Source organism: Cyprinus carpio, unplaced genomic scaffold (assembly GCF_018340385.1).
Source record: "Cyprinus carpio isolate SPL01 unplaced genomic scaffold, ASM1834038v1 S000006800, whole genome shotgun sequence".
In the NCBI taxonomy this organism is placed as follows: domain Eukaryota; kingdom Metazoa; phylum Chordata; class Actinopteri; order Cypriniformes; family Cyprinidae; genus Cyprinus; species Cyprinus carpio.
The window spans coordinates 351,093-423,181 of NW_024879386.1; the positions used below are offsets into that span (position 1 = coordinate 351,093).

General features: G+C 37.6%; 1 pseudogene; it reads left to right on the top strand.

Annotated features, from left to right (window-relative positions):
- The first annotated feature begins 24,333 nt into the window (after nucleotides 1-24,333).
- Nucleotides 24,334-58,806, top strand: LOC109067595 (annotated as a pseudogene).
- Nucleotides 58,807-72,089: the final 13,283 nt, after the last annotated feature.

The window sequence follows — 72,089 nt, forward strand, 5'->3', positions numbered from 1 at the left end:
CTCTGCTGAAAGCGTTATTGAAGCCCAGGTGGGTGGCGTTTGATAGTGGCCCTTCATGCTGCTCTGTATTGTTTGTTCAGATCTTCCTCTTATCTTCACAATAACCCCATAGATTGCTCTGTGAGGTTGGGGTCAGGTGATTGGCTGGCCAATCAGCACAGTAATATCATTTGTCATCAAACCACTTGGAAGTGTTTTTTTGGCCTGTCGATGGCAGGATGCTAAAGTCCTGTTGCAAAATGAAATTATCAACTTTATAAAGCTTGTTCAGCAGATGTAAGCAAAAGTACTTCAAAATCCTCCTGTAGATGGCTGCATTGACTTGGACTTGATAAACACATGGGCCTTGATTTCAATGAAATGCTATATTTACCTTTCATCTGAAAAGAGGACTGTGGACCACTGAGCAAGAGTCCCATTGTTCTTTTTCTCCTTACCCCAGGTGAAATGCTTCTTCGACGTTTTTTTTTTTTTTTTTTTTCTGGTTCAGGAGGGCTACGTTCGTCAGAATGTGACAGCTGTAGCTCTTTTTTCCTGACAGACGTCTGAGTGTGGTGAACTCTTGACGTGCTGACCTATCCGGCTTTCAGTCCACGTCCTTGTGAAGATCTCCCAAGTTCTTGAAATTGGCTTTTTTTCTGACAATGATTTTCCAAAGCTTTGGTCATCCCTGTTTGCTTGTGCAAACCTTTTCCCACCACACTTTTATGATCGTTCCTTCCAGTCAACTTTCTATGGATATATTTTGATAGACAGCGACCCTGTGAACAGGCCAGCCCTTTCAGAAATTATACCTTCTGTGGCTTATCCCTCTTTCTTGGAGGGTGTCGATGAGCGTCATCTGGACAACTGTCAAGTCAGTAGTCTTTCCCATAATTGTGGTGGCATGTTTTTAAACATAATATTCTATTTTTTTTTTCCCCTAAGCGGTAAGTTGTAACCAGTCAGTATTAAAACACACAAAGCAAACAAACAACAACCAAAAAAAAAACTTCAAATATTTGTCAGTTTTTGTGTGCAATGACATTCTAGAATATACGAAATTTTGGCGTTTCTAAATTATCCAAAAATAAAGACCTTTTCCATGAATAGTCTCTAAATTTATTTGAGATGCACCTGGTATATAATAAATAATTTTAACAACCCTACCCTTCACAGAATGCTGTAACCAACAGTAATTAGAAAAAATGACAATTGGAAAACAATCTCAGCCTCAGATGTCATGCCCATGGACTGTTGGCTGAAACGCTCTGATTGATGTTGTTTGTATGTGAATTGTGATATTGTTGCAGTGTGAGGAAACCAGAGTGCTTAATTTAGCTTGACTACGCGTTTACCAATATATTAAGATTCCAATGTAGCTGGAACCCTTGATCAGTTTTTGGGAGAAGACAATCAAGTCCGTCATCAGACCGTACAGATAAGGATTTTTGAAGTAGTATCTAAACTCTTCAACTGAGACAAAGGAACCTTCTGTAGTAAAGTTTTTATCTCTCTCTCTCACTCTCGTCTCTCTCCTCGCATCTCTCACGCACTCTCCTCTCTCTCTCTCTCTCTCTCTCCTACTACTCCTCGTTTCTTTTGTATCATTTAGTGAAGAACAGGCTCAGATGTGTCCAGACTCTGTGTCTGTGAAGTGTGACCATTCCAAAAAGTGAAGGAACCTCCAGAATTAACCAAAAGGTATTTTTACATTAAGGATTGCATTAACGTTATTTCTTCTAGCGTGAGCAAGATGTGGTGATAACTTGACTAATAAATTCAGATTTAATTTACTTTACTCTTACTATATCATACAATAGTACAACTAAATTCCGGGTCTGTGGTGGCGTTTTCAGTCACAAAAAAAAAAAAATAAACAATAAATCACAAAACAACAATTACAATGAGGGTAGCAAAGCCAACAATAAACTAACAAAAAGCAGCAGGTGCAACACATGAAGTGTAAATTATGTCATTATTTCATGTAGCTGGAGGGTCGTTTAAGTTGCAAGGGGTGTACCTGGATGGTCTCAGCGCTCTGAAAAAAGCTGTTTTTCAGTCTGTACAAGTCTGTACCGTCCGTCCTGCAGTACAGGGGTTTAAAAATCCTGCCCCCATTGTTCCCCCCTTGGATTCTGGTTAGGAAACTCTCTGTTGGATTTAGTGGGCAAGACCTGAAGAGATGCAAATAGGCCAAGACAGACGACGTGGTCTATCCTCTATAATCCAACATTCTCTTTAAGTCAACTCCCCATCAGTGCATTCAAAGCAGTCCCTGCAGTGGTGAAGAAGCCATCCACTTCAGGAATTAGTGTCTGAATACCTTTACTAAACTCAGTCTGGAGCTGTTGGTGGAATAAAACTTCACCATTTGACAAAACTCCAGCAACCAAACATAATACATCCATCTATACGTTATGAGAAGGACACGAAATTCTTTCGTTTCTTTGTGTCATCAGTGTAACGAGTTAGACTCACATGTTTTCAGCTCTGTGTCTTTGAAGAGTGACAGATTTCGTTTTACAATACATTGCTTTGTTTAGCAAATTTTTTTTCACTTAGGTTTATTTGATAACTTGACTGGATAAAGCAGGAATCAGGTGAGAATGAAATGTCTGTTGAGTGGATTTACTCTTTAGTGAAGATTAGACTTTTCAACAAAACCATTACACAGGAAGCCACCTACGGGGCATAAATTCACCATGGAAAGACCGAACAGCAACCCAAACATAAATAATACTGTCATAGTAGTGGAGAAAGGGAAATCTACAGCTAATACTGAATGGTAGAAATTAATCTCTCCCAAATGAGACTGAACTTATTTTTTTTCTTTGTGTGTTGTGTTAGTAAAAAAGATCAAGCTCTGTGTTTTTTTTTTAAAAATTACAGCTCATGTGTGCTTCCACCAGAGTTAAGTGAGGAAACCCCATCTTCCAAAGGGTTATTTCATATGTTTTACGTTATATTGCTCTGTTTGCTAATTTCTAAATTGTTTTTTTTTGTGATGGAAGCTTCTTTCCAATAATATATTTACACAGGCAACCACTAGGGGGCTCATGAGCATTTTTCTCTGTCAGAATGAACAGTACGTAGTTAGTGTGTTTGTTGTGCTGGAATAGTATCTTCAGTAAGTGAAGAACTGCATGTACTAGAAGATATTGTACGTGTTTCTCTAAAAACATAGAGAAAAATAGGTTGAAAATTATAAATCAAATTCGGAATTCAAATTCAAGTCTGGAAAAAAAAAAACAATGTGTTTTAAAGCAAATATTTTAATAAAAGAGAAAATCAACACAAGCACTTTCTCAAATTGATTTAAAGTGTACATTGATGATACATTAAATATAGACTTTGAATAGTAATTTTAAAGATGAGAATCAGTATAATTTCATTAACAATATGTTTCAAATCTAATCTAATGTTCATTAAAAGAAATGCTTGAGATGTATTGTAATTGATTGATATTTCTGTTGTTGCTACATTGGAAACATGGTTTTACCATATTCTGCTAATTAGGGTTAGCTCAATACCAAAAATTTGGCTTCATAGCAGTTGCCATACCCTAACCCACTCAGATGTGCCGTGAAAAAAATTATCCAGAGCCCGATAAAAAAAAAAAAAAAAAAAAAAAAAAAAAAAAAAAAAAAAATTATATAAAAAAAAAAAAAAAAAAATCTCTATTATATCCTGTTTTTCATGTGTTATTGTTATTATTTTAAATCAGAGGGTTTTTACAAATATTTAACCAATGATCAGCGAAACCTCATCACTTCATCCGCCCTCCTCATGACGCGCCGCGAACAACCCGGGGGAGACAGATCTCCGCTTAAGGGACGACAAATATAACTGTTTGGAAATAGTAGGCTACAGCACTTCTTTACCTGTAAGGCTACTGTTTTTGTGTGTTTTCAAGACCGTAGACGTATGTTTTTTGCTATCTAGCCAATATATTTTTTGTACGTTTCAAATATCCTGTGCATAAACGCTTAATCATTTATATCATGATTTTTAGCCAAGTGTATTAACAAGAGGGGGAGGAGGGAGAAACAAGAAAAACTAAGCGCCCTTATATCAATGATAACATTATATAACCTGTAAAAGTTGATGAAAACGTTGTAATGCATGCACTTGCCGCCAGATGCGGCCAAAACACAGTCATCTCCCTCATTCGCAAAAACCTTAAACTCCATTTGAGCTTGTTTTTCATATAGACTAGTGTTAAGTGCACGTTCCATGAAACTGTTTTATTTGTCAACACCCATCAGATATCATATTGTGTGTATTTGGTTGCTTAAACTCAACAAACTACACTGTTAAAAATTGTCCCGTTTTAAAAAAAACAGTAAGTAACTGTGCAGCAGCATGGTTGCCAGCAAGTTACTGTTAAATTAACAGTGTCTTGCTGTTGCTGAAATTTACAGTTTGTTACTGTTTTTGGAAATACAGCATATAGCTGTTATTTTATACATTAACAGTAAATTACTGTCAAAAGCATTAACAGTTTTAATTAATGTTGTTTTTTTTGCACTTTTAAACTGTAAAACTACAAACATGTTTATTATATTGAGAAATGGAATGCTAAGAAAAAAAGGTGGAATGTATTTTTCTAGATATTTCTTCTTGATTTTATGAAGTTCCCCTTAGAAGTTCTTTCTTGCTATAAAACCATGTTTTAAAATATAACATACAAAAATAGCCTCTGAAACATTAAACATTTAACACAATGCAGTGTAACTTCAAAATGTGCTTTATTAAAACTTGAAAAACTTGGAAAAAACAGAAGCCACTTTAATCACAAAATATTCTCAAAATTAGTGGCTGATGCAAGTGGAATGGCTAAAACTTAAGCCTCAGAATAAACTTTCGTTTAACTGAATAAACAAAAAATTTACATAATATATAAAAATTGTGCGACTACTAACACACTAAAAGCAAGTTTTTGTCGTGTGAAAAGTATTGTGTAAGGTGTGTGGTGTGTGGTATGTCAGTGGATGAGTGAGGTTCACTCAAAGTCCATTAGTTTCTTAAGTAGACTGGCAACCCGAGTGTTGACTGATTTCTTTTTGTGGTCCATCCCTGTCCGTTTTGATAGGAATTGTCCACCCTTGGTGCCTTTTTCAGGATTTATTCCAATTAAGCACCTGAAAAACAAATGCATACATTCAGAATTAGTGTGGGTAAAATTATACATAACGAGAATGTGAATAGAAATTATCATATGAACCAATTTCTCATTTAGTTTGAAAAGTAGATGTGACTGGTTGACATCATAACATGACTGCATGTCTTCAATGATAGTCTGAGCGACTGAAGATGGAAGCAATAACTTAGCCTGTAATTTCAGATAAAAGAGAGCAAGATTCTTCAAAAATAATGTCTCATCGATATTTTCTGGACTAACCTCCAAATTCTCACTATTTCCAACTACACCGGTATGTTGTTTCGATTCAATAATATTGTTTTATATATATTTTATGGTTTAAGCTTCAGTTTCTAGTTATGTGGCAACAATGGATTCATTTAGGTTTACCTCTGTTGAATTTTATGTTTCCTTGATATGTGAGAGGTAAAGGTGGATATCACTGAAAACTGATTGATCACACTGCTTAAAAGGGGCATGTCACTCTTCGTCCCTCTTTATGTGGACTTTAAGATGGGAATAAAACTGAATTAGTTGGATCACATTTGGCACTACACAAGTCAACATGGCATGCAAGGTCTACTGCTGGGTACATATGTGATCTAGGCACCACCACACACACTCATTGTGGTGTCTGTTAAAGATGTGATTTCAAAGCAAATTTCCTGTTACAGTCCTGGACGCAACAATGAAGAAACAAGTAGGGGTATTGCTGTGAATCCTCACGTGCTTCACACAGACCACTGGAGAACTGCATTCCTGCCCACATAACTGACACGCAAACATGCTGACAAGTCAAAATAGACAGTCTTTGGGCACGAGAAAACTAAACTCAAAAGTCTCAACAACAAACAAAAAAAAAATCTCCACCGAAATATAAACGGCCTAATTGGCCTACTGTACTGGGCAAAGTAAAATTACAATACAAACCAATAACACAAAAAATTTGAACAGGAATTATCTCTTACTGAGTATTATATTGCGTAACTTATTCTATCAAGCTAACTTGGATCGAAACAATCCAAAATACAGCCAACATTAAAGAAACAAAACAGCAACACTAGTAAAGTAAAATTTCCCTCAAAATACAGTTATGTACAAATTAGTACAAGCTTAACCAATTTTGCAAGCACAAACGTTATCGAAATCAACGTGTTTGTCTAATATACACTATTAGTAGCAAATAAATGAAAAGATAGCAAGCTAAAACTAGCAACGAATGATGACGATAATTTCAGCGTATTACAGATACTCAATATTACTTCGTTGCTATTGTGTTAAAGGCTTACTTTTGCAGAAGAATTTATATATCATGTTTGATTTAACTCACCTTGTAATCGGGGAATATCTGAATCAATCCAGCTCCACTCTATGACGCCGTTGGCACGTTGACACGTGTTTTAGCACTGAAATGGACATATAACAGTTACAACATCCACTATTATCACATATAATAATGTTAAATTTTATCTACGTCATTTCAACCAACCGTAAAAAAAACAGTAATGCGCCGTTTTTTAACATAACAGGATTATACTGGTTTGCAAAAATTTTGACGTAAATTAATAACAGCAACTTTTTTAACAGTGTACGAAAAATAATTATTATATATATAATACTCGCGAGGCGGCTTTATACGCGCGAACTTTGGATGTGACTAGGGCACAAAACAGACTTTGGAGCACGCGAGCCCCAATTTATTAAAATTATTAAAAAGTAGTGCAAATTATACATTTTTTGTCACAATGCAACAATGACCCGGTTAGTGACAGTTCTGTCCCGAGATGCGAGTGAAAGTCCTATCGCAGCATGCAGCAGGTCGCTGTGCAGACAAGATGCGCTGATGAGAAGCGCACTCTGAGAGAGTTTATGGATTCGAAGGCTGGCTTTTTTCGAATTATTGATTTAATATATATAAATAAAATAAAATTCCACAACTTTTTTAAAAAACTTTTTTTTTCCTTTTTTTTTTTTAAGTCTGGGAAATTGCTGTTTAACATTGCATGGCATTTCCGGTTATTCATGACCTTACAACCCTAAAAAAGAGACTGATGCAGGCTCTTAATCACTTAAAGAGCAGGTCATATGGGTTTTTAAAATCTCTCTTTTGCAGTTTTATAACGTAACTATCCTTAAATGAAAACAATCTGCAAAAGTTGTTAATCAAAAAAGTGCATGATAAATAAAGATATTGTCTCTCAAAAGAGAGAGTCGACTCAGACTCGCCTTTAGGAGTCGTTACATTTTCAAATCTTTTGTCTGTTACCGGTATAACGTCACTGGGGTAACACATTTGCATAATCCCCACCTGCCCGCGAAATACGAAAAGAGTCTGATCTGCCCACAAACACTTTTGCTATTAGTGCCTTTACATCATGTTAAGACGCGGTGTTTCAAGGGATACCACAGAAATACAATTCGAGCCTTTTGTTGTGTGTGCATGTCATTTTATCAAGAACTGCTTCTCTAATCTGGGCTTTTTATCTTCGTTGGCTTCTAATCTTCTTAATTTGGACTAACAAGCTCTCTGAACCACGACCTGTAAGTAGTACGATTGATACGTTTAGGTGTACATTTTCAATTGAGTGCTCAAAATATAAGTTTTTTTTTGTGCCAATATGTGATGTAGGCCTATTCCTAGTGCAGCTTTAGGTTTCCAGGTAAAGCACGATATTACTGTCTTACTGAAGTAGTTCTAAAAATTCGCAGTGAACATAAGAATATGTTGATTATTGTAGACTGACCGTGTTCTAATTACTTTGTTTAATAATAAAGAATGTAGTGTAGCACACAGACTTTATTATAATTGTGAAACTGCTGTTTATTGTGCAGCACTGGCAGTTACAGGGTTTAATGCGGGAGAGATGAGTGATTTCGGCCGGTGCTCCTGTGAATACAACTGTTCTGCGTTTCTGATTAAAAGTTAAGACCAAGCGTCTTTTGTCTGTCGTTCTTCAAACATTACAGTAGACATTAGTTTATTTTGGTTTACAAACTGTATTGTTTAATCAGCACTCGGCTAACGTATCCGCCTAGTGTTCACAGTTTAGCAGCTAAACTTTAGCTGTGGGCACGATTCGCTTGCATAAGTGTTTTTGTATTTTATTGTCATTATAAGGAACGGATTGACTATATTATTTGTTTTATGGTAAAGGTGCTTTTGTCAATGGTAGCGCTGGCTAACTGGCTCAAGGACTCATCTCTGTGCCAATCACAACAGGTTTGGCCAGCTGACCAATCAGAGCAGAGTAGGCTTGAGGAAGGGAGGGGCTTGCTCCGAACTTGCTTGAAACGAATCATTAACCCTATCATTGGCAAATGACTCTAATATTAAATATATATTCTGAGAAAATTACAATGTTGTCTCTGACCTTAGATGCATTTTTAAACCTGATGTAGGGGACTCCAATACAATATTGGGACACTTTAAAATACCATATGACCTGCTCTTTAAACGTATAATATTGGGTATTTTTAAAATTTAATATGACATGTTATTTGATCGGTTCCACACGCCGGATCCGTTACCCCCGCTTTGTTTCCGGGACCTCGCAATTTATAAATTAAGCACTGACTACTACATAAAAAATTAAGTACTAGTCACTAGTGAAATATACACTAGTCAAAACTGAATAGTTGTTATCTCAATGACGGATCCCCATAGAAGGCAATAGCAAAACTTTTCAATTTGTTACTAGTAACAATATAAAAGTTACTAGTCACTTTTGAATTAAGTGCTAGTATCTAATGTATAAAGTACTAGCATCTTAATAAATAAGTAATAGTATATAATTAAATAAGTACTAGTATCTGATGAATAAGTACAGCACTGTAAAAAGGGATTTTTTTGAACTTGTAAATAAAGATAGCCTCAGTTAAGTAAATTTTACAAACAAATACTATTTTGTCTTTTTACTTCAAAATATCACGTTTATAATTCAATAAGCTACTTGAGGTTTCGTTTTTATTTATTTTACTTAAATACATAAGTAAATTCAAATGGAACTGCCTAAGTAAAATTAAAAGTTAAAAAACTCATAAGTATATTTTACTTAGAACCGTTTATGTTTACAAGGATTCTTTAAGTAAATATCAAGTTATGATCCCATATTTCCCATCATGCAGTGGGGCATGAATTATTAAAATGTACACTGTTTTATGGTTGCTTTTGTTGTTAGTTGTTTAGTTTAGTTGTTAGTTGTAGTTGTTTGTTTTAGTAACATACTGTTTTGTGACAGACACCTGGAGTTCATTTTCTACTCAAAATGACCCATTCATACTTAAACACTATTCACTGATTGGTTACCGTCATTGTGTGTGGTGTACCAAGTATTGAGGTCTCTGTGTTCATTTGACTATTCATTTTTTTGAGTAGGGATATCATCTAAAAGGATAACAACCTGTCTACATGCTTGCTTGCATGTTTGCAAGTGAGAATCACATGCTGTAGTAGAATGGTGGTTTTTCAAGCCTTGCCTTGTTAAAGTAAATCGCATAAACTTGCAGATTTCATTTTAATTCAATGTTTGATTTTTTACTTAAAATAAAGAGTGCAAAAGAAAGGAAAATTTGTACTTTTTTTACAGTGATAAGCATTACGTAAAGTAAAATTTACAAACAAAGAGTCAACAAAATTAACTGGGAATTTCCCAAGTAAACTTAACTTTAAAATGTTTAATTAAACCTACTAATAATTGTTTAGGCTTTTACTTGGCAAATGTTTGTAAATTTACTAGCCTTTTCTGAGTGAAAAGAATTTTGCAAAGTTTTTTTCAAGTAAATCCTACTCCACATGTTTTACAGTGAGGAATGTAATAAATGAATACTAGTACTTTAATAAATGCGTACTAGTATCTAAATAAGTAAATAAGTACTAGCACCTAATAAATAAGCAATAGTATATAATGAATAAGTACAAACTTTTAAAAAGACACTAGTAGCTAAAGAATAAGCACTAGTACCTAAAAAAACCACTAGTAGTTAATGAATAAGTACTAGTAATGGAAAAGATACTAGTATCTAAAAATAAGTACTAGAATCATGAAAAAAGATACTAGTATGGCTTATAGATTAAATGTTACAACGGCTTTCCATAGCTACCCTGAATTTTTCTTAAAATTAAATCTCTCCAAAAGAGACTTAAGTTTTTTATTTTTTTTAATTTATTCAGTTTTTTCCTCACGGTTTCTGGGTTGTGTTAGTGAAAGGTCAGGCTCACGTTTTTCCAGCTCTGTGTCTGTTAAGAGTGACAAGTCATGCGATCCTCCAATACACTTACAGTAGGTATACATCCAAAATGGGTAATACTGCCACGCGTACCGCCGCGGTTAACTGCAAGTCAGTCGTGTTTTTAAAATCACTTCGCTATACTACCGCCAGGTAGCGCCAAAGGACGGATTTGCGAACTGAATGTAATTGTAAAATGAAAGGAAGACGTTAAACAACAATAACATTATGATATACATTATAACATGCTTAAAAGCCATTAAAAAAATAGGATAGGTCTTAGGCTACAGTCTACTCATCAAAAATTTAAAGAAAGACCCTTACACAAAGGCTCTTATGCATGCTATTGTTATTAAACAGTCATTACAATCTTATATACTTATACATTATATATATATATATATATATATATATATATATATATATATATATATATATATATATATATATGGTTTTAAAAATTAAATGTTTTCATTTCGGTTCATTCTTGGTTAAAAAAAAAAAAAAAAAAAATTATAATAATCTTCAGGTTCCATTTGCAGAGCGAAATGAGAACGGTACAGCATTTACAAATAAATTCTTATTCACTCTGTTAGTTATTCTTGACTTTTCAAATTTGCTAACATTTTGCATTTTTGAATTATGCCTTTTACTGTGTGACCAAAATTGTGAATTCTGACTTTGATCGCGCTGGTGCCTCACGCGCACATAGTCATTGCAAACAGCAGTCGTTCACCGAGCCATGCGGTGCGAGCAGCGGTCCACTTTGGCATATTTTTGCTCATGATTTTTTTTCCGTCGATACTGAAACACGTGTGAAATCCAAAGCCTGTTTTACCTAATGAATCAGAGTTTAGCTTCAAATGGGCAACATGTTTGGATTTGTCCGGATTGAGAGAGATAAGCCTAACGTTACCTAAGGGTAGTAGTGGGGGAAACCGCCCCCCTTAAGGAAAATGTGACACTTTATAGTGAACAAAACATAAATGTGACTAGAATTGCCATCCCCCCGGTTTTGAGTGACTATGGCAGGAATTATTCACCAAATATTAAAATTGCTCAGCCTTCATAATTAATTATTATTTTGACTGAAAATATTTTTTGTAAAGGGGGCGTTTTGCCCCAGCGGTGTGGGGGTAAAACGCCCCCCCAGGGTGGGGTAAAATGCCCCTTTCTTACCAACCAGTTTGCTTCATAGATCAACAGCAAAATGAACAGAGTAGACTAGTTTTTAATCTCTAAAAGTAAAAGGCAAGTAATGTAATCAACATGTATAGGCCTATATAATACTAATAATTTATTTGAGAAATGTCCCAACATATCCAAATTTTTAAACATTTAAAATTTATACATATAACTAAGTCATGCAAACAAATATGTTGTAATAAATAAATAAATAAATACATAAACACTAATTCATTAGCCATTTACAGCCATTTTAACAATTATATTTATACATATAACTAAGCCATGCAAACAAATATGTTGTAATAAATAAATAAATAAATACATAAATATATAAATTAATTAATTCATTAGCCATTCACTGTTCATCCATGCACATTTCACAGATGAATTCCCCTCGAATCTCATTGGAACAATCTACATTTGCCCACTTTTTGGCACCCCTCACACCTTATCCAGTCCCCCCCACTAACTGAAAATAACTCCCCACAGTAGAGGCATTCTGTATCATCTTTCTTCTTATTCTTCACTTCAGCTGCGCTTTTGCATTTAACTTTTTTTTGTGTGCCTTTGTTTTGTGCAGCTATCTTGTCTTCCAACATTTTTTTGTATATGTGCGAGGAGGTCCAGCACAGCTGAAGATTCACATGCCCTCTTTCGTGGGCCTCTTGTTTTTTATTCTTGGCCTAGGAGACAGCTCTTCTAGAATCGAGGAGGGGGACTGACTCGGTCCTTTAAAAAGGAATAAAAAATACATTAGAATACAGAAACCCACTGGGGGCCTATCAAAAGAAGAACACACACACCCACACACACATACAAAAAACACAAATTTAGTGATGAATAAGATGATGATGACAATGGACAGTCAGTGAGCGCGAGAGTCTGCGCGCGCCTGTTCGCGAAGCGGAGCAGCAAAAGGGGAGATGACGGAGGGACGGAGGGATTCCGCCTTGGTCTTAAAGCCTGCCTCAAACGCATTACGTTCACAAATAACAATGTATTTTCCGCAAAAATAATGATTAATTATCAATTGAGAATTTTGTATTATTTTGGTCTAGTGAAAATAATAATATCGGGCTGCGGAGGGGAAAATAATGAATAAAAAATAGTAGGGGTGGGGTTCTGCGTGAGTGGCAGCATGTTTCAACCCAGTAACATGACAACACAAACAGCCATTCCCACAACAGCCAAAAAAACAGAGACCGAGCTCAGTTTAGCTGGGAGGGGGCTGGGGGGTAGTTCTGTATAGCCTGTGGCGGGGTCGATAAAGCCTGTGGGGGGTCGAGATAAAAGGTGTGACGTGAATTTCTTGCTCTTTTCATATGGATGCAGTGGCCTTATGAGGGTTTATCTAAATGCAGATAACAGGTTTTAGGACAACTTTAAAGAAAAGGTTTGATCCACTTCAAATGTTGACTACTGTATAGCGCGCAATAAAGTTTATTAGTATTATAACTTACTTTCAGAGGAAGTGCCCTCGTGTTAGCTCAAAACATTTTTTAATTAAATAAAATAAATTAAATAAAATAAAATAAAATAAAATAAAAAGATCCAAAAACTGTTGCATTAGGGCTGGGCGATAGGCCTTATGGCCTAAAAAAAAATCCCCCGATTTTTTTTTTCACAAAAAATCCGTTTTACGATTTTTTGCCCTCCCTACTTAAAACCAATATTCAAATGACAAAGAAAATTGTTCAAGACAAAAAGTTTTAATATAGCTAATTCTTTATCATTTACCAGTCAAATTTATAACTGAGACAAGATGATTAATAAAAAGCAGTAACGTTATTACCTTAATGCTGGGAAAGACCTTTATTTTATTTATTTATTTATTTTTTTTATACTAGCCCATCATGCAATCATACAATTTCCGCACTCCCTCCGTGGATGAAGTTAAAAAATGTTATTTTCATAATGTAGCCTATAAAAATAAAAATAAATAAATAAATAAAATAACAGGAGAGTTTCAAAGGGGATTAGGCTATTGTGTGCAAAACTTTTTTTTTCTTATCAAACGCCAAACTAATAACATTGTCAGCATTAAAAGGTATAATTGCTGCTTTCTGCTGTGCAAAATTTAGTTTGTATTGAAAATAACAGTAAATTTTCGTCAGTTATTTTATCTACCGATCGATGCATTTTTATATATTTGATTATAATTTGCATTTTATTATAGTCTTCTGATCGGAGAGAATATGTTGTAATAAATACATAAATACATACATACATAAATAAATAAATAAATAAATAAATAAATAAACAAACAAACATTAATTCATTAGCTATTCACTGTTCATCCATGCACATTTCACAGATGAATTCCCCTCGAATCTCATTGGAACAATCTACATTTGCCCCACTTTTGGCACCCCTCACACCTGATCCAGTCCTTATCCAGCCCTGAAAATAACTCCCCACAGTAGAGGCATTCTGTATCATCTTTCTTCTTATTCTTCACTTCAGCTGCGCTTTTGCGTTTAACTTTTGTTTGTGTGCCTTTGTTTTGTGCAGCTATCTTGTCCTCCAACATTTTTTTATATGGTGAGGAGGTCAGCACAGCTGAAGATTCACATGCCCTCTTTCGTGGCCTCTTGTTTTTTATTCTTGGCCTAGGAGACAGCTCTTCTAGAATCGAGGAGGGGGACTGACTCGGTCCTTTAAAGCCTAGTTCATGGCTTTTTTTTTATTATTTTTTTCCTAGGGGACAGCTCTTCTAGAACACAAACACACACACACACACACACACATACAAACACAAAATTTAGTGATGAATAAGATGACGACGACGACGATGATGATGATGATGACAATGACAGTAGCCTAACAGTAATAGAGGTTGTAATACAAATTAAATTACCAGCTGGATTGTGTTTTCAAGTGACTGGAAGTTTAATTAAAATTTATAGTAAGCTCTTTAAAATACATAAAATACATTTTATATTTTTCTTACCATCTTCAGCTGGCCTCTGGAGACTTTTTCCAGGCTGTGTTTGGGAGTGGGTACTAGTGCTGAGGACCACGGATGATCCACTGGGGCCTGTCAAGAGAACACACACACACACAGTTTAGTGATGATGAAGATGACGATAGCCTTATACTAATAGTAGTTGTAATTGTTTACCAGCACTTATCTCCTCCTCAATCTCCCTGATGTCCTCGAGGGTTGGATCTGGCTCCTCAGTTACTTCGGCTCCTTCAAAGTCTTCATCTTTGTAGACGGTCTTGTCAACAGGCCACATCCCACAGGCCTTGAAACCCCTTTTGGCCCTTCCCACACACGCTGAAGCTGAGTAGGCTTTTTCGAAAAAGCCCACACGCAGCATAAAATATCTATTCGTTGTCCTGGGTTGAGAGGTCATCCAGTTATCTGCAGCTGTGTTGTATTTGCCTCACCTTAAAAGATTTGAAAAAGGTGCGGTCTAATGGCTGCATCTTGTGGCTGCAGTGGGGTGGGATGGTAATCATTATCACCCCACGCTCTCTCGCAAGCAACACAGCCTCGAGGGTCTTATGCGAGTGGTGGCCATCCAATATCAGAATATGAGGCCTCTGAGGAGTGCATCCAATGGTGTCACAAAAATGTCTCAGCCACTGGAGAAACAGTGTACTGTCCATCCACCCTGAGTCAGTCACTCCACCAATCGATCCTCCTGGGGCACCACACAGCAGGCGCTCATTGTTCATTTTTCCAAGAAAAAGAATGAGTGGTGGTACAAACTGCCCAGTGGCGTTCATGGAACAGGCAGCAGTGACAGTAAAGCCTCTTTCCGCACTTGTGACCCTTGCCACCTGCCTCTTCCCTTTGAAGCAACACAATTTTGTTTGGCTTCTGTACATTCTGGACACCTACCTCATCCATATGTATCGCTTTAAATTATTTTTAATTATTATTATTATTTATTATTTTTTTTATAAGCCTATATTATTATATACTGCAATTATATTTATCCATTAGAATTATATATTTGTAATTCTTGTTCTGTTCTGATAAATTTGTTGAATTTAAAGGATTTGTTGTAAAGTGAAGGGAACTAAAAATATCCTGTTTGGTTACATTAGCCTATAGCATTATTAGGCCTGCCTTTATTTCTGAATGTAATAAAATACAACTCTCACAAACTTAATTTATTTTTTAGCGTGGTTTTCGTGTATGTTTTTATCCAGCTTTATTTTTCCATTGCATCTGAAAATGACTTTGTGAATCACATTCACTCCGCGCGCTCAATCTGCCTCTCGCGTTGTTCAGCTGTGGACAATTTCAAAATGTTTGATATAAAGGTTGCTGTCACATTTTATACAGTAATTGTTCATTAAAAAAAGAAAAAAAAAAAGAAAAAAAACGAAAAAAAATCAAAATATATTGTTAGTTTTATGCTAACATGCAATCTAGGTCTTCAGATACAATATAAGACACAAGTTCATTTAGACTATTTAACATGCACTGTGACATTTTACCGTTTCAACTTAAAAACTCCTTGTATTTATTTATTTATTTAATTGCTTACATTATTTCTATGAATTAATAAGTTAGCATGACTTTTTCATCATTGCATTTTTTTAGAGCTGTATTCGTTTTTTCTGAAACCAAGCACCCACTTTTTTCTTTTTTTAAATCTATTAATCGCTCGCATATCTCCTACAACCTACAAATAAGGGCTAATAGAGGTTCTTTCTTTTATTATTTGTTTATAATGTTTATTCTTGAATAAAATAAGTATTTATTCTTTGATAAAATAAGGGACGATCCATATAGGCATATTTGTAATGTACAATAATATAGGCCTATATTTGCCTGCAGTTAAAAAAGTTATATTTGTTTTGATTCACCCATTTATGTAGGATACAATTATTCTAAAAATAAAAATAAATAATGTCATAAAAAACGCCATCGGCCTGAATAAATTTTTACCATTTTAGAATTGGGGTAGTTAATTTAGGAGGTGAAAATACAGTGAAATTACAAATGGCATGGGATTTTAAAGTATGACAACTGAAGGTCTATGAAACGTTTCTATGATGCATTTTTTTAAACAATGGCACTTAAAAGTTTTCAACTAAAATATATTTTTCAACCATACAGCCTGTGAATAAATAAAACTGCATACTTTTCAATGAAAGAACACTGAGAGTGCGTAGGTTGCTTCTGGTGTTTGGATTTGTACTTCAATATAATGAGATCCAAGTTTAAGAATAGCCTACACTAGTTTTTTTTTTTTATTTTTTTTTTTATCTCTATTTAACAGCATTAGCTCAATGAAATACGTCTTCCTTCAGGCAGACTGAATGTTTTCCTGCCTTGCTAAAGGTTGGGCTCATGATCAGTAAGTTGTATTCGCTCAAACTGATTTTATAAAAATCAAACCGCCGACGGTGAAGCTGGGTCAGTGAGCGCGAGTCGCGCGCTGTGAAGAGAGGGAGCAGCTGACGGAGGATTCCGCTTGGTCTTAAAGCCTGCCTCAAACGCATACGTTCACAAAATAACAATGATTTTCGCAAAAAATAATGATTAATTATCAATTGATAATTTGTTATTATTTTGGTCTAGTGAAAAATAATAATATGGGCTGCGAGGAAATAATGAATAAAAATAGTAGGGCTGCTGTGAGTGCAGGCATGTTTTCAACCCAGTAAGTAACATGACAACACACCATTCCTCACAGCCAAAAAAACAGACCAAGCTCAGTTCAGCTGGAGGGGGCTGGGGGGGGGTAGTTCTGTATAGCTTGTGGGGGTCGAGATAAAGGTGTGAATTTTCTTGCTCTTTCATATGGACAGTGCCTTATGAGGGTATCAAATGCAGAACAGGTTTTAGGACAACTTTAAAGAAAGGTTTGATCTACTTCAAATGTTGACTACTGGATAGCGCAATAAAGTTTATTAGTTATTATAACTTAATTTCAGAGGAAGTGCCCTTAACAAAAAAATTAAAAAAAAATAAAATAAATAAATAAATAAATAAAGAATAATTAAAATAAAATAAAAAGATCCAAACTGTTGCATTAGGGCTGGGCGATAGGCCTTATGGCCTAAAAAAAATCCCCGATTTTTTTTCACAAAAAAAATCCGTTTTTACGATTTTTTTGCCCTCCCTACTTTAAAACCAATATTCAAATGACAAAGAAATTGTTCAAGACAAGTTTTTATATAGCTAATTCTTTATCATTTACCAGTCAAATTTATAACTGAGAAGATGATTAAAAAAAAAAGCAGTAACGTTATTACCTTAATGCTGGAAAGACCTTTATTTTATTTATTTATTTTACGTTTTATTTTTAATACTAGCCCATGCTCAATCATGCCATCATACAATTTCCGCACTCGCTCCGTGGATAAAGTTGAAATATTAAGTTCATAACGTAGCCTATAAAAATAAAATAAAATAAATACATAAATAAATAAAATAACAGGAGAGTTTCAAAGGGGATTAGGCTATTGTGTGCAAACTTTTTTTCCTATATAAGCCAAACTAATAACATTGTCAGCATTAAAAGGTATAATTGCTGCTTTCTGCTGTGCAAATTTTGTTTGTATTGAAAATAACAGTACATTTTTGTCAGTTATTTTATCTACAGATCGATGAATTTATATATATTTGCATTTATTATAGTCTTCTGATCGGAGAGATTATGTGTATCAAGCTATAGCTAAATATGTTTGTCATGTGAATTCTTGCTAAATATGCAGTTATATTACGGGCTGTTGGCATGGAATTGTACTCGTCATGATGGAGCGGTGCTGGAGCGAGTGAAAACACGACGCTCAGACTTTTAAAAAAAATCCGTTCCTCGCTCCAGTCAGAATAACACCGCACTGCTCATACTCTGCTCGCGGCAGCGTGTCTCAAACCCGCGGGGGAGGGTTGAGCCCAATCACAACTACGAGCCCTGAGTGGAGCGTCGGCGTTTTTATTTTGTTGCGTCCATACAATATTTTTTTTCAGTTTATATATAGTGTGAAATATAAATTTTCACAGAATGTAGCCTATTCATAAACAATAGGCCTATATTAAACCATCTCTTTAAGTTTTTCTAAATCCCAAACAGAGTCCAGACATCAGTAAAGTATCCGTCTATGAACATGTTTTACAGGTGACAAAAAAACACCAGAGTTTCTGGGAGACATTATATTTTGTAGACTTTATGTGATTTAAAATGCACAAACCAGAAGCACAATATCTGCAGAGAAGGGTTGGCCATTCTCAAAAACATAAAATATCAATTTTATTTAAATTTTTGTTTTTGGGGTTTCAGAGGGAAAATCATTGTTAAGGCATCTCTCCGTTACAGACCGCTCTGAAAGAAGAATTTATACAAACACGTATAAAATGCTTTAAAAACTTTAACAGAGATGTCTAGAGGATATTTAATAGATCTGCCTCCCACGTAAGATTTTTTCTGGTCATTTGTCATTATTCAACTAATCGCAGGTTTATATTAAATGTATATCTATAATCCATAATGAGCCTTAATATATTCCGCGCTCAAGAAAATGCATTAAGTTTGCCACAAAGCACAGGCAGAAGTAGCCTAATAATAGTGAAAAAAGGAGACATTTTAATTATTTATTAATAAACAAATGTTTTCTTGTCGGCTGCAAGATGAAATTCACAGTGCTGACTTTATCCACATGAACGTGGCTTTAGAGAGAAATGAAACCTTCACAGATTAGGTAATGCTTTCGTTTTGAATTGATTCGTTTAAAAGACATTTCAAGCTTTCTGTAGATATATTTCTCATGTATGTGAGACACCCAGATTTTCAGTTATTTCATTATTAGGGAAAAAATCACGTGATCTAGAGGGCGCCTCCCTGTCAAGCGCATTAATAATTTTCGCACAAACACCTTGAATATGAATAATAATTCACATTTTGCATATGCATTACAAAGTAAATATGTTTTTACATGCAATTATTCAAAATAAAACCAAACAAGATTTGTAAATTAAGATAAAATGTAGACAAATAAGAATAAATGCTGCGTGCACTCAGCATCAGGCGCGACGAGCAAATCTTGCACTCTGACATTTTACAGAATATTGTACAAACCTGCATTTAAATGCGGCTGCAATTTATTTATTTCATTTATTTATTTATTATTTATTTTACTTAAATTATATGAAAGTAAGTAAAGAAGACTCCATTTAAAATCACTGAAGTTGTCAATTAATGAAGCTCTTTTTTACATCGTGTGTATTTTGTTGATTATAATGACTTGAGTTTAATCATGAGGACGTTTTATTAATCAGTCCATTCTTTAGAGTTTCAGTGATTTAGCTAAATCGTGCAGGTTTAATTTATTCGTTTCTTTGTTTTAATTAGGCCTAAATAATGGGAGCGAAATTATACAGTCATATTAAATAATAGCTGCACACTATTTAAATGTGTCAAATCTAAAATATGGTGTAGAGAAAATATAAGCACAGGCTCATAGGCTTTGACATCCTGCTTGAATTCGTTTCTAAGAAACGCACATATCTTCATAAGGACTAAACTTTCATCTGTGAATATTAAATATTTTAACTAGCCTAAAGTGTTTTCCTTTCATTTTCCCCGACTGCAGTCAAATATAACAAAACGGTGAGGCAAAGCTGACGTCTATTCGCGAAAATGTGCTTTGATGCGCTTGTTTGAAAACTTGTGATTTTAAAGCGCCACTCAGCGGTCAAAAGCTGCAAATGCACTTTGCAGACGCCGCGGCGGCGGCGGTAGAACGAACGCTTTGGATGGCCACCTACATGCGATCCTCCAATAAATGCTACCGGTATTTCATGTGTTTTACATTATATTTCGCTGTTAACTAATTTCTCCACTAAGGTTTATGTGATAACTTGACTGGATGAAGCAGGAAATCACAGAATGAGATTGTTGAGTGGATTTACTCTTTAATGAGATCAGTCTTTTCAACAATACAATTACACAGTAAGCCACTAGGGGCATAAATTCACCATGGAAAGACAGAACAGTCAACCAAACATAAATAATACTGTCTATAGTAGTGAGAAAGGGAAATATACAGCTATAATGAATTGTATTAAATGAATTCTCTCCAAATGAGACTGAAGTATTTTTTTTTTTCCTTTGGTTTGTGTTAGTGAAAGATCAAGCTCTGTGTCTGATAAAAGTGACTGGTCACATGGGCTTCCACCAGACTTAAGTGAGGAAACACCATCTTCTAAAAGGTATTTCATATGTTTTACGTTATATTGCTCAATTTGCTAATTTCTCAGTTTTTTTTTTTTTTTTTTTTTTTTTTATGTGATGGAAGCTTCTTTCCAATAATATATTTACACAGGCAGCCACTAGGGAGCTCATGAGCATTTCCTCTGTCAGAATGAACAGTAGTTAGTGTGTTTGTTGTGCTGGATAGTATCTTCAATAGTGGAGAACTGCATGTACTAGAAGATATTGCACTTGTTTCTCTAAAAACATCGACAAAAGTAGGTTGACAATTCAAAACCAAAACCTGGAATTCAAAATCTAATTCAAGTCTGGTAGTTACCCTAAATGGGCAAGTCAACCAGTTGGTTGATTACAAATGAGTTAATGCCAAGAATTACTGAACAAATCAACCATCTGGTTGATGTGTATGTGCTTAGTGGTGGTGTCAAGAAGTGCTATCTTACAATAAGAAGTAACACATTACATAGAACAAGTGGCAGATCTATTAGTTAAGTTGGTTTGAAAAAGCCTAATTACTGAAATCCTATTTAATCTTCTTCTTCTTCTTCTTCTTCTTCTTCTTCTTCTTCTTCTTCTTCTCCTTCTTTCTCCTTCTTCTTCTTCTTCTTCTTCTGGGACCAAATTCTAAAATGTATATCCTCCTAGAGCTTTCAAGCTAGAACCACCAAACTCGAGTCAGACCTTCAGACTGGTCTGACTCGAGTTGCTGTATCTTTTCTAACTGAACCAACTTACGGTTTTCTTAAACCAGACTATCATAACCACCTAAAATTCCTTAGACTTTCATTGAGGGGGTGAAAACTTTTATACAATAAGAATTATGCTGTATTTAAGCTGTCTACTGCCTTAGCAGCACTTAAAAACTCCCTACTGAAAATACAGCTAAAACTAGCCTAAGGCTGATTGGTTGCTTTGGCTGGTCTCCCAAGCTGGTTTTAAAGTGGTTTTGTTCGGTGTTTTTAGCTGGATTAACATAGAAACATGCACACAACATAAGAGTAACTTGCTAAGCAGGCTTGCAACATGCTGTAAACAACATGCTAGTTACTTGCTAATCATGCTAACGTCATGCTAGTCACTCGCTAATTATGCTAGCAACATGCTAGTGACATACTAGTCAATTGCTGATCATGTTCGGAAACAAGCAATTACTTGCTAATCATGCTGGAAACATGTTAGGGACATGCTACTAACTTGTTAATCATGCTAATGACATGCTAGTCACTTGCTAATCATGCTAGAAACAGGCTTGTCACTTCTTAATCATGCTAAAAACATGCAAGTTACTTCCTAATCATGCTAACTACATGATATCAACATGTTAGTCATGTGCTTATAATGTTAACAGCATGCTAGAAACTTATTATGTGTTATGTTAGTGACTTGTTAATCATGTTAATGACATGCTTGTCGACACTTGCTTATAATGTTAACAACATTTGAGTCACTTGCTAATCATCCTAGGAACATGTTAGTAAATTGCTAATGTTAGTCACTTGTTAATAATGTTTAAAAGCATAATAGCTACATGCTGTTTACTTGCTAATCATGCTAGCAACATGCTTGAACATGTTAACAACATGCTAGTAACTTGCTAATCATGCTAGTCAATTGGTATTTATGCTTGCAACATCCTAGTTACTTGCTAATAATGCCAGCAACATGCTAGTGACATGCTAATCATGCTGGAAACATGCTAGTGACATGTTAATCATGTTAACAACATAATAGTCACTTGCCAATCATGCTAGCAACATGCTAGTTTGCTATTTCTTATCTGTTTTTCTATCTATCAGTCTATTTATCTATCTATTTTTCTGATAGATTTTATTGCCTTCAAAACTTCAAAACTACTTCAAATTAGTTAAAAACTGAAAGCCCTCAAACTTTAAGCTTTTAAAACGACTTCAAACTTTTTGTCTTCTAGTTTTCATGTCAACTTAAAGCTTGCCTACAAACTTTACTGTCTAGTATTTACATTCCAAAATGTAATGCACAGATCTATACAATATCAAGTTTTTGTCCTGTCCATTGCTGTGATTATCACTATCAATCATTGCAGTTGTGGATTCAATCCCATATTTAAATACATTTGTCTAATCGAAACCTTGACATGTGCAGTTACCAGCGTGACACACATTTAAATTATATACAAAAGCAAGCAATGAGCGCTCCCATTATAATCAATGAAGCGCTGCAACTTTATTGATGGAGTGAAAACTCCTATTATAATCTATGAAGCCGACAACACTGCACAATGAATCTCTTAATCTGATTTTTATTATTATTATTATTTATGAACATGCTGAGCTCTATGAACTTGGAAAAAAAACAAAAAAAAAAAACATTTTCAGCAGTGTTTTTAGGAGGCATCCCTGTGTAAAATTTACCAAAAGAATAATAACTAAATAAATAAATAAAAATAGTTTTAATGATTTTCACGGTAGTAAAATTATAATACTTTATTATTAATTTATTTACTTCTAAGTGTCAAACACATAAGCTTGTATTATTTTGGAAAACTACTGGGATAATTGATTACATTTTCTGTGTTTAGTTGACAGCAGGTTTATAAAGATATCATGATAAATGATTGCAAATTTAGTTTAAATATCTGTCCATAATGTTGGAGGTTATGTGAATGTGAAAAATTGCATCTTATGCTTCTTTTGTTTTCAAATGCACATTAAACACCATATTTTACTGTGAACCAAGCTGCTATGAGACACTGACGCAAATAAGCTGTGCACATGTAAATTAACAAATTGCTGTGGTTCACTCTAAAACATACAGTGCATCAGACTGTATATTTATTCAGTTAGATCATAGTCTTTTACAATTTGATAATTGCACTGAGGCCATACGGTGATTAAAATTTCATTTGAATTAATCACACAGCCTCAGTCAGTACCACAATGCTTTGGCATGAGCTAAAGCTAAAATAGTTACCCAGACTCTATACTTAAAGGGATAGTTCACCCAAAAATTTAATCTTGATGTTTATCTGCTTACCCCTAGGGCATCAAAGATGTAGGTGACTTTGTTTTTCAGTTCAGTAGAAAACAAACTGAGATTTTTAAGTTAAAACCGTTTGTAGTCTTTCAGTTGTATAATGGAGGTAAATGGAAATCACGTCTTTAAGAGTGAAAAAAAAAAAAAAAAATAGACAAATAAAACCAAATTAAACCCTGCACCCAGGACAGACAGTTCATACATTGCAGTGAAAATCAGAGGTAAGAAAACAATATAAATACTTTTTAGTTTCATGCAGACCGATCGTTTCATGTCTTTACACATCAACGTATCTTTACAAGCCACAGGGTTTAATTTGGTTTCGTTTGTGCATGTTTTTTTTTTTCACTCTCGAAGCAGTGATTTCCATTTACCTCTATTATATGACTGAAAGACTGCAACGGTTCAACTTAACAATTTCAGTTTGTGTTCTACTGAAGAAACAATTATATGACTGACTTGGATGCCCTGGGGGTAAGTAGATAAGCATTAAATTTTCATTTTGGGGTGAACTATCCCTTAATACTGCTTTAGCTTGTACACCCAAATACCGTTTTTTTTCTTTGTTAAAAAGATGCATGGAGATAGTTCTAATATTTTGCCTGAAAATTCAGTATTTCATTTCTTAACAGGGTTCAATATGAGACATTAGATTCAGACGTTCAGACTCACAGGAGCCAAAAGAATTTTAAAGACAATCTCCTGTGGATCTTCAAGGTAGGAAAAACACATTTTCATAAATGTTTTATATATATATATATATATATATATATTTATATATATATATATATATATATATATATATATATATATATATATATATATATATATATATATTATTTATTTATTTGCCCCGTTTGAGGTATTTGCCCCCTTCCTGCCACCCAAGTCCAAACCCACAACCCCCCACCCCTTTATTTTTTTTGCCATATTTGTCACAGTTATAAGATTCCGCTCATCAAACAAATTTTATTATAACACAAAGATAAATCAAGTAAATACAAAATTTAATTTTTAAATGATAATTTATTTTATTAAGGAAAAAAGCTGTCTGAGCCTACTTGGCCCTACGTGAAAAATTAATTGCCCCGACCTGTTTAAATCATGGTATAACTGATTAACCACATTATTTTAGAAAGTGGAGTTAAATTTCATTAGCCAATCCCAAGCGTGATTACAGCCAGACCTACTGAATCAAGAAATTACTTTAAAAAGAAGCAAAGTGAAGCATGCTTAAAGGGTTAGTTCGCCCAAAAATGAAAATTATGTCATTAATAACTCACCCTTATGCTGTTCCAAACATGTAAGGCCTCCTTTTATCTTCGGAACACAGTTTAAGATATTTTAGATTTAGTCCGAGAGCTCTCAGTCCCTCCATTGAAGCTGTATGTACTGTATACTGTCCATGTCCAGAAAGGTAAGAAAAACTTCATCAAAGTAGTCCATTTGACATCAGAGAGTCAGTTAGAATTTTTTGAAGCATCGAAAATACATTTTGGTCCCAAAATAGCAAAAACTATGACTTTATTCAGCATGGTCTTCTCTTCCGGGTCTGTTATGAGACCATTCAAAACACTGCAGTTTAGTGATATCTGGTTCGCTAAAAAATCATTCGATGTAACCGGATCTTCTTGAATCAGTTCACCAAATCGAACTCAATCGTTTGAAACGGTTCACGTCTCCAATAAGCATTGATTAGCACAGTGTTGAACTTTCCCAGGAGTGGCTGGACTACCAAAATTAATCCAAGAGTGTAGCAACAACTCATCCAGGAGGTCATAAATGAACCAAGAACAACATCTAAACAACTGCAGGACTCACTTGCCTCAATTAAGGTCAGTGTTCATGATTCAACAATAAGAACAAGACTGGGCAAAAATGTCATCAATGGGTGATTCTATGGCAAAAAGATACTGCTGACCAAAAAGTACACAAATGCTTGTCTCGCATTTGCCAAAAAATAATTTAATTATCCCCAAGACTTCTGGGCAAATATTCTTTCGACTGATACGACAAAAGTTTTAACTTTTTGGAAGGTGTTTGTCCCGTTACATCTGATGTAAAACCAACACAGCATTTCATATAAAGAACACCATACCAACACTCAAACATGGTGGTGGTATTGTGATGGTCTGGGGCTGCTTTGCATCTTCGGGAGCTGGACGACTTGCCATAGTTGATGGAACCATGAATTCTGCTCTCTATCAGAAAATCCTGTAGGAGGATATCCAGCTGTCAGTTTGTGACCTCAAGCTCAAGCGCACTTGAGTTATGCAGCAGGACAATGATCCCAAATACACCAGCAAGTCCACCTCTGAATGGCTGAAGAAAATCAAAATTATGGCTTTAGAGTGGCCAAATCAAAATCCGGACTTATATCCGATTGAGATGCTGTGGCATGTCCTTAAACAGTCCTTTCATGCTTGAAAACCCTCCAATGAGGCTGAATTAAAAAAAAATTCTGCAAAGAAGAGTGGGCCTAAATTCCTCCACAGCAATGTGAAAGACTCACTGCCAGTTATCACAAAAGTTTGATTGCAGCTGTTGCTGCAAAGAGTGGCACAACCAGTTATTAGATTTAGGGGCCAATTACTTTTTCACATAGTGCCTGGCAGGTTTGGACAGCTTTTTTTCCCTTAACAAATAAAATCAATACTTCAAAAACTGCATTTTGTACTTACAATGTCTTATCTTTGTGTAATGTTGAAATTTGGTTGATGATCTGAATCTTTTAAGTGTGACAAATATGCAAAAATGAAAGAATGGGGCAAGAACCTTTCCATGGCACTGTAAACACAAACACTTTGTTTGAATATTAAATCAGGCTATGAGAGAGTAGAAGTCTGCTGCATAAGACTTCTCTAGATGAATGTTGCTGAAGGCTTCAAGTGGGCTGCCATCATCAGGGAATGAGTACACCAGCCCATCCAGGTGCCCAAAATTGACCTTGGGGTGGGGGGATAAATTACTACAATGTGGAGTTTTACAGGAGTTGTTAAAGTATGAGCAATGCATTCTAAAGAACTATTACTGCATAAGAGTAAGTTGAATATTCCCTGTAATTAGAAATAAAAAAGACCAGTACCCCCACTGCTCCCAACCTAATGGGGGGTGTGAAAGAAAGATACATTATTAGAGAGCGCAACAGTGGTTGCTGTGTCCTCTTGACAAATCCAGGACTCAGTCAAGCCCAAGATACTAAGAGCTGACTTAAGCAGTGTGTTTTTTTTATTTTTTAGTGTGTTTTGTTTATTTATTTAGTGTTTTTTATTTATTTTTTTAGATCGGTTTTATGTTTTGTAGTCTGAACGGACGATTCAATAATTTCATCTTGTGTAGTGTCATAGTGCACGACAACCGATGCCATGTCTGCGACGCTTCACGACGTCAACACAGAAAGTCTAGCATGTTTAATTTTTTTTCCCCCGTCGTCCATGACGTGTTTCGTCACATGGTTGACGTTGACCAATAGGAGCACATAATCTCTTCTGTACACAGCTTTTATACATGGCAAAGCGAAAGGGAGATGACTCACGTTATGATGTGTCATTGAGGGAGTACCACTACAGAATAAAAAAAGATAAATGTTGGCGATCGATAGCGGATGCGCTTCAACAACCTGGTGAGTAACGTTACTGGAATTAGCATGTAAGCTAGCAAAGCACTCATTATGTTCTCATTCACAATAGCGACACAGAGTTTCCCCATTTATTCATTTAATTGTGGCGGGCGGGAGTTTTTTTTTTTTGTTTTAATTTATGAATGTATCTTTTGAAGGTAACTGATTGTCTTCAGAAAGCGTCCTTGTCATTTTAATTTCAAGTAGCGTTTTTGAGCGCAGGGCTGCTTTGTTTACAGCCGTTGCCGGTGTCCTGACATGTTATCCTACCCGTCTAATTGTCCTACCAGGGTTTACTGTGCATGTGCACATCAATATTGCATAATTTTTCTCATGCTGAACAACACTTAATGTATCTGCATTACTGCAAGGGTAGGTTTAGGGTTGGGGTAGGTGTAGGTGTAGACTTTTTATTTAATTGTTTATTGTTGGTTTCCTGTGGCTGTATCCCTTCTAGCTACAACTGCGAATATTACCACATACTGTATTTACATTACTGTAAGAGTAAGTTTAGGGTTGTGGTAGGTGTAGACATTAATAAAACATAACTTTACAGTTAGCATTTTTCATTGTTGAATTGTACTACCCACTGTTTTAAAGGGAGGTAGCAACATCTGAAGCGCCTCTTGCTGTCATACAGTGAATCTACTTCCACACATACTGATTTCGTACAGTAAACACACAAACACACACACATATGGGGTGAACTGCAATCTGTGGGAAACACTCGATAGACAATTACAGAGACATTTAACATTCGGATGTGCTAGATTTGTAATTTACTTATCTCTTCTCAAACATTTAGTTCATCAACTCTACTTACCTCACTTGATTCCTCATCATCTCACCAGCGCCAGAAGGTCACAAACAATAATCCTGAAAGAACAAATTACAGGTCCAAACAAAAGTCAAGAGATAAACTGGCAGATGAACTTGAAGTGGAGAAAGTGACCATTTTGAAAAAATGTGTCTGAAACACTGGTAGATGCCAGCAAGGATGTTGATCAAACATTTGGCAAACAGGTAGTATCTGAGATTAAGCTAATCAAAGACCCACTAACCAAGATGAGGCTGCGTCATAACATCCTTACGATGTTGTATGATGCACAGGAAAATGAGGCTAGATTGGCATTACAAACACCCTGGTAGGAACCCACAAACTTATAATCAACACAACCAAAATGCATCAGTTCATGTCTCTCCTATAACACCACAAGTTAGATACAGTACCTCAGGGGAGTAGAAGAGGCTTATGACCATGAAAGAGAGAGGGTGTAGGTTAAATTCTTTAAGGGATAGTTCAATCAAAAATTAAAATTCTGTCATCATTTACTCACCCGAGGTTGTTCGAAACCTGTATGAGTTTCCCAATTCTGTTGAACACAAAATAAGATATTTTGAAGAATGCTGGTAACCAAACAATTGATTGTAACCATTTACTTCCACAGTATCTTTTCATACCATGGAAGTAAATGGTTACAGTCAGCTGTTCAGTTACCAGCATTCTTCAAAATATCTTAATTTGTGTTCAACAGAATAGTGAAACTAATACAGGTCGGTATGAAGAGGGAATGCTTCATCTCCAACAAATGCATAAGGAAAAGTTATGTTACTGCCTGGTAGTGGCCCTGGAAGGGGGGGACATTCAGCAGACCTCTGTCCATGGCTGCTCGGAGGTCTGACTGGCCAAATATTCCTCCATCTGACAGTCTTCCTTGTATGCCCACATTAGCACAGATGGATTTGTAGTTGCCGTCAGCTACTGCCATGAGCACAACAGAAAATCTTGATTTATAATTATGGTAGGTGCTTCCAGAGTTTTGCAGGTGGCTGGATGTAGATGTGCTTGCCATCTATGGCACCCAAGCAATTAGGAAACTGCCACTTGTTTTCAAATCCTGCTGCCACCTCTCTCCACGCTGCCTCCGTTGTAGGTGTCTGTAGGTGCTAAATTAAAATTTGTTATTTTCTCTTAAGTCCACGTATAAAGCTATCATAGGCTTCAGTTGTCATTATTTAGAAACATGTACATTGTATACTCTGGTTTTGACTTTGTGGTTAAAACAATTGTGCAGTTTAACAGATAAGCCTAGTCTGAGATAAAAAAAAGTATGCTTGAGCTGTCTTAACTGGAAACAATTTGCAATTACCTATCTTAAAATATGTCAGTGCCATTATTTTGTCTCAATATGAATAACAGTAATTTAACCATATTTATAAAAGCTTTTAAAATGTCCAATTTAATTAAGGCCTAGTCCCAGCTTTATCTAAGTCCCATCTCTAAAACAAAGCCATGGTTTCGGGACATCTCTTGAAAAAATTTATTCACCTTCAGGTCATATTTATTCATGTCAAACCTGTATAAATTTCTTTGTTCTGTTGAACACAAAGGAAGATATTTTGAAGAACGTCTAAACCAAAACAGATGTGGGGCACCATTGGCTACCATAGCACAAAAAAAATACTATGGTAGTCAACGGTGCCCCACATCTGTTTGGTTACAAACATTCTTTTAACAATACACTTTTTTTTTTACTGACTTGCCTGTAGCAAGGAACCGTAGCGTTAGAGACAGGCGCATTCTTGCACTGATGGCTTTTCTAAATTTTGTGTCCCTTCTTTGGATGAGTGGTGTAACTTTGTCAAGCAAGTAGCTGAAATCCTCCACATCCATCCTGAGCAGTTCACGGAAACCCTTCCTGTCACTTGTAGCGTATGAGCCAGACAAATTAAAGATTCGATCGTGAGCATGGTTGAAACAAGAGAAGCCGAATTCCTCGGAAAGGCAACAGGATGCTGTAAATCAACTCCTAGCACCACAGTCTGAAGCTAGATAACCAACCAGCTCTTTCACAGAACAGCTTTCAACATTAACACCATTAAATCAATTTTTGACAATTTCAAATCGAAGAAGAGATTGTCTAATTGGGGCAAGTAATCGAAGAGATGGACAGTCTGACCCTCACATGTAAAGCCATGAGAGTAAACAAGATCGTTGGTTTGACTTCCCCCCCACCTAGCAGAACCAGACTGAAATTCCTAAGGAGACCTGTTAACCCCTCTGGTCTTCACAGGACATATCCTTACTCCCCAGAATGGCACAGAGAATATATGCATATATGCACCAAAATGAACTCAAAAAAGAATTCTAAATGGATAGCAGTCCGTTGCTTAACTCCATATCATACATGTAACCCCCACATTTGATTATAATGTTTCTAATCACTTATTGTGTATGTCTTTTTAAGTAACTCTTGAATAGCTTAAGGGATCATATTCATGTTTAGTATGTGTGTGTTCGAATCTTCTTGCTTGAAACGTTTCTGACCATCAGTTATTTGTCAAATGTGTCATATTCTTGTTATAGGAATCATGTCCAAATTATACCCTGCAAGAGCGAGAAAATTCGGACCACGTGCTTGACAAGATAACATATGATTTATGAATGGGTGGGACTAACAATGCAACACACCCCGAGAAAAGACAATATCTAATTGGTCAAGACAACATTTGAGGTGTGGCCAAAATGCCAGTTTAAATACTCAGGACACCATCAAATTTTGCTTTTAGCCTTTGCTTTTTAGCTTTAGCTTTTAGTCATGCTTTGTCATCACTTTTAGCATTCTTCGAGCGCCGTTCTAGCGTGCTTCGGCCTTGCACGCCTGCTGCTACTTAGCCACGATGAGAAGAAACACCACCTAGTCTCGTCAAACTTTACTTCTATTCTTTTACTTTTTTTTTTTTTTTTTTCCGTTGAGAGATTTTCGTGTTCTGAGTTAAGTTTTGTAACGCCGTGTCTCCGAGTCTGACCTCGCGTGCCCGTCTGAAACTTCAGCCAGCCCACAACTCCGCATCTTCAGCCAACGCCCAACCACAGGCTTCCCAAGACGTCACTTCAACGACTACCGAACTTCCAGCCAATCAGCAACCTCGGGAAACCCCCTTTTCAGCGACAACAAAAGGGAACCCCGTTACACAGGCATCACAAGTAACGTACCTCCAGACTTTGATCTGTACAGGTGTTATCTAATATAATTTTAAACCTCATTGAGGAACTCAATGCAAGGGTTAATTAAGTGACTGATGGTTGTTCATGTCTATGCAATTTCACGTATTGCTGTAAACTTGGGATTTCACATTTTCATTCTCTTAAACTCATTCTTTCCTAACTCTCTATCTTCCTGCAACTTGTGTGAATGTGAGTGCGTGTGCTTATGTGTTAGATTAGTTTATATGTCTTAGATTTATCTAATAAAGGCTCATTCATATTGAAAAGAGAAGTATCTTGTGTTTTGTGCCCACAAGTTAATGTCTTAAACTGCTGATCTTGTTACTGTGCTAATTAATAGTGTTTTCACTATACCTTTGGATATTAATATCCAGTGCAGATTTGCTGTTATACGGCTCGTTCAGTGAATCGCTGGCCGTTTCAGTGATCAGTCGTGAAACAGTGATTCTGTTCAAATTCCCTTTAAAATCTTAAATGATTCCATTTGAGCTAAATTGACCTGTTTCCCTTACAGGCTGTCCTTCAGTGCAAATAGAAAGAAACTGTTTGTAAAGTCAAACAGTCTGGTTACAATCCAAAGCTAGTATATATACAATCCAAAGCTAGTAATAGTTAACTGTTTTATTGTTAACTTAAAAAAAATTGACATAATGCAGAACTAAATAAATAAAAAAAAAAAATTATGTGTGCATTCTACTTATTATTTTAACTTCTTTTGTTGGAGTGCTGTATCAATCAAAGGCCGATGATACATGGGGCAACTTTTTGAGCAATGTTGCCAGGCAACAATGTTGCTGTCAACGGGAAACAATGTCAGACACAGGGGCCCACGACCAATCTTACACTGCCCCATGTATCATCACCTGGAGATTAAAAAAAGGCTCTGTGTTTACCCCATGTGACTACATAAAACAAATTGTACTTCTGGAGTATAAAATGACATTGGTGATCAATGAAAAACACTGGCGCTTCATACTGCTTAATTTAAGCTTTAGCTCAATTTTTAACAGTCTATTTTTGTCTGACTAAAAGTAAAACTATAAACAACCGATATATTACCTTGAATTCTCTTGGAGGATTGACAGCCCATATGTTCCTCTTCCAGCAAGCCATGATGTGTGTCCACTGCCGATTTTTTTCTTCTTTTTTTGCACTTTTCCGAGGACAACACAGCCAGTACAAAACATGCAACTTCGGTTTCCATTGCCGCTGTTGTTTACGGAAGTCAGGCTTCTTGATGACGGGATTGGTCGGGAAGCAACGCGTAGTAGTCTGGCATGTTTGGTACCCACGACATGACAAGATTTTATCCAGTCAAAATCGTATAATCTGACAAAGTGACTGTTGTAACAGACAAAACAACTGTGTAGTCTGAACGGGGCATTAGCAAAAAGAAACAAGCTATTAAACAAACACTTCTGCGCTCTCTAGCACTTACACAGTCTCCACTGATTTAGTGCTTCTCCTTTTTCTTGCTTTGTAGGATCTTGAGAGCAAGATAATCCAATTTCTGAAAAATGAGGTTGAGAATTTTAAGAAAATATTACAAAAAGAAAACATGCAATACTTTGTGAAAGACTTTAATAAGAATAGATGCAATATCAAGGAAATAGCTCTTGATCTCACACTCCACTTCTTGAGAGATATGAAGCAAGATGAAGCTGCTGATACTCTAGAAGGTAAGAGACTCATGACCATCTGGCATATTGCCTCTTATAAACATAGGAGATACAATCCTGATACAAATATCTGTATTTTTCTTCTGGTGTTTAGATGAGCTGCTCTTCATCCATCAACTAAAAAGTAACCTAAAGAATAAGTATCAATGTGTGTTTGAGGGAATTGCAAAGAAGGTGACTCTACACTTCTGAATAACATCTACACAGATCTCTATATCACTCAGGGTGGCAGTGAACAGGTCAATACTGAACATGAGGTAAGACAGATTGAAGTTACTACCAGGCATCAAGAATCACAAGAGATACAGGTAGAATGCACAAAGATGTTTCAAGCTCCTAAACAAGAAAAGCATATCAGAACTGTACTGACAAAAGGAGTTGCTGGTATCGGAAAATCAGTCTCTGTGCAAAAGTTTGTTCTGGATTGGGCTGAAGGAAAAGAAAATCAAGATATCAGTTTTCATATTTCCTCTTCCATTTAGAGAGTTGAACTTAAAAGAGAAAGGAACACAAAGCTTGACAAATATTATAAGTCTTTTTTCCCAGAAACAAAAAAACTGAATCTTAAAAGAAGGAATCAATTCAAAGTCCTGTTCATTCTTGATGGATTGGATGAATGTCGTCTTCCTATGAACTTTGAGGGTAATGAGACGTTGTCTGATGTATCGTCACCGGCCTCTCTGGATGTTCTCCTGACAAACCTCATAAAGGGAAATCTGCTTCCTTCTGCTCTCATCTGGATCACCACCAGACCAGCAGCTGCCAGTAAGATTCCTCCTGACTGTATTGATCGGGTAACAGAGGTCAGAGGATTCAATGATGCACAAAAGGAGGAGTACTTCAATAAAAGATTCACTGATCAGAATCTGGCCAGTGAAATCATTTATCATGTAAAAAAATCTAAGAGTCTGTTTATCATGTGTCACATCCCAGTCTTCTGCTGGATTTCAGCCACTGTTCTCCAGAATATTTTGGAGGAAAAAAGAAATAATGATCTGAAAAATGATCAGGCTTATGACGCCTCCAAAACACTGCAGGAATCAAATACTGAAGACATTCCTAAGACTCTGACACAAATGTATACACACTTTCTCCGCTTTCAGATCCTGCAGAGCAGAAGAAAGTATGATGGAGAATACACACCAGATGTTTCCTGGGATAAAGATGCCATCCTTTCACTGGGGAAACTTGCATTTCATCAGTTAGAAAGAAATAACCTGATCTTCTATGATACAGACCTGGAAGCCTGTGGTATTGACATTTATAAGGCATCAGTGTATTCAGGCATGTGTACCCAGATCTTTAAGGATGAAACAGGGATCATTCTTTGTACCATGTACTGTTTTGTTCACTTGAGCATTCAAGAGTTTATTGCAGCCCTTTATGCACATCTGTTTCTAGACAACAACGAGAAAAGTGTGTTTGTTCAAGACCCTACAGAACCGGAAAACAAAAATGAAGCCATGACTGATTTGCTCAAGACTGCAGTGGACAAGGCACTTGAGAGTGACAGTGGACACCTGGATCTTTTTCTTCGTTTCCTTCTTGGTCTGTCACTCCAATCCAATCAACTACTCTTACGAGGTCTGTTGACACAGTATGACTACAGTGACCAGAGGAAAAAGGAAGTAGTTCAGTACATAAAGGAGAAATTGGAGGATAATTTGTCTCCAGAGAGATCCATCAATCTGTTCTATTGTCTGAATGAACTGAATGATCAAACTCTGGTGAAAGAGATTCAGACTCAACTTAGAGAAGGAAGTCTCTCATCTACTGATCTTTCACCTGCTCAGTGGTCTGCTTTGGCCTTTGTTTTGTTGACATCAGAGGAAGAGATGGAGGAGTTTGAGCTTCAGAAATTCAAGAAATCAGATGAGTGTCTCATTAGATTATCGGCAGTCATCAAAACTACCAAAAGAGCTTTGTAAGTCATTTATTTACATTTTGTAATGTTTTGTTCTCATTTAAAAATGCATTTTTCTACATTGATCTTTAGCAATTTTGGACACCCCTGATCTATAATAATTCTTAAACATATACCATGTATAAATTAATTATACTTTTATGGGTGAATTATAATTTTTTTTTAATACTAAAATTAATTTAATCCTCAAGATACTTATTATTTAGATAGAGCTAGCACTTTAAATGTGTGATTGATTATTATTAAAGCTATAAACCTTAAATGTTTTTTTTAATCAAGAATGCTATTATTTATGAAATGTATGACTATATCAATTAAATTCTAATATACCAAAAGTACTAGTTTTTTAAGAGTAATATCATTGTAGCTCACATTACTCACAGAATATTTACTGTTCATATAAAAATAATTGGTATAAATGTAATGCTTGTATTTCACAAATATATGACATTATGTATCTAATTATGTGGTGTGCTTTATTTCTCTTGTAGGCTAAATGATTGTAACCTAACAGACAAAAGCTGTCCAGCTCTGGCTACAGTTCTTGGAATAGATACCAGTCTGAAAGAGCTGAACATGAACAATAACAATCTGCAGGACTCAGGAGTAAAGCATCTCTGCACTGGTCTGAAGAGTGTAAATTGCAAATTAGAGATACTGAGGTAAGTTTTGTGACAATCCCGTGTTGAGCTGATGAGTCTGTCACAGAAAGGAGGGCAGAACTGCTTTAGCTCAGTGGAATTTCTAGACTTTCCCACATGAACTGTATACTCTAGGTCCTACCACAGCATTTTGATGGGGTTTTAACTGTGGATCTTTATAAGGTCATTTCAGAACTTTCATTTTCTTGTTTTTCACCATTTTGTGGTCGCTTGAATGTTTTGGGTCATTCAGGTGAAAGATTTTTCCCTCGTGTAGAGTTTTAGATAAATTAGCCCTTATAAATTACTGTAAACTAGATGGTTACAGTCCAGATTCTGCAGTCCAGATATTACAGATTCTCATGTGTGTTGACGTTTCAAATATTCTAGGTTACCTGGGCTTTTGTATTCAGTTCTCAGTTTGCTTTGCAAATTACTGTACAAGGAACAAAATATATATTCACTTAATGGTCAATTAATGTTGAGGTAATTTCTAGAATAATCAGATTGTTTTATTCCTGTTCTAGACTATCAGACTGTGGCATCACTGAAGAAGGTTATAAAGCTCTGGCTTCAGCTCTGAGATCAAATCCGTCACACCTGATAGAGCTGGATCTCATAGGAAATGATCCTGGACAATCAGGAGTGAAGGAGCTCAATGATTTACTACTGGATCCAGACTGTCAGCTGAAGACAGTGAGGTGAGACAATTCAAAATAAGTTATATGCAGTTGAATTGTTTATGGAATATTATTTCACTGTTGCATTAAAATAAATTAAAGAAAAATCCTTTAACATAGTTTGAGAATCACAAAGTTTGGTTAAGAACTATTTGAATCCCACTTGATCTTCCCTCCTGCAGGTTTTTGGGTCCTGCTGCAGATAAGTGTCAGTATGTGACTGAAATTGTGGGTAAAAACCCATTATTCCTGAGAGAACTGAATCTAAGTGAACATGAACTAGGAGACTTGAAACAGCTTTTTCCACTACTGCAGGATAAACACTGTATACTCAGCACACTAATGTGAGTATTTGACTGCATTGGTACTAAGATTATTGAGTGTGAATAAACTAGGAAACTCAGGAATATAGAGAAGGTATAGGAATTGTAGATAGGACAGGATAGAAATAGGGAAGATCTGTTTTCTGTTGGAAAATTCACAGAAAGAAGTGTAGAAATGTAGATAACTGAAAATACACATGCAAATTTTAATTTGTAAAGGTAGATTTTAAGTAATGACAAAAGTTATTGTGCAAGTATGTAAATATGCCAGCAAGTATAAGAAACTGTCCCCCTTGTCTTGCCTTGATTCACAACAGTAGTCATCTAATAGTGATTTATAAATTGAGCTGTCAGGTTGAATTTCGCAGTAAATGCCAATTTGGCATCATTTGTCTTTGCGTGATTACATCACTGACTGTATCTTGTTTGCATTATGAAGTTGCTGCAGTGGTTGCATCTTGTTTTTTTACAAAAGTTGCGTAGAATTTTAACTAGTTATCTACAGTACCTGGCTGCTTCATATAAAAACCACTGGAAACCGCAGGGATTCCAAACAATGCGGCGATACATCTGAGATTTGTGTGTGTGTGCGTGCGTGTTTTTTGTGACATGTCAGGAAACAACTTTGTATAATGACATGGGTATGACACAGGTATTACAAGAGGAGGGTGACTTATGAGGACATAACCCATGTCCCCATTTTTCAAAACGCTTATAAACCATACAGAATGATTTTTTTTTTTTTGAGAGAGTAAAAAATGCACAAAGTTTCGTGTAGGGGTAGGGTTAGGTGTAGGGTTGGTGTAGGGCGATAAAAATATACAGTTTGTACAGTATGAAAATCATTACGCCTATGGGATGTCCCCACTTTTCACAAAAACAAACGTACAGTATGAAAATCATTACGCCTATGGGATGTCCCCACTTTTCACAAAAACAAACGCACACACACCAACTTAAAGACAATGTTATCATGCGTGAAACTTGTGTATTAAATAAATTCAGTGCACACAGACTGAAGTAGTTTGACTGAAGTCTTTGGTTTCTTTAATTGTGCTGGTTTGGGGGTCACATTTAACAAAACCCACCAATTCAATATCTCAACAAATTAGAATACTTCATAAGACAAAAAAAAAAAAAAAACATTTTTAGTGAATTGTTGGCCTTCTGGAAAGCTATGTTCATTAACTGTGCATGTACTCAATACTTGGTAGGGGCTCCTTTTGCTTTAATTACTGCCTTATTTTGGTGTGGCATGGAGGTGATCAGTTTGTGGCACTGCTGAGGTGATGTGGAAGCCCAGGTTTTCTTTGACAGTGGCCTTCAGCTCATCTGCCTTTTTTGGTCTGTTGTTTCTCATTTTCCTTTTGACAATACCCCATAGATTCTCTATGGGGTTCAGGTCTGGTGAATTTGCTGGCCAGTCAAGCACACCAACAACACCATGGTCATTTTATCCAACTTTTGTTGCTTTTGGCAGTGTGAGCAGGTGCCAAATCCTGCTGGAAAATCAAATCAGCAAGAAGCTGGTCAGCAGAAGGAAGCATGAAGTGCTCCAAAATTTCTTGATAGAGGGGTGCAGTGTCTTTTGTTTTCAAAAAACACAATGGACCAACACCAGTGAATGACACTGCACCGCAAATCATCACAGACTGTGAAAACTTAACACTGGACTTCAAGCAACTTGGGGTATGATTTTGCATTTCCAAATGAAATACAAAACTTGCTCTCATCTGAAAAGAGGACTTTAGACCACTGGGCAACAGTCCAGTTATTCTTTCTCCTTAGCCCAGGTAAGACGCCTCTGACGTTTGTCTGTGGTTCAGCAAATTCCTTCACAAGTCTGTGTGTGGTGGCTCTTGATGCCTTGGCTCCAGCCTCAGTCCATTTCTTGTGAAGTTAACTCAAAATTCTTGAATCTATATTGTTTGACAGTCCTCATAAGGCTGCAGTTCTCTCGGTTGGTTATGCATCTTTTTCTTTCACACTTTTTCGTTCCACTCAACTTTCTGTTATCATGCTTGGATACAGCACTATCTGAACAGCCAGCTTATTTGGCAATGAATGTTTGTGTCTTACCCCTCCATATCAATGATTGTCTTCTGGACAACTGTCAGATCAGCAGTCTTTCCCATTATTGTGTAGCCTAGTGAACCAAACTGAGATACCATTTTGAAGGCTCAGGGAACCTTTGCAGATGTATTGAGTTGATTGGCTGACTGGAATGTCACCATATTCTAATTTGTTTAGAATTGGTGGGTATTTGTTAAATGTGAGCCAAAATCATCACAAAAGAACCAAATACTTAAACTACTTCAGTCTGTGTGCATTAAATTTATTTAATACACAAGTAATTTTCACAATTTTGAGTTACTGAAATAAATGAACTTTTCCACGACATTCTAATTTATTGAGATGCAATTGTATTGTAACTATGTGTATGAGCAAGAATATGTTATAAGTTATAAGAATGTTATAAGTCTTTTTTTAGACTTTCAGACTGCTGTATCACTGAAGAAGGTTATAAAGCTCTGGCTTCAGCTCTGAGATCGAACCCTTCACACCTGATAGAGCTGGATCTGAGAGGAAATGATCCTGGACAATCAGGAGTACAAAGCAGCTCAATGATATCTACAGCATGATTCCTGTAAATTAAAGGCCATCAGGTAATAAACCTTGAAATATTAAAAACTGAACCACAGATGTGAAAACAGCTGTATATCAACAGATAGAGCAGACAAATGGATCAGTGTGGAATAGGAATGATGTGAACTGAATTAATTGCAATTTCTTAGAATTTGACTGACAACATATTGTGTGGCAAAATAATGCAAAAAGCACAAAATGATCTAAAATTCTCATCTACTTCCTGTAGGTTTCTGAAAAGCCCTGCCGCACAGGAAGCATGTGATTATCTCACTGAAGTTCTAGGTACAAGTCCATTAGTTCTGAAAGAACTGGATCTGAGTGAAGTTAATTTAGGAGACCTGGATGGGGGGAAACTCTCTGCTCTTTTTATGGACTCTCATAACAAACTGGAGAAAATTAAGTGAGTGATTTATCTTGTTTATCATTATAAAAGACTTTCAGTCACATGTGTGAGCAGAGATCAAGAGCTATTGATCTGATGTGTGTTAAATATATGCTGAATAATAACTTATGATGTTTTATTCTGTTTAGGCTGAATAATTGTAGGCTGACAGAGAAAAGCTGTTCAGTTCTAGCTACTGTTCTCTCCTCCAAAACCATCCTGAAAGAGATGAACCTGAACAACAGCCGTCTGCTGGACTCAGGAGTCAAAGAGATCTGTGAGGGACTGAAGAATCCTGTGTGTGAACTGAAGATACTCAAGTTAGTACATTTCACCAACAGCTACAACAAATGCCACAGCAAAGAGATTAATGTTGCACATTGGCTGATTATGAGGATATATATATATTCTTAACCCTTTAGGCGCCAGGGTTTTTTTTTTGTTAAAAATGCTGTATTTTTGACATCAAGATTTCAAAAGCTTGTGGCTTGAAAGGGCTTAAAGATAGAGATCTACTGTGAATTAGAAAAATGTTGGGCATTACCTAAAGTTTTATGTGGGGTGTAAATATATTCATCTAATTTGCATATTAATGACGTCTCCGGGGGCGGCCATCTCAAATTTCATAATATTCAGGAAATAGTAGATATTGAATTGATGTTTCCAGAAGTACTAATAATGAAGTACTAAATTATTGACTATATTACTACACTATATAGTAGTTCAGACAGGACCACTTTGGCAAGTTACTTGAGTTTATTGACCACAATTTATCATTTGGCGGTATGGTTCCTTATGGGGGTTCTTGCTCCCAAATTAATTGAACATACAAGAGCTTAAACATTGGCCGCCCAGAACTATCAGCTTGGAAATACATGACAATTAAACACTTAATAATGTCTTGGAAAGCGAACAGTGGTAATCTCGTGTAGATGTGGCAGTGGGACGTCTATCCTGTAGCTTGGTTATGAGGATGAGTGTCTCTCAGCAGTGAGGTCCATGCTAACCGGGACTTGAAAGCCTTAGTGATCTGAAACAAAGAAGATGACAACCAGAAGGTGCACGGTAATATGCTCATGCTTATAATGGGGAAGGAGGGAGGGTTGCGAGCCATTTATGAGAGCATACTTATCGAGCAGTAGTGCCCACGTATATATATCCCGTGTCTAATAGGAGAATGGTAGTAATTGGAGCGATTTTGACAGCTGTCCGCATCAGCTGGTCGCAGCCTATGCCTCCGTGGCCTGACTGAATTAACGCTGCGCTCATTAAAACACATGTGAACAGTAGCCTACTTTTTTATCAGTTCATCAGTAATATTCAGGAAATATTCAATATTTAATGGATGTTTGAACTTATTGGCAAGGTTTTTTTTGTTTGGTTGGGTTTTTTTTTTTGTTTGATTTTTGTCTTTTTATTCTCATTCCAAATGATCAGGAAAAAAAATTAAATAAAAAAAACACCACTAGACACTATGACCACATTCACCCCTGCCACCCCCCATCCCCGTTGGGCAAAGAGTCAAAAATGATCACTTGTTTGTGTTTTGTAAACACTCTTGCCTTGCACGGCGGCACCATTGCACTGCAAAGATGTACCGGGAGAAGCGTGACTATTAGATGACCGATCGTCATTTCCAAAAGGCAAATATTCCCCTTCAGAGTCAGAATTAGCGAATAACATTTGCAACATATCCTCACGGTACAACTTTTTATTAGCCATTTGGCGATTTTTAAAAATGTATTTGTTTTTGTTAAGCAGTATATTATAAATTTTACACATCCACATCATGCTTCCATAAAACATGAAAACATAAGTGTGAGAACATATTGTAACGGCAGGAGAAGCGTTGTAGATCCAAGTGCGAGCTTTTATTAAAACATAGCCCTGGTCAACACAGGCAAGGTCCGAACACCAGCAAACAGGAATATCCAAGGGCAAAACAGAATTGTAATCCACAAACGTTCAATGGTCAGGGCAGGCAGCAAAAAGTTCACAAAACACAAGGCAACAGTCCAATGGCTGCCAAACAGGAAGTAAACCATAGAGAAATCAGAGGGAGTGGTAACAGTCAGTGCATAGTGCATAGGTGAGAGCTCCCTCTGCTGGCTTGGCTAGGAGCGACTCCTAGCCCTAAAAAAAAAAAAAACAAAAAAAACATCAGTCTGGGAGGATTATTGAACAGAGGTAAACCAGGGGTGGTATGGAGGGCCAGGTCTGTGCAAAGGAAGTGAACATGGATCAAGGGGTAGTGACAGACTATGTAACCATGAGGGACCTGGACCGTGGAGCAGTGGCAGACAGCGGAACCATGGGGACCTGGTCCGTGGAGCTATGGTGGTGCAGGGAGAGCAGGAGCCATGGCAGTGCAGGCAGAGCAGGAAGCTACTTACAGAGAGTTCATGAACGGCCTCCTTGGCCGTGACAGAGCAGGCTGAGAGTTCATGGACAGTCTCCTTGGCCATGACAGGACAGACAGTGAGCTCATGAACGTCTCCATGGCTGTGACAAGGCAGACATTGACTTCCGAAGTGACCGCCACCCTCCTCTGGATTTTCTGCAACGGACGCCGCCACCGTCCAGAGGTTCTGCAACGGACGCCCTGGAGCAGACTCCTGGACAGGAAAGGCCTCTGAGGCAGACTCATGGACATGAGAGGCCTCTGCAGCAGATTCGTGAACAGGAGAGGCCTCTGGGGCTTCAATGTGCAGCCCACACACACACATGATGGCAACCGCCATAACAGGAATCAATGATTTCAAGGGAACAGTCTCTGTGATAGCCAGTGCTGAGGCCCCCCAGGGATGCTAGCTGCTTGCACTGACATTAGTGGTGGGTCCATCACACTGGCAATCAATCCTGGCCCAAGCTCCACATCCGCAGGAGCTTGGATACTATAGCCCTTTAAAAAATCCTTGGGGGAAACTTGCTTGGCAGCCGTGGCATTATAGGGCTCAGGTGTGGTGGCCATCTTGGCTGGGGGCTCAGGCATGGTGGCCATCTTGGCTAGGGGGTCAGGTGTTTCGGAAGAACGGCTGAGACGTTGTCAAGACTCTGGAAGGTCTGCTGAGACATGGCGAGACTCTGGAAGATCTGTTGAGACGTCCCAAGACTCTGGAAGATCAGCTGAGACGTGGACAAACTCTCAAAGATCAGCTGAGATGTGATGAAAGTCTGGAAGATCAGCTGAGATGCGACAAGACTCTGGAAGATCAACTGAAAGGTGACGAGACTCTGGAAGATTAGCTGAGATGTGACGAGACTCTGGAATGGTGGCCATTTTGTGAAGAGACTCCTGAGTAGCGGCCATCTTGCGATGAGCCTCTGGCAAGCAGCCATCTTGTCAAGAGACTCTTGTGTAGCAGCCATCTTGCACCGAAGCTCTTGAATAGCGGCCATGTTGTGAAGGAGCTCTTGAATGGATTGAGCAGGCTCATGCTTGGCAGACATGAAGCTAGCAGGCTCTGGAGTACGAGGTATGATGATAGCAGACCTTGAAGCAGCAGGCATGGTATGAGCAGACCCTGGAGTAGCAGGCATGATGTTAGCAAACTCTGGCTTGGCAGACATGATGTAATCAGCCTTAGACTTGGTAGACATAGCATGAGTGAACTTTGACTTAACTGGCATGGTGTAAGCAGGTCCTTGCGTAGCAGGCATGATGTGAGCAGGCTTTGACTTGGCAGGTGTGACGTGAGCAGGCGGTGGTTTGGCAGACGTGACGTGAGCAGGCTTTGGCTTGGCAGGCATGACATGAGTGGGTGCAGGAATGGCAGCCATGTTGTGAACAGTCTCTGGCATGGAGGCAGCCATTTTGTGAACAGGCTTAGGTGTGGCATAAACTGTTCCTGACATGATAGTCCTTGTGTTGGAAGACACTGACATGGGGGCAACTGCAGGATTGTGGGGTCCCTCATCCGCAACACCCACAGCGAATGCAGAACCACTCAACCACAATGCAAAGTCTATATACTACTCAAGAGTCCAATGTGGGGTATTGCATGGCATTAAACATGATATGTCCTTGTGTAAACCATAATGGAAAATGTCTTTCATGAAAGTGTCATTGAAGTTTACCTTATAGCAAAGTCCACAAAAGTCCTCGAAATAATCCCCAACTAAGCGATTACCTTGACGGAGGTGAACAAGGCGTGATGCTGGATCCATGGTGATCTGTGTCTGAAAAGCTGCTGGATCTATGGTAGGCAAAATATTCAGTAATGGCAGGACTCAGACAAGCATTGTAGATCCAAGTGTGAGCTTTTATTAAAACACAGCATGCTCAAAACAGGCAAGGTCCAAACACCAGCAAACAGGAATATCCAAGGGCAAAACATAATCGTAATCCAGAAACATGGAATGGTCAGGGCAGGCAGCAAAACATTCACAAAAGACAAGGCAATGGTCCAAGGTCAAAATCCAAATGGGTAATCCAAAGTAACAAAACAAAACAAGACAAAGAAACAAGGTAATGGCTTGAAACAAGACAATGGCTTTGGCAGGGAAAATGCTTGGTAGAGTCCGCATCAGCAAAACAATACTTTTCCAGTTCTGTTTGGCATGGCCATGCTTATATGGCTGCCTAACAGGAAGTAACCATAGACCAAGCAGAGGGAGCAGTAACAGTCAGTGCAGAGGTGAGAGATCCCTCTGCTGGCTTGGCGTTATATAAATACAAAGTGTGTTTATTGTGGTACAATTATAAAGATATAGAAGAATGTTATAGTGTATAGCCCATAGTAATCATCTGTTTTCTTCATATTCCTTTTATTACCTAACTCTTTCCCTGCCACTGAGCTTGTTGTTTTTTTTTTTTTTTTTGAGACAAAGCTTCATTGCCATTGACGGAATAGTCCAGCTTTCTGTTTATGGAAGAAAAATAATGCCATATGTCTTTGAACCAAAAAAGCATGTTGAATAGCACTAACTGAAAAATAATATGCATTGCATTAACAGTGCTTGAATTTTAAAGGGATACTCCATCGCAAAATGAACATTTTGTCATTAATGTTGTTCTAAACCCATAAAAGCTGCGTTCTTCTTTGGAACACAATTTAAGATATTTTGGATAAAAACAAGTAGGCTTTGAGACTGTCCCCATAGACTGCCGAATAAATAACACTGTCAAGGTCCAGAAAAGTATGAAAAGCATCATCAGAATAGTCCATCTGCCATCAGTGATACAAAATTGTTGAATAATGTTGTTATTTTTCATTTTCTTCGTTAACAAAAATATTCTCATTGCTTTATAACGTTACGGTTGAATCAATACGTTTTGTTACGTGTATTTACACTTTGGTTTGAAAACAGTGCATCGGCGCAACGCAGCTGACCCAGAGGAGCGTACGCCATCTGCGTACAGCTCAGAATTACAAAAATGGTGCTTCACTGATTTGGAGAGACACAGAGGAAAGGAATTGTTGAATAAAGTCGTTGTTTTTGTTTTCTTTGTGTACAAAAAGTATTCTTGTCGCTTCATAATGTTATGGCTGAATCAGTGATGACAGATGGACTATTCTGATGATGCTTTTCATACTTTCCTGGACCTTGACACTGTTATTTATTTGGCAGTCTATGGGACAGTCTCTAGCCTCCTGGTTTTCATCCAAATATGTTATATTGTATTCCAAAGTGAACAAAGCTTTTATGGGTTTGGAACGACATGGGGGTAAGTGATTAATGACAACAATTTTTATTTTGTGGTGGAGTAACCCTTTAAGTGTTTTTCTGCTTCTTTCCATGGATTCAAGGGGGAAAAAACATCATCAGTAGTCAAGGAGCTTGTTTTACTTTAGAATATCAGTGTAGTGGAACATCTGATGTTGTTACAGTGCTCTTAGAGGAAAAACAGTTTGAAGAGACTCAAGTGAAAGTCAGCAGGATTCATCTGTGGTGCAGGTATCTGATCACTAAAAAAAAAAAAAAAAAAAAAATTGTGAGCATATGAAGCCATCCCTCGTGTCGTCCAGACACAACCAGAGGTGACGCTTCATCGCTCGGAATATCCCTCGGGTCCTTCAGTGCTTTTGCCTGGTGGACCTGTAGTAACGCCATAGCATGTACAGCCGAGGCAGCTTCATGGTCATGGACATGGTAGAGGTTTTCACTCGAGCCCTACCCTCTTGGCAACCCCCGGCAAGCATATTCATCATCTCTGGATCCAGTTCAGGCATTGCCACCATCCAGGAGGCCCTCTGATGCAGTGATTGACATATGATTGTCGGGAGGAGCCCCAAAGGATACTGCTGGTATGCTCCTTTTAGAGGGCCCAGCATGTTCCTCGGGCAGCTTAACTGGCTGCAGAGTGCTAGAGGTGTGAAGGTTCTTCAGAGGGGTCGCCGCCACTGTGATCCTCAGACCACCCGAGCTATTTCCTGAAGTAGTCCACCCCTGACTTCTGCCATGAAGAGAAATAGATCAAGGCAGAGGCACTGGAACTCTGCTCTTTATGAGGAAGTGAAGCCTGTGATCATGACCATCACCTGGTACAAGGGAACAACATCTATACAAAGATGCAATGTCGTCTTTACAAAGACACAGCGTAGAGCTGGTACAGACGCAATTTCATCTTTAAAAAGACACGTCCACCCGTGAATGCTTTTTTAGGAAAGAAGCCTTTTATTAGCATGCTGAAGCACACAGGTGAGATGGCTGCCTGCAACACAAACAGGGTAGTTCAGCCTGATGTGTGAAACCCACTCGACACAGGAAAACGACCATCGCTGTAGCGCCATTCCACCCATCACGAAGAAGCTACCATAAAGCACGCTGAACTTGTCTCATTCACAAACGAAGCTTGGTAAGAGCAGAATGATTAAAACCGCTAGGCTCCAAAGCAAAATGATTAGCACCGAGTACCAGCCCAAAGAATTGAATTGAATACCGAGTACCAGCCCAAAGAATTGAATTGAATTATGTGTTGCACCTGCGTTTAGTTTACACTCAAAGTAAAGTGGGTCTCTCTAGTGAGATCCCAAATTCTCTTGGTCATCAGTGTGACATCGAAAGTGACTGACTGAAAGGGAACTACAATGTTAATTTAAATTCTTGTTTTTATTGTTTGTAGACTTTCGGGCTGCAGTATCACTGAAGAAGGATATCTAGCTCTGGCTTTAACTCTGAGATCAAACCCTTCACACCTGATAGAGCTGGATCTCACAGGAAATGATCCTGGACAATCAGGAGTGAAGGAGCTCAATGATTTACTTCAGGATCCAAACTTTCAACTGAAGACACTGAGGTGAGTGATATTAAAAATAATAACATTCAATAGTCTTAAACCCCATTTTAGCTGAAAGAGAATGAAACTGACAAAAATAAATTTATAAAAACTTTGGAATGATTAAAATGCATTTTACAGGTTTGTGAAAATAAAATATATGTCAGGCTATGTCAATATATTTCCTTTCATCAGGTTTTTGGTCCTGTTGCTGATGAAGCCTGTCAGTATGTGACTGGAATTGTGGGTAAAAACGCGTTACTCCTGAGAGAGCTTAATCTGAGTTTTACAAAACTAGGAGACGCACGAGTGAATCAGATCGCTGCTCTACTGCGGGATACACACTGTAAACTCAATAAACTGATGTGAGTAGTTTTAGTTCAGGTTTTTTTCAGGAATCACTTTAATACTGGCATCAAGTATTCAAGCATGCTGTATTTGTAAATATCCCTCTCCTATTTAATATTTTAGGCTGTGTGATTGTAGTCTAACAGACCAAAGCTGTTCAGCTCTCGCTACAGTCTTGAGATCAAACTCGACTCTGAAAGAACTTGACTTGAGCAACAATAATCTGCAAGATTCAGGAGTGAAGAAACTCCAGAATGGATTAGAAGATACAAACTGCACACTGGAGAGAACCTCAGGTGAGTTCAATGAACCCTTTGTTTGGTTTTAATAATGTTATTATCTTTTGTTTAAAGTTTACATTACTGTAGTAAAGAGTTTTAGTGTAGTAAAAAATTATCTGTCCAGAAGAGAAAATAAATGTAGTTTATTTGAGGTTTTACATTATGAAAACTCTTTCACTGATATTAATTTTAGATAATAGATCTGATTAGATAATAGGTAATTTCAAACTTCTTTTCACTAGAATTTCAGACTGCTGTATTTCTGAAGAAGGTTATAAAGCTCTGGCTTCAGCTCTGAGATCAAACCCTTCACACCTGATAGAGCTGGATCTCACAGGAAATGATCCTGGACAATCAGGAGTGAAGGAGCTCAGTGATTTACTACAGGATCCAAACTGTCAACTGAAGACACTGAGGTGAGAGATGATGAAATAATTCAAAATAAATGATGCGCATGTGAATTATTTTTAGATGTATTATTTCCCTAATAGCGTAAGGTACACAATTTGTTGCATCAAAATGGGTCAAAATGATCAAATTTGAAAGATCAGAATGTGCAATTTAGGCGGAAGGCTGCAGAGTCATCAGCCGGGAGCCACCCATCATTGATGTTCAGCTCCTTTCATCCCAGAACATCTCTGGGTGGTGGAGTAGTGGCAGGAAAGACTCCTTACTGTCCCCCTACAGGTAGTTCTATGATCCTTCTCGCCCGTTGTATGATCCTTTTTCTAAAGCCAGAGCCAGTAGCTCCCTTCCTCTTCCTCCTCTGCCAGATCCTTTAGTGCCTTTGACAACTTGGTGCCTCTGATATCAAGAGACTTCAGGAGCTGTTGAGTGGAGGTACTATTCATAGCCTCGACAGCCAACTTCCACTGGATAGGTGAAGCACTCTAACTTTCCTCTTTGCATGTGAATGAGAGATCTGTGTACTTCTCCATCTTCCTCTCAAAGCAGCCTCCAGGCTGTCTTCCCATGGCACACTCAGTTCAACCATGATGACTGTTATTGTGATAGTAGACCAGAGCAAGAATTTCTGGCCAGAGGGAGGTTACGGTGATCTGCTGCAGGAAATTCAACTGGTGGTCAGATCAGCTCCCAGCTCCCAGTTGCCTTCGGGTGATAGCAGGGATCACGCCTATGTGGTGCTTCCAAGCTCCTCTGATACCAAGAGACTTCAGGAGCTGTTGAGTGAAAGGTACTATTCAAGCCTCGACACCCAACTTCCACTGGATAGGTGAAAGCACTCTAACTTTCCTCTTAGCACGTGAATGAGAGATCTGTGTACTTCTCCATCTTCCTCTCAAAAGCAGCCTCCAGGCTGTCTTCCCATGGCACACCTCAATTCAACCATGATGACTGTTCTTGTGATAGTAGACCAGAGCAAGATTTCTGGCCAGAGGGAGGTTACGGTGATCTGCTGCAGGAAATTCAACTGGTGGTCAAGATCAGCTCCCAGCAACAGTTGCCTTCGGGTGATAGCAGGGATCACGCCTATGTGGTGCTTCCAAGCTCCTCTGATACCGAGAGACTTCAGGAGCTGTTGAGTGAAGGTACTATTCAAGCCTCGACAGCCAACTTCCACTGGATAGGTGAAAGCACTCTAACTTTCCTCTTTGCACGTGAATGAGAGATCGGTGTACTTCTCCATCTTCCTCTGAAAAGCAGCCTCCAGGCTGTCTTCCCATGGTACACTCAATTCAACCATGATGACTGTTCTTGTGATAGTAGACCAGAGCAAGATTTCTGGCCAGAGGGAGGTTACGGTGATCTTCCAAGCTCCTCAGCCCCTTGCCTCACAAACTGGTTCAGGCCATGAGATATTTATTGAAATGTTTAAAATAAAACTGTTAAGATTAACAAGAGCTCTCATTACAAACAATGTTTGATAATCTTAACATATTTTGTAATATAATGCACACTGAATTGAATCCTGCTTCAACTTCCCTTCTCCAGGTTTTTGAGTCTTGCTGGCAGATGAAGCCTGTCAGTTTTTGACTGCAGTTATGTGTAAAAACCCGTTACTCCTGAGAGAGCTTAATCTGAGTGAACGTGAACTAGGAGACACACAGATTCAGATCGCTGCTCTACTGCAGGATAAGCACTGTAAACTCAGCACACTGATGTGAGTATCTTACAACATTTCACATGTCACTACTAATAGCTACTAGTTATGTTACAGTAGTTGATAATTCTCATTCAAGTCAGTGCAATTTTTCTCTTAGCATCCCCAAAAAAAAAATAAAAAATACAGCTTCACTATAAATACACAGATGTCTTTCCTAGCTGAGTTACAGAATCGGTTTTCAGCTGTAAATTTCAATTTAAGTTAAATTTAAGTGCACATTCAGGGGTTGGACAAAAATATATGTGAATGCGTGGGAACAATCCAATATTTTATTCAGGTGTTTGCCACCATTTGCCTATAATACAGCTTCCTTCTCAAAATTAGCAATATATTTTTATAGCATTTATTATGTAATGTTAGATTATAAGTTCATGTTAACTAGTTATTATTTATTTACCAATTTTTACAAATTATACCTTATTGTAGAGTTACTGAGTAGAAAATAAACAAACAGATGTAACAAACCAAGGGTAAGATTGAATTCATCTTGAATTTACATATCTTAGTATTTCATAGCTTGTAACTTTGTGGTAGTTGTAATGCACTTGTAGAGTCAATTTAAAATGACAAATTACTGTCAGAAATGACAAGCAAATCCTCCAAAACCTTGAAGGATTATCATAAAATCGACATATTTTCTTTATCTTTCTCTTTTCAGTTTGTGTAGATGCAGTAGTTACAGAGAAAAACATGTATCATCCTGACTTCAGCTCTGAAATTAAATCCATCTCTCTTGAGAGAGCTGGAACTCAGTGAGAATGAAGTAAAAAACACAGGAGTGAATCACTTATGTGACATTCTGAAGGATTCACACTGTAAACTGGAGAGATTGAGGTGAGGAAACTTCACATACAAGAATCAAAAGACTTTTGCTTTCACACTGGCACTTTTGGTGCATACCCAGGTTTCATTGACTCGAGAGTTCGGTTTGTTTGGATGATGAGAACGCTGTCTTCCAAACTCAGGTGCACAACTGCCAACCATACTCGGGGTCCACTTAAAAAGGGTGGTCTGGGGTACGGTTCAAGTGAACACAATCGTACCAAATCGTGAAAGTGAACCGCTATAAATGTTGTATCATTTGATAAATATGTGTATTTGTGTTTGTGTTTCACTCACTTTCCTGACGCGTGTGACTGACATGCTGCAAACAGAGAGCTGTATATCTCATTTCTATTCACCTTCAGCGTTCTTTAGATCATTTGCAGTACATTCATAAGACAGATGTACAGTAAGTACCGTTATGTACCGAATCTCTGTGAACAACCTCTGTGCGGGTTTGGACCAGGCAAGCGAACCAAGTGTGAAAGCATCCTTAAAGTCACTTGATCACTCTAAAGTAAAACAGTTTTTTTTACACAGGCAAAAATGTAGCTGATCGAAGTTTTAAGATTTATATTCACATTTTACTGACAAAAAAATATATTGGACAGTGGTTTGCTGTTTTTAGACAAAAAAAACAGGCATTGTATTAACCACCCAAAAATAATGTAAAATACAAACTAATGACATATGTTTTAGGCTTTCAGACTGCAGTATCACTGAAGAAGGTTATAAAGCTCTGGCTTCAGCTCTGAGATCAAACCCTTCACACCTGATAGAGCTGGATCTCAGAGGAAATGATCCTGGACAATTAGGAGTGAAGGAACTCAATGATTTACTACAGGATGATTCCTGTAAATTAAAGATCATCAGGTAATAAACATTGATATATTTTAACAATAGAGGGGGTCAAATAGACCAATGTGGAATCGGAATAACATGAATTAAATCAAAATGCAATGCAGAGAAATTCAACAGACACACAACGGAAGTTGTGATGACATTATGTAAAAATATTAATGATCTAAATTCTTATCTTCTTCCTGTAGGTTTCTGAAAAGTCCTGCTGCACAGGAAGCATGTGATTATCTCACTGAAGTTCTTGATAAAAGTCCATTACTTCTGACAGATCTGGATCTGAGTGAAGATAAAATTGGAGATTTGGATTGGGAGAAGCTCTCTGCTCTATTGATAGACTCCCATTGCAAACTGGAAAAAAATTACGTGAGTGATGTTATACATTTATAACACTTTGTTTATCATTATTAAAGACTGTCAGTCACATGTGTGATCAGATAGTTAAAAACGTGAAGTGAAGTGACATACAGCCAAGTATGGTGACCCATACTCAGAATTTGTGCTCTGCATTTAACCCATCCAAAGTGCACACCCACAGCACTAAAACACACACACACACACACCATGAACACACCTGGAGCAGTGGGCAGCCGTTTATGCTGCGGCGCCCGGGGAGCAGTTAGGGGTTGGGTGCCTTGCTCAAGGGAACCTCATTCATGGTATTGCCGGCCCGAGACTCAAAACCCACATCCTTAGGGTTAGAAGTCAAAACTCTGTAACCATTAGGCCATGACTTCCCCCTAATATTAAGGCCTGTTGAATATGTCCTGAATATCAATTAATGCCATTTTATTCTGTTTAGGCTGAATAATTGTAGGCTGACAGAGAAAAATCTGTTCAGTTCTAGCTACTGTTCTCTCCTCCAAAACCATCCTGAAAGAGATGGGCATAAACAACAGTCGTCTGCTGGTCTCAGGAGTCAAAGAGATCTGTAAGGGACTGAAGAATCCTGTGTGTGAGCTGAAGATACTTAAGTGAGTACATTTTACCATCAGCTACACTCAACACCACAACAGTGAGATCAGTATTACACATTGGCAGATTATGGAAATATTTTTTTTTTTCTGTTCACCTCAAAAAATAGGAAACATGTAAGATTACCAGTTTTCTAACTAAAACTAAAACAAAAATATATTAACTGTACTTAAATAAAAGCAAACACAACTGGAAAACTGAACTAAATTCAAATAACTAGAATGAAAGTGAAGTATATATGGATTACTTTAAAACCAATTAAAATAAAAAAAAAATACTACAAATTCATTTGTGATTTAAGTCTTAAGACTTATGTCTTAAGTCACTGGGGTATATTTGTAGCAATAGCCAAATATACACTGTACGGGACAAAATGATTGATTTTTATTTTATGCCAAAAATCATTAGGATATGGAGTAAAGATCATGTTGCATGAAGAGATTTTGTAAATTTCTAACTGTAAATATATTAAGACTTAATTTTTGATTAGTAATATGCATTGCTACTTTAGTTCTTTAGTTCTCGACAACTTTAAAGGTGATTTTCTCGATATTTAGATTTTTTTGCACCCTCAGATTCCAGACTTTTTGTATGTAAATCTCATTTTCAAAAAAAATTGACCCTTATGACTGGTTTTGTGGTCCAGAGTCACATTTGTTTTTTCCTAAGCAGTATAATATAAATATTGATGCTTATTCATCTTGCTTCCATTAAACATGAAGAATATACTGAAGTGTGTTTAATGCAATACAAATGTAAATGTGAAGATGATGTGCGCCAGGTCTTCAGGAAGAACAAAAGAAGGAAAAGCACCAGGCCCAGATGGCGTTACACCACCCTGTTTGAAAACCTGTGCTGACCAGCTGGCCCCCATCTTTTCACAGATCTTCAACAGATCTCTGGAGTTGTGTGAAGTGCCTTCCTGCTTCAAACGTTCCACCATCATCCCTATTCCAAAGAAACCCAAGATTACAGGACCTTAACGACTACAGACCTGTGACTCTAACGTCTGTCGTCATGAAGTCATTTGAAAAACTGGTTCTGGTTTATCTGAAGGACATCACTGGACCCTTACTGGACCCCCCCTGCAGTTTGCTTACCGGGCAAACAGGTCCATGGATGATGCAATCAACATGGGATTGTACTTCATCCTGCAACAGCTGGATAAAACAGGGACTTATGTGAGGATCCTGTTTGTGGACTTTAGTTCGGCTTTCAACACCTTATTCGTAATAGATTTTGATACAAAAATGATCCATCTCTGTTTTTGTTTTTGTTTATTTTAGTGGGTCACCAGCTTTCTGACAGACAGGCAACAGCTAGTGACACTGGAGAAATTCATGTCAAGCAGCCACTCCACCAACACTGGTGCCCCTCAGGGATGTGTTCTCTCCCCACTGCTCTTCTCGCCGTACACCAACGACTGCACCTCTAAAGACCCTTCTGTCAAGCTCCTGAAGTTTGCAGACGACACTACAGTCATCGGTCTCATCCAGGACGGTGACGAGTCTGCTTACATACAAGAGGTTGAGCAGCTGGCTGTCTGGTGCAGTCTTAACAACCTGGAGCTGAACACGCTCAAAACAGTGGAGATGATCATGGACTTCAGAAGAAACCCCCCTGCACTCCCCACATTTTACCATCATGAACAGCACTGTGGCTGCAGTGGAGTCATTCAGATTCCTGGGAACCACCATCTCTCAGGACCTGAAGTGGGACAATCACATTGACTCCATTGTGAAAAAGGCCCAACAAAGGTTGTACTTCCTTCGCCAGCTGAGGAAGTTTAACCTGCCACAGGAGCTGGTGAAACAGTTCTACTCAGCTGTCATTGAGGCTGTAATGTGCACTTTAATAACTGTCTGGTTTGGTTCAGCTACAAAATCAGACATCAGAAGACTACAGAGAACGGTTCGGACTGCTGAAAGGATTATTGGTGCTCCCCTGCCCACCCTTCAAGAACTGTATACATCCAGAGTGAGGAAAAGGGCTCAGAAAAAATCCACTCTGGATCCCTCACATCCAAGTTACCCCATCTTTGAACTTTTGCCATCTGGCCGGGCGCTTCAGAGCTGCAAATACCAGGACAGTCAGGCACAAGAACAGTTTCTTCCCCCATGCAATCTACCTAATGAACAGTTAAATGTTCCCCACTTATGCAATAAAAATGTGCAGAATCCTTATATTTATTTGTTACTCCTCCATCCTAGTACATCCCTGCATCTTACTCAATCTTATTCCATTATCATTTATAGCACAATTGTTTATACACTTATTTAATTGCAAAGGTTTTTTTTGTTTTTGTTTTTTTGACTGTGTGTTGTTGTGTCTGTGTACTGGAAGCTTATGTCACTAAAACAAAATTCCTTGTATGCGCAAGCATACTTGGCAATAAAGCTCTTTCTGATTCTGATTCTGATTAAAGAATAAAGCTCTTTCTGTATACAATAGTAGGCTGTATATAGTAATCACCTGTTTTCTCCATATCCTGTTTATCTCTTAATAAAATAACAAGGGAGATCAATTACATAGACACATTTGTAAAATAAAAATAAAAATAATAAATCTTCATTTCTGAAACATATTTAATAATCTGTTGAAATGTGATCTGTAGCCCCTCATGTATTTAAAAAAAAAAATAATTATAAAAAAATAAGATGAAAACTATACAACGATCATGAATTTGAGCCACAATATTAATTTTTTTTTTTTTTTTTTTTTTTTTTAAATGTTGGCAGACTTTCAGACTGCAGTTTCACTGAAGAAGGTTATAAAGCTCTGGCTTCAGCTCTGAGATCAAACCCTTCACACCTGACAGAGCTGGATCTGACAGGAAATGATCCTGGACAATCAGGAGTGAAGAAGCTTAGTGATTTACTACAGGATCCAAACTGTCAACTGAAGACACTGAGGTGAGTGACATTAAAAATTATTAAGTGCAATAGTTTTAAAACCACTGTTGCTGAAAGAGAATATAACTGTCAAAAATAAATTCATAGAATTTGATTGTCTTAAAGCCCTTTCAAAAGATTTATTTTATAATATTAACAGTCAACCCAATTTAGCTGAAAGATAATAAAAAAATATGTTTAAAAAATCTTTGAATTTATTAAAAGACCTTTCACAAGATAAAAAAGATGTATTCTCAATATATGTCAATATATTTCGTCTTTATGCAGGTTTTTGGGTCCTGCTGCAGATGAAGCCTGTCAGTATGTGACAGGAATTGTGGGTGAAAACCCGTTACTCCTGAAAGAGCTGAATCTAAGTGAACGTAAACTAGGAGACACAATACTGAATCAGATCACTGCTCTGCTGCAGGATAACTGTAAACTCAACACACTGACGTGAGTATTTTTAGTTAAATTCTTTTTTTACACATTTAAAATATTTTAAATGAAGTGACCAAAATCAGTTTTCGGGATTCCCTTAATAGTGAAATCAAGTACTTTGTATTTGTAAATTGTCACTCTCACGTTCATTTTAGTCTGCGTAAGTGTGGTCTAACAGAGGAAAGCTGTTCAGCTCTAGCTACAGTCCTGAGATCAAACTCCAGTCTGAAAGAACTTGGCATGAACAAGAATAATCTGCAGGATTCAGGAGTGAAGAAACTCCAGAGCGGATTAGAAGACACAAACTGCACACTCAAGAAACTAAGGTGAGTTTAACACTAGAACCTCCATGGGGTCATTTTTACTTGTGGCTATTTTTGAAATGTACATAGCAGGTTTAACCTGTCAACCAGACCCCCCATTATGGGACTCACAGCTGAAAGTGCCAACTTAAAATTGCAACAGTTCCTTACTTCAGTGTGTTACACACATAATTTTGGTGTCTTTGGAGAGAAGACCCTTTGGGCTTTACTTTTTATCAACCAGAGTTGATAATGCTCAAAGTTATAGACACTGAAGTGCCTTGAATTTTTTTTACACACTGAATTTGTTTTTATTTGATATAAAAATACATGAAATCAGTCCTGGAGCAATCTAGAAAAGTAATGTAAAACCATTTTTCTGAGATTTTTCTGAGACTATGTCTAGATCCCCAAACAGATGGTAATCATGCAGATACAGAGCAGAATTCAGATTAAGAGAGTGCCAGAATTCAAATAAACAATTTTTCCGCCTATTGATCCTAGTGGATCGTCTCATTCTGTTTGTGACACTGCACGCTACATAGCCACGCCGTTGTTTTTTACAACCAAGATGCAGTTTTCTGAGCGTGAGTTATTCCATAACGGACACAAACAATACTGTCCCTGAAGAACTGAAACGTAAACAAAGGAATTATCATCCATATTACAACGTTATTGCTTCAGTGGACTAAACCTGCTCAATGGGATGTCATTCAGTGGACCCTTACCTTCCTAACTAAACCGGGATTTATAGCTGTGGATATGTTTATGACTCGTTATTACGACGAATCTGGTATGTACTGCGTTTTGATTCTTCATGTTTTGATGTGTACTGCTTACACAAATCTAGTAAACACATTCTTTATAAGCTTTCCATTGAAAAACAGCGATCTGTCGTCGATGCTTGAGGCTTAGATGTTTATAATGATATATAGTTTGTCAAGATTTAATTTGTCCTATTTCATTTAATCTATTCGTAAACATTGACACGTGCAAACAAGGAGAGTTTTTCATTTAATCTATTCGTAAACATTGACACGTGCAAACAAGGAGAGTTTTTGATAGTCATTGACTTTTACTAAAATGATGTAATTTACAATTCAATGTTGTTTAAACATTGTTTAGATAAAAAACCAGATCAAAAAATGGGGGAATTAATACCTATAAGCGCCAGTGGGTCAAAATTTACCCGCTATTGAATGCATGTATTTTCGCGCTGTCATTTTTTTGCCGCTTATGTTTTTAACATTGTACATTTCTAGGCAACACCTTTCACTCACTGATTTTAGCGGTTATCAGTTTCCATAAATGAAGTAAAAATGACAAAAAAAAGGGATTTATGGAAGGTAGGTATTAGAAACACTAAATGCCATGAGTGATGGAGAGTCTGATGGCAAGTTGCTTCCTGGTTCAGCTAAGCATCTGACGGCTCATCTGACAGTGATCCATATATCATATTTACTATCATATTTACATGTTTTTTAGCTTAACATTACTCTAATTGGTCAAACTTTGGTTTAATTATTTAATTTTTATCTTGCCATATCGTTTATTGTTTTCTACTGTGTTGATATTCTTGTCTGGTCGTTTGCTGAAGAAATAAATTAATAAAAATCTGATCTATATGATTTAATGAATACAACTTTGTTTTTGATAACCCAAGTTTAATGGTGTTGTTCTCTTATTCAAACTATAAATGATATAACTAAACAAATTAATACATATTTAGCTGTGTGCTTGAATTTGTCATCACATCATCCTATGCAGTGTGGTGAATTATTATTGCTCATTATTGTCTATAGGCTATATTAGTAATTTAAATAGAATGGGTATTCTTAATATATTGATTAATAACATTGTATAATAATGTACCACCCAAATATTTAGGCTACTACCTTCTATTTTCTGCTGTCAGTGCAGGCCTTTTTTTTTGTTAAATTTTTTTTTTTGACCTAGCGCTAAGCCTGGAACACACCAAGCCGATGGTGCGCTAAGCCTGGAACACACCAAGCCGATGAATCTTCTTAGTGTGTTTAGCACTGTCGGCTGAAATTGGTCCTCGTCGGCTTTGTAATGGATGACTCGACATGTTGAATCAGCGTTGGGGCTTGACAGTCAGTCGGGCCATCTGATCATTCTGATTGACTGTTCAGCCAGCGAACCAGTGCTCTAGAAGAAAAAGAACGGAGGTGACGGAGCAAGTAAACAACGAAGTCAACGGGGACATACTTGCTTTTCTCATTTGTTTGTATTTCTTGTGATTATTTCTCATGACCCATTACGGATTCGTGTAGCCTGCATTAAAAAGTCTTAAACATAAAACAACAGGATACAAATATAGCTGATGACTAGACATAATCATTTCATAACTCTAGACACTTCTTTGTGAAGACAGTTGCATAATACAGTGAAATAATATGTTCTTTAGCCATATAAATACAGTTGTAATGTACATGGGTAAAATTTACCCGCTGGCGGTTATAGGTATACAGTGATCTCTGGTGGTTCTAGTGTTAATGAACCACTGTTGGAGTTTAATAATATTGTTTTCTTTTGTTCAAAGTTAAAAATAACTGGAGTAAAATAAGAAAAATGAAGACACATGCTTCTGTCCCTAGGTCAGGGCTTCTCAGCCAAGAAGAGAAAATTAATTTAGTGTATTTGAGGTTTTATGATATAAAAAACATACACTGATATTATTTTAAAATATATATGATTTTTTTTTTATCCTCTTTTCTTTAGGCTCTCAGACTGCAGTATCACTGAAGAAGGTTATAAAGCTCTGACTTCAGCTCTGAGATCAAACCCTTCACACCTGATAGAGCTGGATCTCCCGGAAATGATCCTGGACAAACAGGAGTGAAGCAGCTCAATGATTTATTACAGGATCCAAAATGTCAACTGAAGACACTGAGGTGAGTAGGGCTGTGTATTGCCAAGAATCTGGCGATACGATACGTATCACGGTACAAGGGTTGCCTTGCGATATATTGCGATACACTGCAATACTGTAAGCAAGGCGATATATTGGGATATTTCTTATTTTAGGAATAGTATATATTGTAAGGAAAGCTGTCATTAAGAACACCACCATATGCAAACCTTAGCAATAAATAAATAAATAAAAATTGTTTAACCAAAGCACAGTGGGATCTGCATTTGCAATAATCAGTCCCTGTAACATTCAATGTTATTGAACCACTTTTTGTGCAGTATGAGTAAAGGGGGATAATTTAAAGTGCTTGCAGGATCCTTTAATAAAATAAAACAATATAAAAACAATAATCTGAAAAACCAAGCCTTGTGCATTACAAAGAATAATATTCTGAATATATTACAGTTGGTTTGATACCTTTATCTCAAATGGTGTCAGTTTAATTAATTTAAGTGGGTACAGTATATAAAACGGTTGAAAAATATGGATTCAAATTGAATCATACTGAATCATTCAATACTGTATATAAAATCAATAAAGGCATAATCTGAAAAAACTAAGGCTTGTGCATTATACTGAATAATATTCTGTATATTTTACAGTTGCTTTGATACCTTTAGATCAAATGGTGTTGTCATTTAATGTATTCATATTATTGCATACATTAAAAGTTGTAAAATTATTATAAAACACATAAAACCGTAATTCAAAAATGGAACTTTGTGCAATAACAGGGATGTTTTTCTGAACATTTTAACCCTAACCCTAACGCCCCTAAAATGAGAGAAACTTCAGCCGCGGGTTGACCCCCTCCCGCCTATGCCTGCGCCCCGTGCAAGCCTCTTCACACGGGTCGCAGCAAGCGGCGGAACCGAGGCGGCGCCAGCGCAACAGTCCAACAGTGGACGTTACCATAAAAGCCTAAATGACGGCACACTTCAGCTTTGTACACCGAAACATGAACTGGGACAAATCTTTCACCCTCAATTACTAGCAGCGAACTACATTTAAGCTAACATTAGTGCTGTGCTCTAATACTAGTATTTCCTGTCACTCAGGATGAAGACTGCCATCTAGCAGTCGGGAAATAAACTCGAAACGAAAAAACTGCCATGAATCTTGAATGATTTTTTTTTTTAAATATCGATATTACATTTTGAGAATCGATACAGTATCGCCAAACAAAATATTGCGATACTCACGATACTCATTTTCTTACACCCCTAGAGGTGAGATGTGAAAAATGTTACTTTGGAAATTTATCATGGACAAATTTGATGTGACATTGTCACAAGCTAATTATCTACAAGCCTGATTCCAAAAAAGTTGGGACACTGTACAAATTGTGAGTAAAAACAGAATGCAATGATTTTATTCAGAATACAACATAGATGACATATCAAATGTTTAAACTGAAAAAATGTATCATTTTAAGGAAAAAATAAGTTGATTTTAAAATTTCATGGCATCAACACATCTCAAAAGTTGGGACAAGGCCATGTTTACCACTGTGTGGCATCCCCTCTTCTTTCTCTTTATAACAGTCTGCAAACGTATGGGGACTTTGGAGACAAGTTGCAGTTTAGGAATAGGAATGTTGTCCCATTCTTGTCTAATACAGGCTTTCTAGTTGCTCAACTGTCTTAGGTCTTCTTTGTCGCATCTTCCTCTTTATGATGCGGCAAATGTTTTCTATGGGGTGAAAAGATCTGGACTGCAGGCTGGCCATTTCAGTACCGGAATCCTTCTTCTACGCAGCCATGATGTTGTAATTGATGCAGTATGTGGTCTGGCATTGTCATGTTGGTTAATGCAAGGTTTTAAATGAGTTGGGAGACTTTTGGATTTGTGCATATGTTGTTCTAGAACTTGGATATACCTTTCAGCATTGATGGTGCCTTTCCAGATGTGTAAGCTGCCCATGCCACACGCACTCATGCAACCCCCCATACCATCAGAGATGCAGGCTTCTGAACTGAGCGGTGATAACCACTTGGGGTTGTCCTTGTCATCTTTAGTCCGAATGACATGGCGTCCCAGTTTTCCAAAAAGAACTTCAAATTTTGATTCGTCTGACCACAGAACAGTTTTCCACTTTACCACAGTCCATTTTAAATGAGCCTTGGCCCAGAGAATCGTCCCTGCGCTTCTGGATCATGTTTAGATATGGCTTCTTTTTTGACCTATAGAGTTTTAGCCGGCAACGGCGAGTAGCACGGTGGATTGTGTTCACCGACAATCTTTTCTGAGCCCATGTTGTGATTTCCATTACAGGAGCATTCCTGCATGTGATGCAGTGCCGTCTAAGGGCCCGAAGATCACGGGCATCCAGTATGGTTTCCAGCCTTGACCGTTACGCACAGAGATTGTTCCAGATTCTCTGAATCTTTGGATGATATTATGCACTGTAGATGATGATAACTTCAAACTCTTTGCAATTTTTCTCTGAGAAACTCCTTTCTGATATCGCTCCACTATTTTTCGCGAGCAGCATTGAGGGAATTGGTGATCCTCTGCCCGTCTTGACTTCTGAGAGACCACTGCCACTTTGAGAGGCTCTTTTTATATCCAATCATGTTGCCAATTGACCTAATAAGTTGCAAATTGGTCCTCCAGCTCTTTCTTATATGTACATTTAACTTTTCCGGCCTCTTATTGCTACCTGTCCCAACTTTTTTGGAATGTGTAGCTCTCATGAAATCCAAAATGAGCCAATATTTGGCATGACATTTCAAAAAATGTCTCACTTTCAACATTTGATATGTTATCTATATTCTATTGTGAATAAAATATAAGTTTATGAGATTTTGTAAATTATTCCATTCCTTTTTTACTCACAATTTGTATAGTGTCCAAACTTTTTTGGAATCGGGTTTGTATTTGCTACCTTTTCTTATCTGCTTAAAACCCAGAAGGATCTTGAGATGGTAAATTTCATTTTGGAGAATCATGATCTAGTGAACTTTTGCTTTGTTGAACATTTCAGTCTTCCGATGTTTGTAGTAAAATTGATTTTGACTTGAATAATTGCGACTTTTTTACTTTTTTTTTCAAAACAATATTTGTGTATTTACATTTTCAAAGTAAAACTGTTAAAAGTAGCTAGAGCTTACATTACAAAAAAATGTTTGTGTCACATGTATGTTCCCGTTATCCTTATTTGGTCCTTCCTGTGCCTGTCCCCATCATGTAAATTCGTTCCCAGCTGTGTTTCATTAATTTACTTCATTTGCTCCCAGATCTGTCCCATTGGTGTCAGTGTATTTATGGGACTAAATACACAGACTGCTTCTGGATAGGACTAAAAGATGATAGTTTGTTTAAATTCCTGATGATTGCCGCAGACCCTTATCAGATTTTGTTAATTATGTATTAGAAAATGAATGGTTCCGGTTCCTAGTAGATACGGAGGATCCCCATCCTCCTCCCATCCGGAAGCATGTGGACATTCCAACTCACCACAAGCCAGATCCTTCCACATATCCCTCCAATGAGCCTGCTCCCTCCTTTCCTTTCGCACTTTCCCGAATCTTCCAAAGCTCCTCCTTAGACCTCAGCCCAGGATTGAGAGTCACTCAACTCTCCTGCCCGCTGCCGTTCGCCGCTCACCCAAGCCTGCTGGTTGCTAATGTGGCAAGCCTTCCACCCCCCAAAACTCACTCCTATAACAGCTCCTCGAAAGCACTTTGCTGTGCCTGCTTTCACGGAGGGCTCCTGTTCCCGAGTATAGCCCACGGAGGGCCCCTGTTCCAGAGTATAGCCCACGGAGGGCTCCTGTTCCTGAGTATAGCCCACAGAGGGCTCCTGTTCCCGAGTATAGCCCACGGAGAGCTCCTGATCCCCAGTTAAGCCCAGGGAGGGCTCCTGATCAGCAGTTCTGCCCAGGAAGTGCTCCGGATCTCCAGTCACCCCCCAGAGCTCGCTCCAATGTCAGCTTCAGCCCCGGAGCTCACTCCAGTGTCGGCTCCAGCCCCAGAGTGCCCTCAAGTGCCCGCTCCTTAAGAGCGCCTGCCAGAGCCAGCTCCTCCGGAACGCCCATCAAGATACCTAGTTTTACCCAATAATTTTTTTAGGGGGGTCTATATGCCCCTGGCCGTGGTGGCCGAGCCGGATTACCGCCATGACCTCCCAGGTTCCCTGATCTGCCATGGCCTCCCGAGTCTCCAGATCCACCATGGCAACCTAAAACAGCCTGCTCTGCCATAGCTCCATGATCCACCCTGGAAGCTCTCCTTGACTCTGCCCTCTTCCAGTCCTGCACCATCTCCAGGGTGCCCACCCCTCTCTCCGATGGTATGGTTACGGTGCGGGATGCCCTGTCCGGGAGGGGAGCGATCTGTCACATTTATATTCCTGTAATCCTTATTTGGTCCTTCCTGTGCCTGTCCTCATCATGTGAATTCATTTCTCAGCTGTGTTTCATTAATTGGTTAATTTGCTCCCAGGTGTGTCCCATTGGTGTCTGTGTATTTAATGTGTTCCCAGTCCCTAGTTTCTCTGTCTGCTGTTAAATGTCGTGGTACAAATGTCATACCTGAATTCCTGAGTGTTAACCTTTGTTGATAAATTCCAAGAATAAGTATTCTCCAGCGTCTCTTCGTCCCTCCCTCTTACACAGTGACAGTTTGATAATCTTAGTATATTTGTTTTAATATAATGCACACTTAATTGAATCCTACTTTAAATTATTTTCTGCAGGTTTTTTGGGTCCTGCTGCAGATGAAGCCTATCAGTATGCGACTGAAGTTCAGGGTGAAAACCCGTTACTCGTGAGAGAGCTGAATCTGAGTTTACATGAACTAGGAGACACACGAGTGAATCAGATTGCTGCTCTACTGCAGGATAAACACTGTAAACTCAGCACACTGACGTGAGTATTTTACATTATTTGACATGTTACATGACTACTAGTACTAGTGTTTTGCAGTTGTCCTGGTGCAACTTCATAAAGTCAACAAAGCACATGGAACAATTAAACAGGCAATTAAAAACAAGTACAATTTAAATGCTACTGTTTGCATTACTATATTTTGCACTAATCAGTTGTTTCACAAGGTGGCAACACTGTCTTTCATAAAGTTTTCAAAGAAGAAAACCTAGCTAAAGATACAGAACAACCAAATCAACAAAATAGTGAAGACTAAAACAACAATAGACAGCCACATTTTGCAATAGCAGCAACTTTAGTTTAAAGGTGTACAAAGACATTTTTAGGTCAATCATTACTTCTGGTTAAAAGTAGAAAAAAGATTAAGCTCTCTAGAACTCATGTGTCAACCGCCTGTGTTTGTGTACATCTAATATAGAATATAGTGTATTTTTGAGAGGCTACGCGTAGCTGTACACATTCGCTAGCCTAGCTATAAGATTATTTCCAGTGTTTTAGAAAAACGTGATAGATTGAAAAAAAAACAAAACTGTGCTATAAACACAGGTGTTTTTTTTGTTTGTTTTTTTTTTTCTGTTAATTTAGTCACACTCAGACCATTCAAGATGAGCAGCTGCCTGTTTTTCAAAAAAATGAATACCAAGAAACACAAAATGAATACCCGCGGCTCCTAATGATATATTGAGGTCTTACGAAGGGAAATGATTGGTGTAAGAAACTGAACATTATTTACAGTATTATTACCTGTAAATTCATAGCCTCGGGCAAATGGTCAAGAGTGATATCCAGTTTGCAAAATAATCATTATTTTTGCACTGGTTATTTTTAGTGAATTACAGTGCCGCTTGAAAGTTTGTGAACCTTTTAGAATTTTCTATATTTCTGCGTAAATATGACCCAAAACTTAATCAGACTTTTTTTTTTTCTGAAAGCAAGTAGTTCATAGGAGGAAACCCACCAACATCATAGATCTAAAGTGGTTCTGTACTGAGGAATGGTCTAAAACTCCTTCAAGATTTTTGTGCAGGACTGATCAGCAGTTACAAGAAACATTACCTGCAGTAATTTTTACAAAAGAGGTTCAGATCAGATACTGAATGCAAAAAAATTCACATACTTTTGCCACTCACAGATACTGTGTGTTACATTGGATATATTTTCTCAATAAATTAACAGCAAAGAAAATATTTTTGTCTCATTTGTTTGTTTTGGGGTTCTCTTTGTCTACTTTCAGAATTTTTATTATGTTTTGAGTCATATTACTCAAAATTACAATATAGAAATTCTAAAGGGTTTACAAACTTTCAAGCAGTAGATGAACCAGTTGACCAAATTGGAAAAGGCTTAAGCAGCATAGATCTACAAATTACTCAATCAAAACTTTTGGACGTCTGACACACTCCCCAGCTGACCCAAAACACCGCTTTATATGTTCTTATGATACCATTCTGAGCCAACTAGTTCAGTGCTCCTGTTCCTCCAACAGGACACTGAAAGTGAAATTATGTATGGTGTCTCATACTCTGAATTTGTGCTCTGCATTTATCCCATCCAAGTGCACAAACACAGCAGTGAGTAGTGAACACCACACTATATACACACACCACGAGCAGTGGGCAGCCTTTTTTTTTTTTTTTTTGCTGGAGCACCCGGGGACAGTGTTGCCAACTCCTTTCAATGGAAAGTAGCTAAACCCTGCCTGAAAAGTCACTAAATGTCACTAGATTACGTCATATGCTAATTTGCATATTCATGACGTAAGTGTGTCGTAATGTCTTGCCTCCCTGTGCTCACGTACTGCATTTGAATGCAGCCAAATTCTCAATAAAATCGTTTTTATTACTATATTTTAATGTTTCTGTTATCAGACAACGGAATGAACATTATAATGACTGAAATGCGGTCCATTAAGTAAGAGGGTCTGGCTGCAGACTTGCACTTGCACTCTCAGACTTGCACTCTCCAGACACTTGCGCTTCCGCTAGTGACATCACTTGCAGTCTTTTATTTTATATTTTGTTAAGAAAAAAATAAACTAAATTACAAAGTCACTTGCAATCGCCACTTGCACTCTCAGCTACCTGCGACGTCACTTTGCAGTCAACACAAATCGTGCGTGTTGCCAATGGAGACAAGATTCTGTGGTTGTGATTAAACGATTTAAAACTAATTTAGTACCGTAACGTACAGGGGTCCTGCAAGAAAAAGACAAGACCCGCAAATCCACGGCCACAAAACAGCAGAATATGAATGCAGTGCGCAAAGTCTCTCATTAAGGGTTTTCCTCCCGTAGAAAACATAAACACACAATATGGCTTAATGTATTAAGATGCTATTAAAATATCAAATTCAATATAGTTTATTAATATAATGAATAATTATATAAACATGGCAAAACATGTGCAAAACATGGCATAATGTGGCATAATAATAGACTAATATGATAAAGACCAAACTCAATATGCTCCTCTTCATTATTCTAAAAGTGAAATAAAATAAAATAAATTATTTATTACTAATATGTACAGGCAAGCAGGTGAGCCCAGAATAATGCAACACGCAAAGTTTCGCGTTAAGCATTTTTCCATATAGAATAATTGTCTACATCACTTTTATATCATTGTCTTTGTCCATTAAGCTACATTACGTGTTTTATTTATAATGATTTAGGGAGGAAAATGTTTAACATTAACGCATAACGCATTGATGCTTTTAATATCACTTAATGCATTCAAAAATGCATATATACAGACCAACATATTCCATTAAGCTACATTAATACTTTAAGTCAACAGAAAGACATACAGTATAGGCTCCTGAATTGTCTTTATAGTCCATTATTATGCCACATTAAGCGTTTTGCTGTATTGGAGGACAAGTGAAAGTTTGCGCATTGTGTTTATGGCCATCTGCTTGCCTTGTAGTAAATTAAATAATAACTATATATTGAATTTTGATCTTTTAATTTCACTTTATGTAGGCCTATCTTAGTACATTAAGCCATATTAAGTGTTTTTTTTTTTTCTATGGGTTTTTGTCCTTTGTGCATCGCGTTCATATTCTGCTGTTCTGTGGCCGTGGATTTGCGGGTCTTGTCTTTTTCTTGCAGGACGCTGTACGTTATAGTACTAAATTAGTTTTAATTGTTTAATTACCACAGTGTCTTGTCTCCATTGGCAACACACATGATTTGTGTCGACTGCAAGTGATGTTGCAGGTAGCTGAGAGTGCAAGTGGCAATTGCAAGTGACTTCGTAATTTAGTTTCTTTTTTCTTGTCTTCAACACCTGGCTACTGTTGTAAAATGTTGAGAGATTCAAACAAAAAGTAATCAACAAATAGAACAAAATAAAAAATAAAAAAAGACTGTTAGTGATGTCACTAGCGGAAGCGCAAGTGTCTGAGAGTGCAAGTCTGAGAATGCAAGTGCAAGTCTGCAGCCAGACCCTTCTAAAGTAATCAATAAATAGAAAGCTCTCAAAGATATTAATCTGCATTAAAATACTATTCATGAAATTGTCTAATGTACGTAGCCCCGCACATGGCATGCAGGAAAAAAAATAGTAGGCTAAATCGTGTGCATGATTTAATAATTTGTTCCCTCAGTGTACTAAAACGTGCACACCATTACTATTGTGTTCCCTCGATTTACTATTTCATTCACTCGATTTATAAATCGTGCTGAACAGAGCAGCCCGGGGATCATTTTTGGGGTTTGCAGACTTATAAGTGCATTACCGCCACCTATCTTTCAAGTGGACCATTGACACGCTACAATCTCAATTAGGAGTGTCAATGGTCCTTTTGAGAGATAGGTGGCGGTAATGCATTTATAAGTCTGTGATCTGCCAAAAAGCAACAAGAAGATGGTCCTTTTGAGAGATAGGTAGCGAGAATGAATTGATGACTCTGTGTTTGCGATGTTAGAAAAAGGAAGAGGGTGAAGATGCCTCACCGCAAGCAATGTCATATTGCACAGACAGATTTTTTGTGTCTTTACACATCACATGCTACAGAGGTGCTTTCTTTTAACACCACAAAAACAGTTAACCTATCAAAATAGACCACATAACATATATAATAAAGGTGTATCAATGCACATTTCCAGTAGTACTGTGTAAACTACACCATGCAAAGTTTTTTATTTATTTATTTTTTTTTAGTATCGCGAGATGGCAGAGCTCAAGAAAACAACACAGTCTGAAGTAGCTGCTCACTTAAATGATCTTTCTCGTCTCAATCTGCTCAATCTTAGTGATGTCAGTGCCCTAAATGATTTTATAATGGACTATTTCACATCCAGAGATGAAGGATACAGACAATACAGATTATACAGGAGTTGGCCAAAATAATGTGGACTCATGGGAAATAGGTGATATTATATTAAGGTGTTTTTTACCACCATTTGCCTTTAACACTGACTCAGCTGTACTATCATTACCAGATCCTGGAACTCCTCCCCCTGAATATTAACCATATGCACCTATCATCATTCATCACGAACTATTATAAAGACAGCACTCACCCTCTTTTTGTTGTCTGGTCTTGTCTAATACTGCTGTATACTTGACTGCCTACCTGTATGCCCTGCTGTTTCTTCTCTGCCATAATCATCATCTTCAGTCCACCTTCCTTGACATTTACCACTCTGCTAAAGAGAACAGAGTAACTGTTATGATAACCTAAGTACTGTAGAATCACTCCTGTTGTCTATTCTCCAGTTTGGCACCAGCTTTCTTAGAATAAATTCATGCAATATTTGATTAGTATTGAGTTGAAGGTTGTCTATAAAATCATCTGCCAGTTGCTTCAGATACAGAGGGAATCAGTCTCTCATGCTTCACTCCAAAACTGTCCACAGTGGTTTGATAATATTCAGTTCAGGTGATTATTAACTAATGTTGAAATATATCTTGGTGCCCCTAATGTCCAAGATGTTTTTTATGATCATGACTCCATTTTTTTCACATTTTAGTATTGGTATCTGATTAAAATTGTGGCAGTTGCAGCTTCTTTGTGGTTGCTTTTTGTGGAAGCAGGGTCTGTAAGGTGAATATTTTATATTTGAGATTTTGCTGTCACAATGCTGCAGTAGTTTTGTGTAGGGTTAGGTACCGAAACCCGTTGCCAATATGACACCAGTACCTATGGAACCGGTATGAACCGAACCAAATCATAACGCAGATTTCGGTGCCTCATTTCGGTGCCTCTTAAATGCCTTAGTGATTATTTGAAATATTTTGTCCTGTTCTCCGAAATGTCCGCAAGAAGCATGGGCGCCGCTAGGCTTTTTTAGAGGGGCTATAGCATTTAGCTCCATAAACTGTACACAAATTTGCGATCGGCTCAGAGTCAATCCCCTTAAATTTTATATGAAAAAAGGCGGCAGATTTATCTCCTCTCCGTCTTTCAGCGCAATCCGCAGACCGCGGCCGAGCAGCACGAGCGGACTCAAACAGAAACAGAGGACACACGGTGTGTGTTTATTGATAGATTCCTTAGAATATCTGTATCTGTGCAGTTTCTTTGTCATAAATACAGTTTACAAAAGGTCACTGTAAGGAGGCCAACCAGTTGGAGTGGAAAAGGAAAATGACGTGCTGTACAAAAAGTTGATGCAAAATCCAAAAATGTGTTTTATTGGAAGGTGCTAAAATATTTACAGTGCAGGAGAAGACAAAAAATAAACAAAAAAACTGTACAAAAAGAAAAGAAAACAGCAACAATGTGCTACTTCTGGCTAAACCAAATGGCCCAAGTTTGCAACACTGCTCAGCATTAGAGTCCACAATCAGAACTGAAATCCTTTCAGCCATAACGCCTATTTATAGGCTGAAGCCCCACCTATAGACCATACCAACTAAGTACCAACGTTTTAGTTTGCAAGGATCAAATTAAATAATATAAACACTCAACACCACCCGTAAACCTTCCAAACAGGTAAAACAACAACAACCATTAACAGAGAAAGAGGTTACCAACTAATTAAATGGCAAAAGCAAGTTTTTGTAACCCCCCCCCCCCCCCCCCCCCCCCCTCTCTGACATCACACCAAAATGGTATCTTCCACAGGAAGTGATGTGGCTGTTGCTTTAAAAAACAGCCCATTCGTCAACCAATAACCAATCACGATCAAAGCCAATCAGCTTCTAGTTTTTCCGGGTTGAACGACACGTTTCCTGGAAACGGTGTGCAACGGTGTGCAACGGGGTTTGAGATACGTTTTCTCTTGTTTGGTGGGTGTGTCAAACATGTCTGCCCAATCAGCAGCAACGTATATATAAACCACGCGGTATTAAAGAGACAGCTCGCACAATGTAATTAACATCAAATTCACATATTGTTTGCACATGTTTATTAACATTAAAGGCAAAATAACTAAAATAATAAGAGCACAAGTATAGATCTGGACCTTCTTTAAGTCTGTCTAAATATCATTTAGTAAATGCAATGTAACAAACATACTATACATTTTTATATATTTTTGATAATGTATTGTGGAGTGACACTTTCATTAACTTTTTTTATACTCATCTGATTATATAATGGTAAATATCACAAAAGTATAGTACAACAGTGATCGTCAATAATGATAGCCTACTCACAATAAAAATAATAAGGTCATATAGATCATAACACACTCTCGGAGGTAAGAAGTGGATTATCCTTCACCTGAAATGTTTGTCTTTTCATCCTGAAATGCGAGGCAAATGTTGGATCACAATAATTAGGGACCACAGTTTCCACAAATCCCTTCACTCGATTGGGGATGTTCTCTTTCATTCTGGACGGCAAGGGCAGTGACTGTAACATCGAGGGTACTTTGCAGTATTAAACAAGTATTTATATCAATATCATCAGGCCCCGAAAAAATTCTTCAAAAAGAACACAGAGAATGGCCTTCTCAGCTGCCATAGTTGCAACGCTTGCGTCATCACAACAGGGTGTTCAACACGCCACCGTTTCCGTTTAAAAAACGTTTTGCAACGTTTTTGTCGGGGCTGAACGCAGCCCTGGATTATGGGTTTGGTTGTACAGAGTGTGAACAGGAAAGTTTTAACTGCAAAAAGGTTTGTGGAAAATATGTGGAAAAATAAAGGTAATATCTATGAATTATTATGTGTTCTGGCATTCTGTTATTTTTAGAAAAATAATAGCAAACTTTAAGGAAAACAATCAAGAGTTTGAAACTGTAACAAAACACAGCAGCAACAAACTTTAGACTAAACAAAACAAAAACTCCATATAAAACTTTCCTGAGGTGTACACAGATGTTAATAATGCCGGCAATACACAGTATCAGTGAAATGGGTGTTTGTTTGTAAGTCCAAGTTTATAGAGTCACCAGGTTAACCTGTGACATTTCCCCCCCCCTTCCTCAGACACCTGAGGTGTCCTAGAGAGGTAATCTGCTGCACAATTTTGTGACCCAGCTTTGTACAAAATTTCAAAGTCAAATGGCTGGATGGCTAAAAACCATCTGGTGATACGAGCATTTGTGTCTCTCATACAGCCCAACCAGGCCAATGCCCTGTGATCAGTCTCAAGAATGAATTTGCGTCCCACCAGGTAGTATCTTAAGGCCATCCAATGCCCATTTAATTGCCAAACACTCCTTCTCCACTGTAGAATACCTGGATTCACGGGGAAGGAGCTTTCTGCTGATGTAGGCAATCGGTTGGAGCTGCCCTTGACCTTCCTGAAGCAGTACAGCCCCAAGGCCATGCTCAGAAGCATCGGTCTGTACAGTGAAAGTTTTTTCAAAGTCAGGACTCTTTAAAACAGGCTCTGTGCATAAGGAGTTCTTTAAGTCCTGGAAAGCCCTCTCACAGTCCTGAGTCCAGTTAACTTTATTTGGCTTGTCTTTTTTAGTTAAATCAGTTAGGGTAAAGGCTCGTTCAGAGAAGTTGGGGATAAAACGCCTGTACCACCCCACAAGTCCAAGGAAAGAACGAACCTGTTTCTTGGTCACTGGTCGTTCTGCATTCTTGATGGCCTCCACTTTGCCCACCTGGGGACGTATTACTCCATGTCCCAGCACATACCCTAGGTATTGTGTCTCAGTCCTGGCTAGGGTGCATTTGTCTGGGCGGATGGTTAGACCAGCATTCTTAATTCTCAGTAGTACGTCCTTCAGATGACACATATGCTCCTGCCAAGTTTGACTATAGATGATTATGTCATCTAAGTATGCAGCAGCAAACTTCTCAGTCCCCCTGAGGATCTGGTCCATCATCCTTTGGAAAGTAGCTGGAGCTCCGTGAAGGCCAAAGGGAAGGACACAGAACTGAAAATGCCCAAAGGGTGTTTTAAATGCAGTCACCTCCTTGCTCTCCAAACTTAGTGGAACCTGCCAATATCCCTTGCATAG